At 45.3% G+C, this 72089-nt stretch overlaps 1 protein-coding gene and 1 long non-coding RNA gene across 2 annotated transcripts in view; both read right to left on the minus strand.

Annotated features, from left to right (window-relative positions):
• Window positions 1-7132, minus strand: part of LOC136836208 (uncharacterized) — a 9380-nt gene extending 2248 nt beyond the window's left edge. The window contains exon 1 of the mRNA XM_067100212.1: window positions 6649-7132. Within this exon, the coding sequence (XP_066956313.1) occupies window positions 6649-7132 (484 nt within the window). The remainder of the gene's footprint in view (window positions 1-6648) is intronic.
• A 21297-nt stretch (window positions 7133-28429) lies between these two features.
• On the minus strand, window positions 28430-48426 carry LOC136836496 (uncharacterized). Its single transcript, XR_010852410.1, has 3 exons — window positions 48259-48426; window positions 35617-35765; window positions 28430-28564 (listed from the first exon to the last, which is right to left on the minus strand). It is a non-coding gene; the product is annotated as an uncharacterized lncRNA (long non-coding RNA).
• Window positions 48427-72089: the final 23663 nt, after the last annotated feature.

The raw sequence follows: 72089 nt of genomic DNA on the forward strand, positions 1-72089 counted from the left end.
ACAAGGTGAAAGCTAGACTAGTTGAGCAAGTGAGGCGTATGAAAGCGAGTGTTAAGTATAAGAGGAAGAATGAATTTGATGAGGCAAGAATGAAAGCTGGGAAACCTTGTCACTGTATGCTTGTAGGCTGGAGACGTTGGCGAGGAAGAAGTTTGGGGATGATGGGATAGATGAATGTAAGGAATTAGTACGGAAGTTGTTAGGGACAGTGCCAGATGGAGTTAGAGAATTTGTGAACTTGAAGCGGAAGGAGAAGAAAAGATGGACGAATGAAAGGTTGACTTGGGGAGAAATTTTGGAAATTGTAGAAGATTATGAGCTTGACAGGGTTATAAAAGAGAGCAGAAGTGTAGGTGTAAGGGCTGGGGTAGATGAGACAGTACCAGAGTTTGAAAGCTTTAGGGATGCAGTGTTGAGGGGCTCAATGAGAATGGCCGATAGTGTAATAGATAGGAGTGTAAGAGCAAGTAATGTGGAGGTGCCAGTGAGGATGAATGGTGGGTTTGTAAGGGAACAACGGGTTGGACGGGTTAGGGATAGTAGTGTACAAAGGGGAAGGTCGATGAGTGGAAGTCGAGCGAAGTGTTTTAGATGTGGAAAGGAAGGACATACAAAGAATGAGTGTAGGTGGGCTTTAGGAGCGTGTTTCGGGTGTGGGCAATCGGGACATTTGGTAAGGGAGTGTACGAAAGATAGGGGGGTTAAATGCTACAGGTGCGGACAGGTGGGCCATATTGCTAATGGTTGTAGGGGTACCCGAGTGAATGTAATATGTGGCAACTGTGGTAAGAATGGGCATTATGCGAGAATGTGTTCAGAACCGAGAGCGAAGTGTGACGAATGTGGAATGGAAGGGCATGTATCAAGTGTATGTAGACGAAAGAGGGTGACTGTGACAGCGAATTCGGGAAACTGAGTGTGAAGGGGGTTCAAATGGGTGGATCCTCCAGGATGCAAGCGGTGCGTGTGATGCATGTACGTGAGGGGGGTTGTTGCATGAGGGAGGTTTTGCTGGAAAGACTGACGAGTGCATGAGTGTGCAAGTGTGTTGTAAGGGAGTAAGATTGATTGCCTTAGTAGATACCGGGTGTAGTATGAATGTCATATTTAAGAATGGATGTGAGAAATTGAGGAATACGTGTGAGATTAGGAACTGTCAGGGGAAGCAAGAGGGATTGGAAATTTAGGGGTAGCAGTGGTTGGAAGAGTGTGTGAACGGTTAGAAATTGGGGTGTAGTGGTGGATGAAAGTGATTTTTGTGTGATTGAGAGTACGAATGATAAATATGATATTTTATTGGGATGTGAGTTTTTGAAAAAATGCGGGATGGTGGTCCGTCCTAGTATGAATGTAATTGAATTACGTATGAAAGGGGATGTGCTTGGGGATTTGTATTTGGGGAAGGATGGTAGGGTTGAGCAAAAATTGTGGAAGAGAGTGCCTGTAATTTGCGACAGAGAGGGTAAAAGTGCCACATGAGATTGGAGAATTGTGAGTGTGAAAGTGGCATGGCCGGACAGCCTCGGGATAGCCAACAATGATAGGTGTGAGTATGTGGTTGAGGGAATAGACATAAATAAATTAGTCAGGGCAAATGTGTGTGTATATGATGGGGTTTTGAACATGGGAGATCCGAGGGTATATATAACGTCATTGCCGAGTGTCAGGAAGAAGCGAGTCCGAGGAATATGTGAGGGAGATTGCGTGGGAATATTACGTACGTTGGTGAATGTGGATGATGAGAGGTACGTGAAGGTACGGCAGGTGATGACAGGTGATTTGAAAGGAGCTAATGATTGGACGTATGAGAGTTGAGTTGAAAGAAAGAGTAAAGGTAGATGAAAATGTAAGTGATAACGTAAGAGAACGATTGAGGAGAATGTTGTGGGATAGGCAGGGGGCATTGAGTCGTGGTGACGAGGATTTTGGGGATCGAAGCTTCCAGAATTTAAAATAGTTCTGAAGACGACACCCCATATATCAGCGTCCCCGACATTTTTCTCCGTCTATCAATCATGAGATAGAGGAGCAGTGTGAGGAGCTTGAGAGGGTGGGAGTGATTGAAAGGAGTACGAGCGCCTGGAATAGCCCCATTGTACCGCACGTAAGCCAGATGGAAGTTTGCGAATGTGTGTGGATTATCTGAAGGTGAATGAAGTAACTGTGAAAGAGTGATTTCCGATGAATGTGGTGTCTGATTGTGTGTACAAGATGAATGGAATGAAAGTGTTTACAAAGTTAGATCTGGTAAGGGGCTATTACCAGATGCCTCTGGAGGAGGGGAGCAGGCATATTACGGCCTTTTCTAGTAGTTCCTGCCACTACCAGTTCCGGAGATTAAGTTTCGGACTGGCTAATGCACCTGCTTTCTTCCAAAGGGCAATGAATGTGGTTCTGGCTGGGTTTGATCGCAAGAAGGTAACTGTTTTTATAGATGATATTTTGATTGCGAGTGAGACTGTAGAAGAGAATATGGAACTGCTTGAATGAGTGTTAGAAAGGTTGGAAGAAGTAGGAATAAAAGTAAAACTTGGAAAGTGTGCTTGGTTGGCTGGGGAGGTGGAATTCCTAGGGCATATGGTGAGTGGAAGAAGTGTAAGGAAGAGTGATAGGTTCGTGAATAAGATAAGGGAATTTCCATGTCCCCGGACCGTGCGTGAGTTGAAAGGATTTTTGGGTTTAATTGAGTTTGGAAGGAAGTTTATAAAAGATTGTTCAGGGATCGGGAAACCACTTACTGAATGGACGGGGAAGAGAAATTGTGTAAGATTGAAATGGGATGAGCGAATGATCGAAGCGTTCGAGAGATTGAAAGAGGAGGCTGCAAGAGACGTGACGTTGGCTTTCCCGGACTATAGTGAGAATGCAAATAAACTAGAACTGTATACGGATGCAAGTAAATATAGTATGGGAGGATGCTTGGTACAAATGCAGAAGGCGAATGGGGGAGAACAATTGAGAGTAATTGCGTATGTGAGCAAGGCGTTTGGAAAGGCAGAGTTGAAATATTCGGTGATTGAAAAGGAATTGTCTGCAATAAGGTTTTGTGTGAAAGCGTTGGAAGTATTTTTGTATGGGGTAGATTTTGTGATACGGACGGACCATCGACCGCTAGTATATATGGTTAAAAAGGAGAGTGTGAATGCTAGAATTGCGAGAACGATAGAGGATTTGAATGAGTTTAGTTTTAAGGTAGAGTATGTACAAGGTAGACAGAATATTGTTGCAGATGCTATGTCGCGTGTGTGGACTGAACGAGATGATAGGGTTAGGAGCGACTGGGACCCGGACCAAGTACCTGTAGGATTTGTGGTAAAGCAACAGTATGTAGGGGAGAATCGAGTGTGGGAATGTCTGTTTGGGGGGTTGAGTAATTTGGAAACAAATGGGTTGATTGACGGAGTACCTGCAAGCATGAACGAGTTACGTGAAAAGGTGATGAATGAGATGCCGGAAGGAGGAGTGCGCGAGGAAGGAAGGGAATTAGATGAGGAGGAAAAGTTAGTGAAAGTGTTGTTGGTAGTGGCTGAAATGTTTAAAATTACAGTACGATTGTTCTTTAGATGGAATAGGCCGGTGGAGTATAAAGGAAGGGTGAATGAAAATGGTACGAATGTGATTTTAAATGTTCACTGTGGAAAGGATACTTGTAGCTGGCTGGTTAAGAAAGGTGATTGTGGGGAAAATGAGGGAATAAGGGGTAGGGTTGAGGATATCGTTGAAGATGAATGCGATGAGGATGGTTGTGAGGAAGCTAAGCAGGTGAATGTAGCCGTGAGAGTGTGTATGCATGAAGCGAAAGGTAAATTAGTAACGAATGTAATGGTGGATCAGAATAAATATTGTAGTTTGGTAGACACGGGAGCACAAGTGTCGTTGTGAGTAGTACAGTAGTTAGTGAATTGGAAAGGTGCGATTGGGATATAAAAAGAAAATCAACGAGTGTAAGGATACATGGTTTGGGACAAGGGAGTGTGTTAGTATGGGAGGAGGTACAATTAAAAATTCAGTTAGGGGATTTGAAATAATACATAATTTTGTAGTAATGGATGAGAATGATATGCCAACATGTTTTTTATGAGGAATTGATTTTATGAGAATGCATGATATAAGTGTGGATGTCGGGAGGGGAATTTTAGGAAAGGGCGGCAGGGAAATAGCGAAGGTTAAAGGAGGGGATGTGTCTAAAACTAGTTTTGTAGGTATGGTAGATATTGCAAGGAGTGAAAATGATTTGTTGAGTGAAGAGGAAATTAAGCAGATGCAAAATCATTGCATGAAAATAAATATGTTAAGAGAGTGTGTGTTAGGGGGTGTAAGAGTAGGAAGTTGGCCGTCTGAGTTAGAAGTGTATAAGGGAAGTGCTAAGAGATTTGTTGTATGTAAAGGTATAGTTTATTTTTTGCATCAGGAAGGAATATGGGATGGGGAAGTGTATGTGCCAGTATTTTCGGAAGACGCAGCCGTGGGTATGTGTTTATTGGTGCATAATAGGTTTGGGCATCTGGGGAAAAATAAATTATGGGAATGTATGAGAGAGAGATTGTATGTGCCTGGATTGAGTAAAATTTGTGCGGATGTAGCGATTACGTGTGCGGACTGTCAGAAGGGTAAGTATCAAAGTGTGCATGCGAATCCACCTGTGGTGCGATTGCAGATGAAAGAGTTATTTGAGATGGTTGTGACTGATTGTGTGTCGTTGCCTGTGACTGCTAGAGGACATGTGGGAATGGTTGTAATGGTAGATCATTTGAGTAAGTTTGCGTATGCAGTAGCGATTCGGAACAAAAAGAGTGAGACTGTAGCGAGAATGGTGGGTCAAGTGATGTTGCCAATGTGTGTGTGCAAGCCGACGCGAATGTTGAGTGACAATGGGCCTGAATTTGTTGGATGGGAGTTTGAGCAAATGTTGCGTGATTGGGGCATAGAGCATGTGTACTCTACACGGTATATGCCCAGTGCGAATGGATTGGTGGAACGAACGGTGAGAACGTTGACGGAGATATTACGTATGATGAGTGAATGTGATAATGATTGGGATGTAAATGTTGGGCGAGCGTTGTGGGTATACAACGCCACCATGCATAAGGGTATTGGTATGTCTCCGTGTAAATATGAGTTAAATTTTGAAAAGTTAGTGAGACCGAGATTGGGTCTATCTGAGAATGATAGGGAGGTATGGAAGAAGGCGCATGAAAGGTTTGAAAGTTACAAGGTGGGCGAGAAAGTGTTGAAAAAAGTAATCGAGAAAGGGCGGTTGAATGTAAATAAAGTGCGTGAAAAATTTGAGGGTCCGCATGAAGTGTTGGAAGTTGGTCCCAGTGGGCTTAGTTATGTTGTAGGGGAAGTATGTGTAGATGGTAGTGTGAGAGAAATACGAGCGCATGACAACCAATTGCGTAGATGGAAGGATGTACCGGAATATGTGAGAGAGAATGGGGTGTATAAATGGTTGAAATCGAATGTGGATGAACCAAGTATGCATGAGAGCTTATGTATGGAGGATCAGCAATTTGTTTTGATAGATTATGGTAGAAAACGTAAGAAAGGGAAGAACGTAAGTGAACGGAATGGTCGTAAGTTGTGTGATAGGGGTGTGAGTGCCAAAGTGGAAATGAGTGATAAAGCGTAATAATACGGATGAATGGGATGGTATGAATAGAACGTATAGCATATGCGGGTTTGATATAACTGAGTTGACTGAACGTGTAGGGGTTAGTGAACGGTTGGAGGTGAGCGAAAGTGTAAGAATAAGAGAGCGTAGCAGTAATATACGAGTGATTGAAAGCATGAATGAATCGTTGCAAGAATTGGAAAGGTCAATGAGCGAATGGGATGGGTTAGTTGAAGAATTGGGGGAGGTATTCGGGAACGAGTTAGAGGGTATAGATGAGATTGTGGATGAAATTGAGAGTGGGAATAGTGAAGAAGATAGCGTGAATCTGAGAGAGAATGGAGGAGATGATGTGGATTTGAATGTTGCTAGAAGAGAGAATGATTCTGAGAGAATGATTGCGTGCCCGCGAACGCAATCTAGAGGACCTCCTAGTGAGCATCCATGGGTGTTGCGTAAGGCGATTTGAATGCAGTGTGAAAGGTATTGGTTGGGAAATGCTAAAAGGGGGGAGAATTATAGAGGGATGAATAAATTTGTTTTTATTTAGCATTTCCCAACGTTTTGTGAGAGAGAGAGAGAGAGAGAGAGAGAGAGAGAGAGAGAGAGAGAGAGAGAGAGAGAGAGTGTAATTGTCGTTAGTGAGTGCTTCGGTTGTTGGAAGAGGGATGAGGTCGTTAGTTTGTTTGGCGCTGTCTGTCTGTGGAATATATGTGAGGATTTTTCGGTTTTGAGGCAGTTTTGAGTCAGAGCTACTGCCGGTCAGTCGTTTTTTTGGTCTTAAACAGTTTGTTTGTGTGCTGATTCAGAGTTGTTGTTTTACCTTGTTAGTGTGCTGTTCTTGTTGCTGTATGTTCGTGAGCCGTGTGTTTTCTGTTTTGGTTTGGTTTGTGTGGTTTGTGTGGTTTTGTGTGCTGTGTTGGTGACCGTGGACGCCTTACTCCATCTTCCAGCAACCGAGGACCAGGGTGAGTGTTGTGTACTGTTTTTTGTGGTTTAGAATTCCGCCACAATACGTTCCTTTAACATTTTACAGGCTATGGGGTAATTAGCACTAGTCTGGGATAACCCCTGTATTACTGATTTTGCCTCCCCTTCTAACAGTGACTGTAAATAACAGAATTTACTAATAATGGGGATATCAGAATCATCTACCAATGCCACAAATCTGTCCCAAAATGACTGCCATTCAGTCAAAACTCCAATAAACTTAGGTAATTCTAATTTAGGCTGTCGCACATTACATTGGGCTAAAGAATCCGCAGACCCACTCTCACTTGGTGGCTTCTCAAGTATCTCCAGGGCTAATAACCTTTGGGCAGCCTGTATTCTAGGAACCCTTACCTGACGCCGAAACTTATCAGCATACTCAATGTCTTCTTCTAAGTCCTGTGGGTCACCAATTTCTAGCTCCAGGGCGGACTGCACTTCATCCAAATGAGCTAGACGTCGATCAAAGTCATCCACAGCATCTTGCAGTTCTACCTTGCTCACTTCTCGATCGCCAAGCAAATCCATCAGTGCATTCGACGAACGGGTCATCCATCCACGGGCGGCCGGCCGGCTCTTCCTCAGCTTTCCTTCCTTCATCTTGCCTTATTTATCAGGGTTGGGATTCTGCATACAACCAAAGAAATCCCGGGTTCTGGGCACCAAAATGTACGCTCCTCTCAATGGCCACTACTTCGAGCGTCACGGAAAGATTTCGTAAAACAAGGAAGGTGTACTGAGGCTGAGGCAGGTTACTAAAAGGCGCCATTCCCGTCAACAACATTTAACTGACGTTAAGTCATACACAAATACAAACTAATCTTGGTAAATAAGTACCTCTCAATACAAACAATGTTGAACAATTTTAATACCAAATAATACTGCACAAATTACAAGTTAACATTGAATAATAAAAAATGCAGATTCAACAATTTGCTTACACATGAGCCATTGTAAATCCAGAACTCATTGCCTTTGAACCCCATTTTAACTATGAGTAATCGAGCAAATTTCTACGCATTCTAAATCTAGAGCACCAAGCTGGGAAAACTGTTCCAATAGCATTCGTCTTTTTCATAACTTTTCGCACGAGATTTTGCTCACAACGTACAGCATGTGTTTAACCCAGCTTCCCCCCGCCCCCTTCCCTCCCCTCGTCAAATACCACATGAGTGCGACCATTGTGTTAATAACTGTAACATTTAGGCACGGGACAGTCAGGCATCTTTCATAAACAGAGTAAATATATTGCAGACTTGACCTTAAGAAAAATATTCAACCCCTGCACGTTAGTTGTAAGCATTTTTGTACTCGTCATATCAGGGAGATTTATTTACTTCGCCTCGGCACTGAAATTTATAACACCGTCATATTATTTGCATTTGGTTACTTTCGTATGGTGGCAGCTCAGTTCTTTTGCCTAGTAAGGGCGTGTTACCGAAACTTGTTTCACAGCATACGCTCATCTGCTTCAACCATAGGTGTTTCTCAGCATAATAAATCCGTTCAATTACGAACCTTTACCAATTAAGAAAGAGAAGCCACGGAAGTGCGAGAAAGGGAAGAAAGAGAAGCCAAGGCAGAAAGGGAGAGGCAAGAAAGAAAAGCCAAGGAAGAAAGGGAGAGGCAAGAAAGAAAAGCCAAGGAAGAAAGGGAGAGGCAAGAAAGAGAGCAAGCCAGGCTAGACAGGTTAGCTAAGGAAGACCGAGATCGAGCCCATGAGCTCGCCATGGCTGCTCAAGGGATCCGCAGCCCTACAACCACGCATCCACTGTCCTCCATCACTGCTGCTAGCTCCATGAAGCTAAAATGGAATGACCCAGAGCCCGAGACCCGGCTCAACCAAGTGGAGGAGGTCCTCAGGATTTCAAGCCCCAGCCCGCAGAAATCTCTACACTGCTGTCAAAGCATCTGGAGGGAAAGGGTCAGACCGCATTCTGCTCCGTCCTGTTAGCAGACCGTGGAAATCTTGTGGAGGTCCGGAAGGCCATACTTAAGGCCTATGAGCTCACCCCCGAAAGATGGAGACAATGTTGTAGAGGACACCCAAAGGAGGCAGGTCAAATATGGGCCGACTGGGCATGCTATAAGTCCTGAGCGCTCAAGTGGTGGCTAGAATCCTGCAACACTACCTCTGCGGAGGAAATAATAGAAACCTTTCAGCCCGAGGACTTCCTACACTACGTCCCTCTGGCCCTCGCTACTTACCTCTGTGACAAGAACTTTCTGACGCTAGATGAGTGCTGCTGTTTGACAGACCACTGGGACACTCCCCATCCTACAGCCAGTTCCTGGGGCCGTAAGATTTGGCCCTCTTCCCCCACCTCCGGTCAGCCTCCACCCAAGAATGGGCACCCTCACAAGAAGCCCATGTGCGGCTATTGTAAAAAACCCGGGCACTCCACCGAGCAGTGCTGCTTGAAGGCTGAGAGTCAGCCAGAAACTCCCGCTAAGTCCCCCAATGAGATCATGCAAAACTGAGCCATGTCTGGCTCTGGAATGACAACAAAGGGCCTGCCCCCTCCAATGGGACAGTGCCACGCCGAGATTACAGCAAAAATTATTGCACCAGTTGCTCTATGGGCAAAGAGCCCTAATAAAACAAAACCAACCATCATTGCTTTGGCTGACAAATCCAAAAACCCTAGACCCTCCAGCTGAAGGCCCTATATCTGTGGCACCTCCCAGAGGTAGCTACCCAGCCCACCAGGTCACAGCATTCGATGACACTGACACACAAATCTCCCTCATAAGAGAAGATAAGGTCCCCTAAACTTATTACAATGGAGGATATCAATTGAATGAAGTGATTCTCCCCACCACCAAGCTAAGGGTCACAAAACCTCAAAGATAAAAAATCTGCACTCTCGCAGTAGCTACTTACCTGTAGGGTATGAACTCCTCCTGGGACAGGACTTCTGGTCCCTTTCTAAGTTACAGAAATCCAGAGGTCCTATCCCCTTCACAAATAAATAAAAACCAAGAGTCCTTAAGGGCCTGCCTTAAACCCGCTGCCAGTGCCACTTGAGTGCCCTGAGCAGTGCCAGGCTCCAACTGTCAAGCCCCTGATAAATCACATTCCAATGCCAAGGCACACCCTGAATCTTCCTCCAAGGGATCCCAGTCTGGGTTGCCTCTCCCCCTCCAGCTTGGCACCGCTACCAGGCCGGTGTGAGAGCAATCCACAATATACTTGGGTCCCCTCCGGATTCCTCTGACCACAGCGGAAGCTCACCCAAAGGTGTGGCTTCGCAACCTGTGCCTGAGCTGGTCATGACAATCTGCAAGCCCCTCATGCGCACCACGACCTCTTCTCCTCCTTCCCAGTCCTCCGCAGACAAAACCATAAGGGTTCTGCCATATCACAACTGGCCAGTGAATTCAAGGAACTGCGACGACTAATAGTGAAGCTTGTAACGAATACCCCTACTTCAGCTATCAAAGAAACCAGGACAGGTGGCACTTCTATGTCTCCCTCGGACTTGGTTCCATCGATTCCCCTACCAAGGAGGTACACCGAAGAAAGGTCGTGGGCACAAATAAATCCAGGTAGCCCAGTAAGAGCTGTTGAGCTCTCCTAGCACTAGTGCTCTCTGGCACAGTGCCTCACCTTTATCTTACAAAGAACTTTGGTACCTCTGTCCAGAGGAGAATGCTGGGTTTCTTCCCCTGTTTATTCTTCTCACAACTGTGTGACTTAATTTCTTCTTGTAATATTTCCTTCTACCACTCTAGTCATTTCTCTCTCTCTTTCCAATCTTCTAACATAATATTTTTCTGGCAATATTGCCCCTTCATGAACCCTTTGTAGAAGTCTATAAATGGCTCCTCATCTTAATTTGCTTCCCACTCTGCCAATGCAGAGTACAATCACCAGACTTTTTTTTATACCGTATGTCCTTTAACTTCCTATTTAATGCCTACGATGGCATGGTAACTTTAAATTGAATATATCAGAGCCATTCAGCCTAACCGCATGAGTGCCACTCCTGCCACAGTGCCATTACCATCGCCATTGGCGGATGCTCCTGCCAGAGGGGTCATGCCCTCTGGCTGCCCTTTTGTCGCCCTATGGGGTTAAAGAATGAACCTAGCCAGCTTCCATAGGCTAAGAAATGTAATTCTGGTATATTAATCATAACTTTTACTTACTCTTGCATCTGTCATTTATTTTACTTGTAACTCACAAAACCCATGTATGTAAAGTCACCACATCGGTGCCAGCGTAGTGTTTCGGCGGCGCCATTAATTGAGTCTCCGCTGAGCATGTTTTCTTTGGTGACTTCCCATTTTCTTCAAACTCAATTAGTCACGCCTAAAACGTGCCAGGTCATGCATTTTAACCATTTTTACTTTATGCGTATTTATACAAATGTCACACATTGTGTATCACATGTTTCTTCATTCACAGGCATCAAGACTGTATCCATATTGTAGTTCTGTATGTTTTGTATTGTAATTTGTACTCGTTCACTGCATATTATTGTTTATTGTTTCGACCTCAGGTCACAGTCAATTCCATTGTCTCTTGCGGGCCAGCATCAGTCGGCCGCTATATAAACTGCCTGGATCTGTAATAAAGTAGCAGTAACTTTTACCTGTTTCTTTGACACCTTACAGTGGTGACCCCCGGAGTATCCCGGAGCCATTAACGGACCGACACGGCGACCTAGTCTTGGCTCCAGGATTTCTCCAAAACGCTCTTAGCGGCCTAAACACGGTGCTGTAACCAGCGTTTGAGCGTGCTGACTCTCGTCGGCGTACCCACCAGCGTCACTAGCGGAACCACACGGCGCACGAAAGTGCGTACTGACGCGAAAGTACCCCACTCCAGTAAGGGGTCAAAGGAGCGAGCATGGACGCGGATATCCCCTCCTTCATGCAGTTAAACGCGGACCCCACGGACTCGGAGGTTTACCTACCTCCCATCACACCTGCGCCCACCCCTGCATCGAGGCCCTCCCGCAACTCCACACCAGTGCCCCGAACACAAGACGGCCGGGCAACACAATTGCGGGCCGCCCTCACTGTAAAACTGCCGCCGTTTATGCAGGGGAACCCATCGATGTGGCTGCGCAGGGTGGAGAGCCACTTCAGAATCGCGGACCTGACGGACGAAATCCTACAGGCTGACACAGTGCTCAACGCCCTTCCGGAGGACGTGTACAGAAAACTCATCTCGCGAGTACCCGAAACACACACCCTCACATACAGCACCACAAAAAGTTCCTCCTCGAAGCTTGCTCCTGCCCATCGCCGGCGGGCCGCCTGTGCTATCGACCTTGCCATAAACCCACGCCACGACCTCAATTCAAGAGACGCTTGGAGCATGGTCGTGGATCTCCTATCACTACCAGACTTGGGTGGCACAAAGAAGCGGCAGGAGATAAGCTTTCACACGGAAATCTACCTTCGCCAACTCCTCCCCGGTACGCAACCAGATCGCTCACCCCTACACCATGCCTATCGAGGACCTCATAGAGACGGCGCAACATCTCACAGACTCCGTCAAGGCTTCACAGTGGCTAAAACCGGCCACACAGCCGGTCAGCTCCATCCAGCCTGTCAATGCCATCGCCAACAGACGTCCACCGAACCACAGCAGATGGAGGTCCCCGGGCTTCTGTCGCTACCACAAGTGGTTCGGAAAGGACGCCCGAAACTGCCTGCCGCCCTGCTCGTTCGCCCGTTCAAAAAACGGGGGTGGCGGCGGCCAGCAGGACAGGCCGCCATGGCAGCCAAAGAACCCAGAGCCTCAAAAACAGTAGGTTTTTACGTCCGCGACACCGTCTCCGGCAGGATGATGCTGGTCGACGCAGGGGCCTTTAAATCGGTCTTCCCAGCATCCAGAGAGGACCGCAACCAGACACCAGACCCGGCCGCTTTCCTGACGGCCGCCAACGGAACCCCATCCTCTCCCTACGGCACCAGGCCCCTGTCGGTCTCCATCCTTGGCCAGAGTTACTCCTGGGACTTCATCGTCGCGGACGTAGGAACCCCACTCCTGGGGCCGATTTTCTGGCGCACTTCGGCCTGCTAGTCGACGTGGCGCAAGCGCCTCCTCGATACCCGACTCCTGCCGGTCTCTCCCGTTAACAGCAGGACCCAGACCCACCATCAGCGCCGTCGCCCCCACCAATATGCACACCTACTGTCGGAGTTCCCTGAGGTATTTAAGCCCAAGCCGCCAAGTCCCGGGGCCCCAGCCAAGCACAGCATATACCACCATATAATGACTAAAGGGCCCCCGACACATGTGAAGTTCCGCAGGCTTCCCCTCAGCGCCTTCAGGAGGCGAAAAAAGCATTCGTGGAGATGGAGCGGATGGGCATCTGCAGGAAAGCCTCCAGTCCATGGGCCTCCCCCTCCACATGGTGCAGAAACCGGACGGCTCCTGGAGACCCTGCGGCGACTACAGGCGGCTCAACATTGCAACAGAGCCCGACCACTACCCTCTACCCAACATGCAGGGACCTCACGGCCTCCTTTCACGGGGCCAAAATATTCACTAAAGTGGACCTTCTTAAATCTTATTTCCAGGTACCTGTTGCGCCAGAGGACATACCAAAGACAGCCATCATCACGCCCTTCAGGTCCTATGTGTTCGCCTTCTCCACCTTCGGGCTGAGGAACGGGGCCACCTTCCAGCAGCTCATGGACAGCATCCTGGGGACCTAAAGTTCTGCGTCTGCTACGTCGACGACATTCTCATATTTTCCAGGTCTCAGCGAACACCAGAGACACATCAGGGCAGTCCTCCAGCGCCTCCAAGAGAACGGCCTCATCGTCCGCTTTGACAAGTGTACCTTCGGCGTCCAGAAAGCAGAATTCCTGGGTCACGAGGTGTCTCCGACAGGCGTCCGCCCTCTTACATCGAAAGTAGCAGCCGTAGCCAGGTTCCCGACACCCACCTCCATCAAGGCCGTCCAGGAGTTCCTTGGGATGGTAAACTTCTACAGGCGGTTCATCCCTGGGATCGCGCACACCACGGCGCCCCTGACGGAAGTCCTAAAAGGCCAACTGAAGTCCCTGTCTTGGGGACCCAGCCAGCAGCAGGCCTTTTCCCTGACGAAGGCCGCCCTCGCCAAGGCAACCGCCTTGGCACACCAGGATCCCAAGGCTCCCCTCCAGCTGACGACAGACGCCAGTAACGTTGCCTGCGGTGCTGTTCTGGAGCAAATCATCAATGGCGCCCCCAGCCCATTGCCTTCTTCAGCAAGAAGTTCAATCCCGCAGAGACCGCTACAGCACCTTCGACAGGGGAACTCTGCGCGATGTACCGGCGCAGTTCGGCACTTCAAGTTCCTCCTGGAGGGGCCCTTCACAATCTCCACAGACCATCAGCCACTGGTTCACCTTCACGAAGCAGGGGGACACATGGTCTTCAGACAGCAGCGCCACCTCTCAGCCATAGCCAAATTTACCTGTTCCGTCAGGTACCTCCCCAGCAAGAAAAATCCCGTAGCAGACGCCCTCTCCAGAGTCGAGTTGAACGCAGTGCAGCTTGGTGTAGATTACCAGGACCTTGCCAGAGAACAGGCCGCTGACCCAGAAACCCCAGCATACCGCACCGCCATCACGTCCCTCAAGTGGCGGGACGTGACCCTCGCCCCCGAAGGCCCCAGCCTGCTCTGCGACATCAGCACAGGTCAGCCCCGCCCTTTGGTTCCAGCCTCACGCCGCCGCGTCAGGTATTCGACATAATTCATGGCCTTTCACACCCCTCCGGCAGGACCACGGCCAAACTGCTTTCAAAAAGTTCGTCTGGCACGGGTGCAAAAGGACGCCACGGCCTGGGCAAAACAGTGCCTGCAGTGCCAGACCAGTAAGGTGGGTCGTCACACGCAGTCGGGGGTAGGCGAGTTCCCACAGCCAGGCGCCGCCGGCCACATCCACATCGACGTCGTCGGGCCCTTCCCCATCAGGTGGATCCAGATACCTCCTGATGGTGGTAGACCGTTCGACGAGGTGGCCCGAAGCCACACCCATGCAAGAAGCCACCGCCAGCGCGTGGGCGAGGCCCTGCTCTCCAGTTGGGTTAGCAGCCGGCGTCCCAGACCACATCACAACCGACAGGGCCCCCCTTCCTCTCCGAGTTGTGGTCTGCCCTGGTTCAACTGCTAGGGGAACCACGCACCACACCACCACAGCGTACAACCCAGCGGCCAACGGCCTGGTCAAACGGTTCCACAGGTCCCTAACGTCATCCCTCATGGCCCGCTGCACCGCCGAGGACTGGAAACATCAGCTGCCGTGGGTCCTCCTCGGGTTGAGAACCGCCCCCAGAGCCGACGGCACCCCATCTGCAGCCGAACAAACCTACGGGGAATCCCTCGTGGTGCTGGGAGAGCTCGTGACGGATGAACGCCACTCCCCATCGCTGCAGAGACTCCGCGACGTGGCCGGCAAGTTCGCCCCTTGTAGGCGCTCATACATTGACAAAGCAACCACCTTCATGCCGCCACAGCTGTCATCCACCACCCACGTCTTCGTCAGAGTCGACGCCGTCCGTCCACCACTAACCAAGCCCTACAGGGAACCCTTCCACGTGCTGGAACGAAACAGCAAGGCGTTCCAGCTAGCACTCCCTGGCAAGGACGACTGGGTTTCAGTAGACCGCTTAAAGCCCGCCTTTCTGTCGGAGAGTCCCGACAGCGACGCAGCACCCTTCCGCCCAACCACACTCCAGCACGCCCTCACCCCGCCAAACGCGCCGCCCCAGGAAGGGACCGCCCAACCAGCAGCCTCACAGGCGGAGACCCCTCCGTTATCTTCAAGGAGCCACGGCACCCTTCAGCGTCCCAGCAGATACAGGGATTAGTCAGATGCGTCCCTCGTCTTGGGGGAGTATTTGTAAAGTCACCACATCAGCGCCAGTGTAGTGTTTGGTGGCGCCATTAATTAAGTCTCCGCTGAGCATGTTTTCTTTGGTGACTTCCCATTTTCTTCAAACTCAATTAGTCACGCCTAAAACGTGCCAGGTCACGCATTTTAATCATTTTTACTTTATGCGTATTTATACAAATGTCACACATTGTGTATCACATGTTTCTTCATTCACAGACATCAAGACTGTATCCATATTGTAGTTCTGTATGTTTTGTATTGTAATTTGTACTCGTTCACTGCATATTATTGTTTATTGTTTCGACCTCAGGTCACAGTCAATTCCATTGTCTCTCGCGTTCCGGCATCAGTCGGCCGCTATATAAACTGCCTGGATCTGTAATAAAGTAGCAGTAACTTTTACCTGTTCGTTTCTTTGACACCTTACATGTACTTTACATACTTCATTTTCCTTCATTGTACTTAGCTTTGTGCAGCAAGATATCCGTGTTCTTAGTTCCACATCTGGCACCGTGCCAACGCATACAAGTATCGTGGCATCACCTAACCTAAGCCCATTAATACTTCCTTGTAATGCCTCCTCAAGGCACCCTAACAGCATGACCTTGGACTGTCAAAGTAACCTTATTAATTAAGTGCATGTCTAACCTGAAGTTTTAATACCGTACTAATCCTATTATTGTTCTCCACACTGTTACCTAAATTCTTGAAATATTAATTCACAGACCTTTTTAATTTTTAATTTTCTATGCTGCTGCTTTAATGTAATACCATGAGAGATATATGAATTTAATTTGCAGTATAACATAAAACTACATAAAGTCCAATTTAAAAATCAGTGATATGTACTTTGCTTTTGATTTACTTGCAGAATCAATAATTTTTCTGAAATGTAATGTTACCACAAAAGTGAAGCAGAGAGATATCAGTTTGTTCAGTTGAGTTCACTTAGTTGTTGACATTTCCACCCAATTCAAGGTGCAATTGTCAACTTTGTGGGGGAGTTGTTAATTGGGAACCACTTCCGAAGCAAACCCAAAACTCCAAACTGCCTTGCAACCCAAAATAACGTAATTTCATACTGCTACCTAGCTGAGGAAGGCGTGTGAAACTCAGACCCTATGTTATTTTCTCTCCATGCTCCCCTTTTTGGTGCATCTGTTTATCTTTTCCAAAGACCTGGTGACTGCTTGAATTACCTCTTTTCAGATAAAAGGCAAATGGAGACAAAGCCTGCCAAAAATCCGCCAGAAAGGTTGAGTTCCCCATTAAAACTGGCGAACATGGGTTGCCAGAAGTCACCAGGATTTGGGGGAAGATCCCAACATAGAAAATGAGGTGACTGAACGGCCATCTTGTGATCCCAGTGACCTCTGGGAGGAGCAGAAACACCCTGTCAGCAGACCAACACACTACCCCTTGCATGCTCTTTATTGACCTGACCTCTCTACGCAGTCACCTTTCGACCACCCCGTCGCATTACCTGTGCATTTTCCCATTAAACTCATCCCTCCAGAACCGGTGAAATTTGACGAGGCCCCTCCATCACTCCGTTATAAGGTAACATCCTGACTAGAGTTTTTTTCAACAGTAACGTATCTTAAATCTTCCACTGCACTCTCATTTTCTTTTCTGAGGTGCGAGTTATCACAAAGACCTGACTCACTTAGCTCAGTGTCAGTTTTAACGCAAGTATATTGTACCAGAATCAAGTTATCTTGGCACCCTCTGTGCAACCCTCGATTCGCTCGAGATCATTATAATTATTCTTGTGTGACCGCTGGCATTATCAAATTGCAGATGGTACATTGGCTGTGGAAACATTGACTTGTCTTGTGCTTCTTGCAGTGAAAAGGCCACTGCAATCAATTCTTCAGTATCCCTTTCAAGAGGATTAATCATAGACTTCAATTTTTGAACAGCAATAGCATAACTAGCCACATGGCAGCCCATGTTGAATCTGCCTATCAGTCCCCAGTCTTCTGAATGATGTGTTTAATTGTAAATATATTCCATTTAAAGTAAACTTAAGTGTTTATCTGCAACAGTCCCTTGCTGAAGTGCGGCCCTCAGCCCAACTGTTTTTTCTATTAAGGTTCCTGCCTGACCTAGCAATTGCGGTCAGAATCTCAAGGTGTACTTGTAAGGGCACTGTTCACGAGCTAGACCTCGGAACAAGGAATACAGCAAGTAGGCCAGGTGAGAACTTTTATATATATATATATATATATATATATATATATATATATATATATATATATATATATATATATATATATATGTATATATATATATATATATATATATATATATATATATATATATATATATATATATATATATATATATATATATATGTATATATATATGTATATATATATATATATATATATATATATATATATATATATATATATATATATATATATATATATATATATATATATATATATATATATATATATATATATATATATATATATATATATATATATATATATATATATATATATATATATATATATATATATATATATATATATATATATATATATATATATATATATATATATATATATATATATATATATATATATATATATATATATATATATATATATATATATATATATATATATATATATATATATATATATATATATATATACATATATATATATATATATATATATACATATATATATATATATATATATATATATATATATACATATATATATATATATACATATATATATATATATATATATATATATATATATATATATACATATGCATATATTATATATATATATATATATATATATATATATATATATATATATATATATATATATATATATATATATATATATATATATATATATATATATATATAGCATATATATATATATATATATATATATATACATATATATATATATATATATATATATATATATATATATATATATACTGTATATATATATATATATATATATATATATATATATATATATATATATATATATATATATATATATATATATATATATATATATATATATATATATATATATATATATATATATATATATATATATATATATATATATATATATATATATATATATATATATATATATATATATATATACATATATATAGTCAACCCATATCATATATACATATATATGGGCCTCATTAACATATATATATATATATACATATATCGGATAAGACGGATATATATATATATATATACCAAATATATATACAGGGTCAACCCTCATTGATTTAAGACGGACACCAAAATCACTGATTTAAAATACATAATGGTCGACCACAATTTAAGATAGTTACTGTTCCTTTGCTCGTCGCGTACCATTTTCCTTTTTATTTACCAAAGGTAAATAAAAAACTTTTCATTTATATTATTATTTAAAATTTATATTGTACTGAATTGAAATGCTTTTAACTTGTAGCCAATTTAACTTGCGCATGGTACGTACCATCATTAAGAAACGCTGTTGTCTGGGTCGGTAGAAAGTATCGTAGTCAATCATTGAGCATTAATAGTTTTACCTATCTGCTGCCTGACTGGTAGCTACAGTACAATGCTTTGTGTTTTTTAGGAAAGAAAAGACATGACAAAGGTAAACTTTATGAGGACAAAAGCTGAGTTACTGAATAATACTTGTGTTTACATGGCAAATGATATGAGAGATAGAATTGCCAGTCCCTCTAATTCTGTGTTTACGTGGCAAATGACAGAGAGAGAGAGAGAGAGAGAGAGAGAGAATTGCCAGTTCCCTCTATGCAGCGTAGTTCTGCCCTCGAGAGATTAGAGAAGAATTTTCTTTTAAAGGTATGTCAATGCAGCTTTGGTAAACATCTTCTGAAGCAAAAAAATTTATATATATATTTTGTTGCTGAAGAATCGCTGAACGAGCAATTTTGCACTCAAAGTAATAAGAAGGAATTCATTCTATTCTTCATGTAACTAGTAAAATACATACACTATTAAAAGCTACGTTTTGTATTCAAAACACACGCACTTATGTCATCGTCAGCTTCTCTGAGCAAAATGTTCTTTCTCAGACAGAATAGAGCTAAAACCAGATTGGGTGGCTGGTTGCCATGGAGATCTGCTAGCCAATGACAGCCCTCTACTTCTGTTCTATTTATAGACATACGTCGTGACGGCACTAATTTTGAACGTTGCCGTGATCTGGATTATTTGACTGCTGGTGGCAAAAATTACTCAATAATTCGCTTTATATAATCACTTATTCATGAAAACAATAATTTTAACATTAATATAGTGGTATGAAAAATCCCACAACTGTCTGCTGTGGTGCTGCGTCATCACTTGCGAATCCCATTCCCGGACTGTCCTCAGATTACGACTGCAAACTGATGACGACATTGTTTGGTAACAATAAAAACAACCCTCTCCAAGATCGATATGATGAAATGTATTTTATAGTCTTACTTATCGATAAAATTCACAAGTTGAATTACAATTATTTTGATCTTGTATATTTTTGCATTTTACGGAATGTTTTTGTTGGAAGCCTTTGGAACTTCGCATGTGTCGGGGGCCCTTTAGTCGTTATATGGTGGTATATGCCGTGCTTGGCTGGGGCCCCGGGGACTTGGCGAAGCTCGGGCTTGAATACCTCAGGAAACTCCGACAGTAGGTGTGCATACTGGTGGGGGGTGACAACGCTGATGGTGGGTCTGGGTCCCGCTGTTAACGGGAGAGACCGGCAGGAGTCGGTACCGAGGAGGCGCTTGCGCCTCACGTCGACTAGCAGGCCGAAGTGCGCCAGAAAATCGGCCCCCAGGAGTGGGGTTCCACGTCGCGACGATGAAGTCCCAGGAGTAACTCTGGCCAAGGATGGAGATCGACAGGGCCTGGTGCCATGAGGGGAGAGGATGGGGTTCCGTTGGCGGGCCAGGCCTGGTGTCTGGTTGCGGTCCTCTGGATGCCGGGAAGATCGATTTAAAGGCCCTGTGTTGACCAGCATCATCCTGCCGGAGACGGTGTCGCGGACGTAAAACCTACTGTTTTTGAGCCCTGGGTTCTTCGGCTGCCATGGCGGCCTGTCCTGCTGGCCGCTGCCACCCTGTTTTTGAACGGGCGAACGAGCAGGGCGGCAGGCAGTTTCGGGCATCCTTTCCGAACCACTTGTGGTAGCGACAGAAGCCGGGACCACCATCTGCTGTGGTTCGGTGGACGTCTGTTGGCGATGGCGTTGACGGGCTGCTCTACATCCTCTTCAGGCTGGACGGAGCTGACCGGCTGCGTGGCCAGTTTTAGCCGCTGTGAAGCCTTGACGGAGTCTGTGAGATGTTGCGCCGTCTCTATGAGGTCCTCGATAGGCATGGTGTAGGGGTGAGCGATCTGGTTGTGTACCTCCGGGAGGAGTTGGCGAAGGTAGATTTCCCGTGCGGAAGCTTATCTCCTGCCGCTTCTTTGTGCCACCCAAGTCTGGTAGTGATAGGAGATCCACGACCATGCTTCCAAGCGTCTCTTGAATTGAGGTCGTCGCGTGGGTTTATGGCAAGGTCGATAGCACAGGCGGCCCGCTCGGCGATGGGCAGTGAGCAAGCTTCGAGGAGGAACTTTTTTGTGGTGCTGTATGTGAGGGTGTGTGTTTCAGGTACTCGCGAGATGAGTTTTCTGTACACGTCCTCCGGAAGGGCGTTGAGCACTGTGTCGGCCTGTAGGATTTCGTCCGTCAGGTCCGCAATTCTGAAGTGGCTCTCCACCCTGCGCAGCCACATCGATGGGTTCCCCTGCATAAACGGCAGCAGTTTTACGGTGAGGGCGGCCCGCGATTGTGTTGCCCGACCGTCGTGTGGTCGGGGTGCTGGTGTGGAGTTGCGGGAGGGCCTCGATGCGGGGATGGGCGCGGGTGTGATGGGAGGTAGGTAAACCTCCGAGTCCGCGAGGTCTGCATTTAACTGCATGAAGGAGGGGATACCCGCGTCCATGCTCGCTCCTTTGATCCCTTACTGGAGTGGGGTACTCGCATCAGTACGCACTTTCGTGCGCCGTGTGGTTCCGCTAGTGACGCTGGTGGGGTACGCCGACGAGAGTCAGCACGCTCAAACGCTGGTTACAGCGCCGTGTTTAGGCCGCTAAGAGCGTTTTGGAGAAATCCTGGAGCCAAGACTAAGTCGCTGTGTCAGTCCGTTAATGGCTCGGATACTCCGGGGTCACCACTGTAAGGTGTCAAAGAAACGAGCAGGTAAAAGTTACTGCTACTTTATTACAGATCCAGGCAGTTTATATAGCGCCAACTGGCGCCAGCCCGCGAAAAGACAATGGAATTGACTGTGACCTGAGGTCGAAACAATAAACAATAATATGCAGTGAACGAGTACAAATTACAATACAAAACATACAGAACTTCAATATGGATACAGTCTTGATGCCTGTGAATGAAGAAACATATGATACACAATGTGTGACATTTGTATAAATACATATAAAGTAAAAATGGTTAAAAATGCGTGACCTGGCACGTTTTAGGCATGACTAATTGGGTTTGAAGAAAATGGGAAGTCACCAAAGAAAACATGCTCAGCGGAGACTTAGTTAATGGCGCTGCTGAAACACTACGCTGGCGTCGATGTGGTGACTTTACAAGATGACTAAGATCATCAGTAATAAAAGAGTGGGACAAAATGTGTTAGTGAACTTATGGTCTTAATTGTCCCACTCTTTTATTACTGATGATCTTAGTCATCTCACATTTATTTAACAATATATTAATATAGATAATAATAAACTATAATGAATAAATAACTAAAATAAAAAAAAAGGAAAAAAGGAAAAAAATCTTACTCTTCATTTTGGAGACTCCATTTCATTCGAATTATCCCTTCTGAGTGAATAAGATTGAAATAATCAACACAACCACGTGTGGAACAGAAATAAATTTCTGACTCACATCAGGATCGAACTCAGGTCTCTTTTGGGTGCAGTTGCTCTCAGGTTCCAACTTCTTTTAGACTTGTGTGGCCTAGTGGATAGTGCCCTTGCCTTTCACCTGAGAGACCTGGGTCCGATCCCGACGTGAGTCAGAAATTTATTTCTGTTCCACACGTGATTGTGTGTTGATTATTTCTATCTTATTCACCAGAAGGGATAATTCGAATGAAATGCTATCAATTGGGTCATTGCTGAGTCGGAAGTTGGGGAAAACTTCGCTGGTATGCAAGCAGTTAGCTTGCCCAGGTAATTCCTTGGGTGCAGTTGCTCTCAGGTTCCAACTTCTTTTAGACTTGTGTGGCCTAGTGGATAGCACCCTTGCCTTTCACCTGAGAGACCTGGGTCCGATCCCGACGTGAGTCAGAAATTTATTTCTGTTCCACACGTGATTGTGTGTTGATTATTTCTATCTTATTCACTCAGAAGGGATAATTGAATGAAATGCTGTCAATTGGGTCATTGCTGACTCGGGAAGTTGGGGAAAACTCGCTGGTATGCAAGCAGTTAGCTTGCCCAGGAATTCCTTGGGTGCAGTTGCTCTCAGGTTCCAACTTCTTTTAGACTTTGTGGCCTAGTGGATAGCGCTCTTGCCTTTCACCTGAGAGACCTGGGTTCGATCCCGGCGTGAGTCAGAAATTTATTTCTGTTCCACACGTGATTGTGTGTTGATTATTTCTATCTTATTCACTCAGAAGGGATAATTGAATGAAATGCTGTCAATTGGGTCATTGCTGAGTCAGGAAGTTGGGAAAACTCGCTGGTATGCAAGCAGTTAGCTTGCCCAGGTAATTCCTTGGGTGCAGTTGCTCTCAGGTTCCAACTTCTTTTAGACTTGTGTGGCCAGTGGATAGCACCCTTGCCTTTCACCTGAGAGACCTGGGTTCGATATACGTGAGTCAGAAATATATATATATATATATATTTATATATATATATATATATATATATATATATATATATATATATACATATATATATAATAAATATATATTTATTTATATATATATAATATACGGTAATTTTTAGGAAGACTCAGCCAGCCGTTTTTGCATGGAAAACCAAATTTTCTGGTAGTTTTTTTTGTTGTTTAGTTGTGCTCTGATGATGATATCTCGCCAAGAAATGTATAGTTTGCCCCTTACTCTATTTGTATGCAAAAGGAATGGGTAGTCTCGAAGCCATCAGCGGCAAAACAGCAGGAGGAGCGCTTATTTGCATTTTTAAAGATTCCAGGCACGATTATATGGCAAGCTTATAACCAGCCTAATTTGCATCGCTTGCCAACAGGAGTCACAGGACATTAGCAATTAGGCATTGCATTAAAAAAATGACACTTCTAGACTAGATTTTGTTTCCTTACCTTACTACTCGGAGTCTGATGTTTCAGCAACACCACCAGGGTGAACGTAGAACACAATCCTTGCCACACTTGGGACACTTCACCTTCTTTGGAAGAACGCCGTGATCTATGAAAAATTGTACAGATTCGTCATTTTTCTTAAAAAACAAGCTAATAGCCTCATATTCAGTTACAGCACAACCGTCACAATTGGAAGCCATGGCTACACTAACTTGGTTTTCAGTCTGAACTGCTTTTTCCAACGACATCCTTGGAAACACGAAAGAAAAGTACTGTATAAAAAATATCTGAATTCTGATTGGACGATTCAAAATTCAACTGAGGGGAACGCATGCGCAAACGGGTTGTCGTCGTAAAACACACCAACTGAAGTCCAGCAAAAAGCAGGTGCCAATAGTAATGCTTTTACTACAGGTACTGTATTCTAATTGAAGAATCTTGTTTAGTGGGTGGAGTCATTGCGCATGTAGGCTAAAAATTGTCACAATGCGCATTTATCAGTAAATGAAAACAAACATAAAAACGTAACAAGAGCTACCCATCTTAATAGTGAAAGCATAAACAATGGACTTAGAAAAACTCGCAACTTATGTAAGTTTAGTATTTTTTTCTCTGTTATTAATCATTTGCGAAGATAATGCATAGAGAAGAAGTTTGTAGTTTTTATGTCTTTTATTCAAGAAAAATATAAATTTTAATGTAAAAGGTGGCTGGAGTCTAACGAAAAATAACCTAATATACATATATATACATATATTTTTTTATGAATTTCCCTGGATTTATATGATTTCTAGAGATTTTACAGGCCAGCAACGGAAACTATTTATTTGGCCTTGGAGCTCTGACTTACGTAAAGTGAAATTGTAAAAAACAAAGAAAAAGGGATGATTTTAGGAGCTGAAGGCTCTACTTCATAAGGAAATGTTACATAAACACTTGGGATAAATTAAGGAATTATATTTACAAAAAGAAAAGCAGTAGAAGGGAAAATGGGTAACTGGATTGTTAAAGGGCTTGCATGCTGGAAGATCCTCCTACTGGAGTCTTGAATAAGGGCAAGGCACAGTCCAAGATGAGTCCACTGTGAATAGGTCCCTCTGCAAGAGAGATTTACACATTACACGCCATTAAAGGAGAAATATAACACAGAATATGACTCGAGTCTGCACTGAGGGTGCCAAGGACTCGAGAAATAACTGAACACTTTACACTGGAACACGAAACACTGCAAAAGGCACTGAACAAATGACACAAGGATGAGAAAACAATACTGGCACTCGATAACACTTCAAAAGGGCAAACTGTCGTGACTGAAAAGGCCTCCACTCGTGCTTTACCTTGGAGGGGGGGGGGTTAGAGGGGCTCTGGCTTAGAATGACAATGGGCATTCACATACGTGACATCATACTCAGGTTCCTGGGTAGGTCCTTTCGAGGATGACTGTAGTACTGGATCCGCAGTTGGAGGTGGACTGATATCGGGGCCTGAGTTCGAGGAGGACTGTAGTACTGGGTTCACATCAGGAGTCTCGTGTGGATATCTGGGTGGAATGGTGAAGGGTGACCTCTCAGTGACTTGTATCACTTGCCCGCCTGTATGGCTAACTGCAAAGATGTCTCTGTCCAAGGTCCCCAGTAATGGGCCCATGCGGTAGCAGGCCAAGGATGTGTCACTCGTCCAGGTGTTCCGGCCATTTGCTTGTATTCCCCAAGGTATTCCTGCAGAAAGACAATCCAGCCAGCTCAATCTGCCTTTGGAATGGTTTTCTTAAGCAGCTTAGTTGAACTAAGCTGCTTAAGGGAGTGACCGTCAGCCTCTCATCCTCGACCTTATTGACCGTGCCTTCTGAATGACTGTCCCAGGTATAAAAAAAAAAAAAGGGGACACATCAGGATGTTGATAATTTTAATGTGTTGGTGACTAGGTCAATTGGGGTCGCCTGTGCAGCGACGAATTTACTCTCAATAGCTTAAGGCAAGTACGGGCCAACTTTCAGCAATTACTTTACTTTCACTAAATTCAAGGCTAAACTAAGGAAAGCTGAATGGCCGCTATGCTACAACTTCTTGATAACTATAATAGCTCCCCACAGAAGAAAACATACGCACATTCATTTGGGTGCGCATGTTGAAATTCAAGAAGTCGGCAACGAGCTTTACTCTACTTATCTCCCAACACGCGATGCAAAGAATATTTTACTGTTAATATTATTACGAGGTACAATTTTACTTTAATCCCAGCACATATTTCGAAACAAACTACTTTAACATGGCACATTAATCTCGATTCACTCTAACATCTTTGTTAATTTTAAGATTACGCGGTCAAGGTAATTTTGAGGTGGGTGACAGTGTAAGGTGTCAAAGAAACGAGCAGGTAAAAGTTACTGCTACTTTATTACAGATCCAGGCAGCTTATATTGCGGCCGACTGACGCCGGGCCGTGAGAGACAATGGAATTGACTGTGACCTGAGGTCGAAACAATAAACAATAATATGCAGTGAACGAGTACAAATTACAATACAAAACATACAGAGCTACAATATGGATACAGTCTTGATGCCTGTGAATGAAGAAACATGTGATACACAATGTGTGACATTCGTATAAATACCATAAAGTAAAAATGATTAAAATGCGTGACCTGGCACGTTTTAGGCGTGACTAATTGAGCTTGAAGAAAATGGGAAGTCACCAAAGAAAACAAGCTCAGCGGAGACTTAATTAATGGCGCCGCCGAAACACTATCCTGGCGCCGATGTGGTGACTTTACATACTCCCAAGACGAGGCGCGCCTGACTAATCCCCTGTATCTGCTGGGGCGCTGAAGGGTGCCGCGGCTCCTTGAAGATAACTGAGGGGCCTCCCGCCTGTGAGGCTGCTGGGCGGTTCCTTCCTGGGCGGCGCCTGGGGTGAGGGGGCGTGCTGGAGTGCGTTTGGGCGGAAGGGGTGCTGCGTCGCTGCCGGGACTCTCCGACAGGAAGGCGGGCTTTAACGGTCTGGAAACCCAGTCGTTCTTGCCTGGGAGTGCCAGCTGGAACGCCCGCTCTGTGCGGAAGGTCCCCTGTAGGGCTGTTAGTGGTGGACGGACGGCGGACTTGGAAGACGTGGGTGGCGGATGACAGCTGGCGGCATGAAGGTGGTTGCTTTGTCGATGTATGAGCGCCTGCAAGGGGGCTTAACTTGCCGCCACGTCCGCGGAGCCTCTGCAGTGATGGGGGAGGGCGTTCATCCGGAGCTCTCCGGCACCACGAGGGGTTCCCGCAGGTTTGTTCAGCTGCAGATGGGGTGCCGTCGGCTCTGGGGCGTCCTCAACCCGAGGAGGCACGGCAGCTGATGTTTCAGTCTCGCGGTGCAGCGGGCCATGAGGATGACTGGGACCTGTGGAATCGTTCAACCAGGCCGTTGGCGCTGGGTTGTACGCTGTGGTGGTGTGGTGCGTGGTTCCCAGCAGTTGAGCCAGGGCAGACCACAGCTCCGGAGGAAGCGGGGCCCTGTCGGTTGTGATGTGGTCTGGGACGCCAAAGCGCCAGCAACGCAGGGGCCTCAACGCTGGCGGTGGTCCCCTCGTATCGGTCTACCACCATCAGGAGGTATCTGGGCCTGATGGGGAAGGGGCCCGACGCGTCGATGTGGATGTAGTGGCTGTGGAACTCGGACTGCGTGTGACGACCACTTTACTGGTCTGGCACTGCAGGCACTGTTTTGCCCAGGCTGTGGCGTCCTTTGCACCCCGTGCCAGACGAACTTTTTTGAAAGCAGTTTGGCGTGATCCCTGCCGGAGGGGTGTGAGAGGCCGTGAATGATGTCGAATACCTGGCGGCGGCGTGAGGCTGGAAAGGCGGGGCTGGCCTGTGCTGATGTCACAGAGCAGGCTGGGGCCTCGGGGCGAGTGGGGTCACGTCCCGCCACTTGCTGGGGTTTCTGGGTCAGGCCTGTTCTCTGGCAAGGTCCTGGTAATCTACACAAGCTGCACTGCGCGACTCTGGAGAGGGCGTCTGCTACTGGGATTTTTCTTGCCGGGAGGACCACCGGAACAGGTAAATTCGGCTATGGCTGAGAGGTGGGCTGCTGTCTGGAAGACCATGCGTCCCCTGCTTCGTGAAGGCGTGAACCAGTGGCTGGTGGTCTGTGAAGATTGTACACTTGAAGTGCCGAACTGCGCGGTACATCGCAGAGTTCCCTGTCGAAGGTGCTGTAGCGGGTCTCGCGGACTGAACTTCTTGCTGAAGAAGGCGATGGGCTGGAGGCGCCGTTGATGATTTGCTCCAGGCAGGGACTGTTACTGGCGTCTGTCGTCAGCTGGAGGAGCCTTGGGATCCTGGTGTGCCAAAGGCGGTTGCCTGGTGTTCGGGGAAAAGGCCTGCTGCTGGCTGGGTCCCAAGACAGGGACTTCGGTTGACCTTTAGGACCCGATCCGGGGATGAACGCCTGTAGAAGTTTACCATCCCAAGGAACTCCTGGACGGCCTTGATGGAGTAAATGAATTCTGCTTTCGAAGGTACACGCTGGACGGAGGCTGTTCTCTTGAGGCGCTGGAGGACTGCTTTGATCTCTGGTGTTCGCTGTGAGACCTGGAAAATATGAGAATAGCAGACGCAGAATTTTAGGTCCCCAGGATGCTGTCCATGAGCCGCTGGAAGGTGGCCCCGGCGTTCCTCAGCCCGAAGGTGGAGAAGGCGAACACATAGGACCCGAAGGGCGTGATGATGGCTGTCTTTGGTATGTCCTCTGGCGCAACAGGTACCTGGAAATAAGATTTAAGAAGGTCCAATTTAGTGAATATTTTGGCCCCGTGAAAAAGGAGGCCGTGAGGTCTTGCATGTTGGGTAGAGGGTAGTGGTCGGGCTCTGTTGCAATGTTGAGCCGCCTGTAGTCGCCGCAGGGTCTCCAGGAGCCGTCCGGTTTCTGCACCATGTGGAGGGGGGAGGCCCATGGACTGGAGGCTTTCCTGCAGATGCCCATCTGTTCCATCTCCGCGAATGCTTTTTTCGCCTCCTGAAGGCGCTGAGGGGGAAGCCTGCGGAACTTCGCATGTGTCGGGGCCCTTTAGTCACTATATGGTGGTATATGCCGTGCTTGGCTGGGGCCCGGGGACTTGGCGGCTCGGGCTTAAATACCTCAGGGAACTCCGACACAGGTGTGCATACTGGTGGGGGCGACGGCGCTGATGGTGGGTCTGGGTCCCGCCGTTAACGGGAGAGACCGGCAGGAGTCGGTATCAAGGGAGGCGCTGCGCCCACGCCGACTAGCAGGCCGAAGTGCGCCAGAAAATCGGCCCCAGGAGTGGGGTTCCCACGTCCGCGACGATGAAGTCCCAGGAGTAACTCTGGCCAGGATGGAGATCGACAGGAGCCTGGTGCCGTAGGGAGAGGATGGGGTTCCGTTGGCGGCCGTCAGGAAAGCGGCCGGGTCTGGTGTCTGGTTGCGGTCCTCTCTGGATGCTGGGAAGACCGATTTAAAGGCTCCTGTGTCGACCAGCATCATCCTGCCGGAGACGGTGTCGCGGACGTAAAAACCTACTGTTTTTGAGGCCCTGGGTTCTTTGGTTGCCATGGCGGCCTGTCCTGCTGGCCGCCCACCCGTTTTTTTTGAATGGTTGAACGAGCAGGGCGGCAGGCAGTTTCGGGCGCCCTTTCCGAACCACTTGTGGTAGCGACAGAAGCCCGGGACCTCCATCTGCTGTGGTTCGGTGGACGTCTGTTGGTGATGGCGTTGACGGGCTGCTCTACGTCCTCTTCAGGCTGGACGGAGCTGACCGGCTGTGTGGCCGGTTTTAGCCGCTGTGAAGCCTTGACGGAGTCTGTGAGGTGTTGCGCCGTCTCTATGAGGTCCTCGACAGGCATGGTGTAGGGGTGAGCGATCTGGTTGCGTACCTCCGGGAGGAGTTGGCGAAGGTAGATTTCCCGTGTGAAGCTTATCTCCTGCCGCTTGTTTGTGCCACCCAAGTCTGGTATTGACAGGAGATCTACGACCATGCCCCAAGCGTCTCTTGAATTGAGGTCGTGGCGTGGATTTATGGCAAGGTCGATAGCACGGGCGGCCCGCTCGGCGATGGGCAGGGAGCAAGCTTCGAGGAGGAACTTTTTTGTGGTGCTGTATGTGAGGGTGTGTGTTTCGGGTACTCGCGAGATGAGTTTTCTGTACACGTCCTCCGGAAGGGCGTTGAGCACTGTGTCGGCCTGTAGGATTTCGTCCGTGAGGTCCGCGATTCTGAAGTGGCTCTCCACCCTGCGCAGCCACGTCGATGGGTTCCCCTGCGTAAACGGCGGCAGCTTTACGGTGAGGGTGGCCCGCGATTGTGTTGCCCGCCGTCGTGTGTTCGGGCGCTGGTGTGGAGTTGCGGGAGGGCCTCGATGCGGGGCGGGCGCGGCTGTGATGGGAGGTAGGTAAACCTCCGAGTCGCGGGGCCGCGTTTAACTGCATGAAGGGGGGATATCCGCGTCCATGCTCGCTCCTTTGACCCCTTACTGGAGTGGGGTACTCGCGTCAGTACGCACTTTCGTGCGCCGTGTGGTTCCGCTAGTGACGCTGGTGGGGTACGCCGACGAGTCAGCACGCTCAAACGCTGGTTACAGCGCCGTGTTTAGGCCGCTAAGAGCGTTTTGGAGAAATCCTGGAGCCAAGACTGAGTCGCCGTGTGAGTCCGCTAATGGCTCCGGGATACTCGGGGTCACCACTGTAAGGTGTCAAAGAAACGAGCAGGTAAAAGTTACTGCTACTTTATTACAGATCCAGGCAGCTTATATTGCGGCCGACTGACGCCGGGCCGTGAGAGACAATGGAATTGACTGTGACCTGAGGTCGAAACAATAAACAATAATATGCAGTGAACGAGTACAAATTACAATACAAAACATACAGAGCTACAATATGGATACAGTCTTGATGCCTGTGAATGAAGAAACATGTGATACACAATGTGTGACATTCGTATAAATACCATAAAGTAAAAATGATTAAAATGCGTGACCTGGCACGTTTTAGGCGTGACTAATTGAGCTTGAAGAAAATGGGAAGTCACCAAAGAAAACAAGCTCAGCGGAGACTTAATTAATGGCGCCGCCGAAACACTATCCTGGCGCCGATGTGGTGACTTTACAGATTCACTAGGTACTGTTAAAGATATAGTGTAGTTAAGGTCGGGTTAAGTTTTTTTGGCAAACTTTACACAAACACATATACGTATAGTCCCCCCGTCTGCAGTCACTCCCCAGTTTCTGCCAGGGACTTAAACTCTGATATATTGAAGTGTAGTTAAAGTTAAGTTTTTGGCCAAAAAACTTAACCTAGCCTTAACTACACTTCATCTTTAACAGTAGTGTACCTAGTGAATCTAGAGTAGCCTAGGCTATGCTATGAGGTTCCAGAGCATGCAAATGCATATATTTCTTTTTATGAACTGTGCACGTCTACGCAGTTTGAAATTCATATCAGCAATCTTCCTTAACACATTGAATTTAGCAACCCAATTTGCATTCCTTCAAAACTTGACCCCGTACACTTCAACTTTTAATGGAATCTCTATCTGTATATGGCAAGAGCCAGTTAAACCCGAGACTCAGTAAACAATAAAATGTGTCTGGTTACAGAACACAGTAATCATTTTCGATACCCTGTAACCTAAGTCTATTGTACCAAAATCAGTAAAGTGTGGATGCAACCACAAAATATTTTTCCCAAATGAGAAGGCAAACACCATAAGTCAGGCCCAGCTTCTCTTTGGTCATTTGTTCATTCTTAATTTCCTACTGAACTTCCACGGTCTTAGTTTATTCTAGGACTCCATTTTAGCTGTATAAGTTATGACTAACTTGCCTATCCACTTAAAACAGCAATCATTAGCTGAGCCTTCCACCTAATTTTGTAAGAAAAGTATAAAATATAAGTTAACTCCCTGAAATTTTTTTTTTTTTAGTAAACTGGCTGCATATGACTTCAGTTCCTTGTGCTAATTTTTTTGAGGAAAGGGTGAACTCCCTGAAATATAATAAACAATCTGTGAAGATTAAAGTTAGTAGTTGGCATCACACTTATCACATTGCTAATGGATGCAAACTATATACTGTATAAATAACCTGGTTTTATCACTGTCAACATTAAAATAGAAAAATTCTCCTTGTTTTTCAAAAATATTTAAGGTATAAATCTGAACAGTTGAATTAGACTCCTGTACTGATTTTGAATGTAAGATTTTCATAAAAGACAGTTATTTTTAAAAGGTCTCATTTTCACATCCAGGCCTTATTACTTGTGTTTAATTTTTTTTATAAATGCCCTTTGATATCCACTAGGCCTATATTGTATATTTTTTTTTGATATCTGGAGAGGCAAAATGGTACATGCCAAAGCCTCCTCCAACTGGGAAAGGAAGCCGGCAGAGAAAGGACAATAAGAGGTCAAGAATAATCGAGAAACTATAATACAAAGAAAAACCAATTGGAAAAATAATTACTGTACTCTAAACAATGAAATGAGATCTAAGTGGGCTTCTTAAAAAAAAAAACACACACACATTTATGCCTAGTTTGAAATTCTGAAGTCCCAACAATTGAGCTAATAATTAGGAGGACCATACCATAATCTGGGGCATAACTGGAAGCCAGGGCATGATGCCCTAGGTTACGGTAGGTTAGGTTAGGTTAAGGGAAGTTTAGGATAGGATATATTAAGTGTTTTTGGTAATTTCTGATTCAAATACATAGTTATACTGTACTCCCCTGACCTGCAGTCACTCCCAAGTTCCTGCATGTGACTTCAAACTTTGATATATTTCTCAATGAGCAAGCATGTGTTTGTATTTCTAAATGTAAGCTGTACCTATGCATGCAATTTGAAATTCAGAGCTGTAATCTTCTTAACACTAGCCCCAGCAACCCAGTTAACATTTTACCCAAACTCAATCCCTCCCACTTTCTTGGTTTTTCATTAAATCTTTATCTGTTTATGGCAAATGCCATTGAAACCCAAGACCCACTAAACACATTGAAATGTTTTTCATTACAGAACTCCAGAAACTCATTATGCTGTTTTTCGATACCCTGTAACTTAGCCTAATGCACCATAACAGTAGAGTAAAATGTAGATATTAAGAGAGCAGTGCACAAAATATATTTCTAAAATTAGGAAGGCATATATCAAAGTTAGGCCGAGCTTCTCTTTTGTCGTCTGTTAATTCTTAAAGGTTACGACTCTATTTTGCCGATTCACTTAACACGGCATTCATTAGCCGAGCCTACTAACTGATTCTGTGATAATAAAAATATTGGTCTAAGTTAGAATTTTGATTAGTGCATTGTTTGCACATAACTGTCTAGTCTCCTCATGCTTCAAGAATTCTGAGTAACAATCTTTACTAGCTGCAGTTTTTATCTCATGAATCTTACAACCTAAAAGTCTGAACATGGTTGATAATATTTCTCCAAAGAAAGTGTAATACATCACTTTCAAAGTCCTGTTTCAATCTGTGAAGACTCAAGTTAGTTTGCACCTCACATCAGGTTGCGAATGGATGCAAACTACTTTATAGTTGACCTGGCTTTATCATTGTAACATGAAAACAGAAAGGCCTTTCCTCCTTTCTAAAACGATTCAGCTGTAAATCTGATAACACACAGCTGAATTAGACTCCTGTACTGATTCTGAATATAAGATTTTCCAAAAGACTGTTCTTTATTCTGTTAAGAAGATGTGAAAGGTCTTATTTTCACACGTAGGCCTAACTGATTGTGATCAGATTTTTATAAATGTTGTCCTGCAGCACTGGCACTGCACTTTTATAGATGATTGGCCTATATTGAGTATTTTTTTATAGAATCTGGAAAGGCAAAATGCTGCAAGCCCTTTAAAGCCCCAACAGGGAAAGCAAGCCACACAGCAGATCAAGGAAAATGAGAAGCAATGAATGAAGAAGACACACAAGAGTAAGCTACACAGCAAAGGAGGGCCAATATTAAAAACCAAATAAACAATGAAATGAAACCCATGTCAGCTTCCTCAACACAACAAAAAAACCATTTGCAGCAAGTTTAAAATTCTGTAGTTCCAACGATTCAGCCGTTGTATGTAATTAGGAGGGCCATACCATGATTTGGTCATAGCTGGAACAAAACTGATAGACAACTGTGTGGTGCTGAATCTTATGGAAGAAAATACAAGGCTGTTGGAATGAACTGAATATCTACTGTTCTACTTAATGGTGCACAGTATAGTCTGGGAAATTTCAGAGGAGGAGAAAATAAACACATTATAAAACACCCAAAATGAGCTCATTAAACAACAGTGCCAAATAAATAGTTAGCTCTGTGAAAAGAGATGAAATATAGCTCCTGTTTTTCTCCACCAACTTAAGATGCAAACAGGGAAGAAATAATCGGAAAATTGAAGAAAAAACGAATTAAAGCATTTCCCTACGATAGACAAATATCTTGAAAAAACATTTTTAAGCAATCGATGAGAGACTATATTTTTCACAAAAATGCATTTCAGTCAGGAAAAACACAAATTCTACACGAGCTGCAATTCGTAAAAGCAGCAACGTTGATAAAAAGATGTGAGGTGGAGGTAGATCCAGCTGTCTAGATCTAATAATAAGCATATTTTGAGTTTTGACTGATTTTATCTAAAACTGTTGCGTGATTCAGCAGAAGAGATCTACACTCCAGAGATGGGATTGGTACAGACAGATGAGCATCATCAGTGTAAGCAACGACCTTGCCTTCAATGCTAAACCTCATATTTTGCTTATACAGCATAAATAGTACAAGCACTTGGCCACAAGCATTACTATGAGGCACACCGGTGATGACATTCAGGAACTTCAGTTCAATTGTCCAGATCTATAGTTTTGGCTTAATAAAAGTCAAGCTAAAACACTGCATCTAGATTCACACACTTCCCATTGTTTCAAAGGGCATTTATGAGTAGTAACAGTTACAGAGTGCTCAAACTTAACACTTAAAAGTAATAATAGAAAACCTTAACCAATCTTTCTAAGATTTTAGACATATATTCTACTCGTTTAGCAAAACTACCGGTCAAATATCCAGTCTTCTACCTTAATTTTAAAATGTTTTACAAGGTTCTTGAATCTCTGAACAATTTTCGTCAGTTGGCCCACCAAGTACATGAACAACATGAGATCTATGAGGGACTTTTTGAGCCAGTAATAATAAAACCTAATTTTCTTGTCTTTAGAGTAATAGAGTTATTTTAGCATTCTGAAAGTATTTTACTTGTTAAACATCTGCAGAAAGTTTAGTCAATAATACCATCCAGCTAAAAAACATGTACAAAGCTTTGAAAGATTTCAAATTAATATTACTCATTGAAATGAACTTCAAACTTGCTTATTAGTCTCAAAAATCAATTTTTTATACAAATTTACATCATATAGTTGACTTTCAGTTAATTTGGTTGATTTTTTGTGAGAAATAATAATGTGTCAGTCTAGATGCATCTTCATTCTGATTATAATAACAATAATAATAATAACAAGAATAAGAATAATAATTTACCAATGATAACATCCAGAGCATTATAGGGATATTAATTCTCCTAATATGAATACATAAGGAACTAGACTCATGTACTGTACTGCATTAGATGCCTTGCAAAAATCAGTACACTATTTCACAAAGTTTCAAGAATGCCAAAATAATCCTAATCATTTTAACTTTAATTCAGTGCTATGAAAGATCCTGATCATTTTAACCTTAATTCAGTGCTATGAAAGATCTTGAAACACTGACAAATGCTGTGTATGATGTCAGTAAACTTAATTAAACATCACATACTTACAGAATGACCTCAGGTCTTGAGGTACTCTCCCAAGACCTTCCTGACGGGATTGTTAAAGTCCTCATAGACTCTGTCAGTCGCCATCTTGAAGGACCTCAGGGGTGGCAAGTAATCCTTGGGGGCCATCTTCAACAGATTCAGTCGGCTACCTGCGGAATTATCACAATTAATACAAGTTTCTTGGGACAGTAAATAGACATCGTTAGCCATGACTGTGGAACTGAGGATATCGTGCAATTGGAACTTCTTCGTCAGAAATTCCAGGGAAGATGCAGTGCATGACTACCCCAATACAATTCACTTTGTATTTTGATATTTTACTTTTATCTTTATTTATTTCTTCATTTGTTACTTTATCTGTTTTTCTAATACTGATCTCTTCCTCTTTCTGTATTTCCCAATTTTACCTTCTGTTACTTCTTTTGAATGAACGCCTTAACAATGTTCTTTGGAAGCTCAAATTTCAAGTCAATGGCTCCTTGGTGGGCTCTTGTTCCATATGAATAGGCGTCATCTCCTGAATATAATAATAATAATAATAATAATAATAATAATAATAATAATAATAATAATAATAATAATAATAATAATAATAATAATAATAATAATAATAATAATAATAATATATGAAGGGAGTAGACCCTCTTTTAAACAGGTCTTATTAAAAAGGATGGCTGTATTATGCGAATTTATCTTATATAGTGTCTTTTCTATCCTCCTTATGATTCGCTTTTCAGGCTCAGCGATGTTAGTCAGTAACTTGCCGATGTTCATGTTGGAAAAGGATAGTGTGCGGAATGCGGGAAGTCTTTTATTAAAATATCCAATCAGAAATCGTTTGTCTGGGTTCAGGTTCTATTCTAGGTACCGTCGATATGTTTCGACCAGCTCGTTGGTCATCCTCTGGACGTGGTTGCAGAAGGTCTGAAGAAACGAGGTGCTCGGGTTGGTATTTATAGGGGGGTCTTGATTGGTGCTGAATTATGATTGGCTGCCCGGGGCATGTACCCTCGGGCAGAGCCTTCTCATCCAAATCGATGTTTGGTTTTCGTCTTGCGTGCGAGCGGCGTTGTAGTGCTGAGGATGAAGAGAAGAATTTCGATCCTCGGATGCCGAATTTTGATTTGCTCGTGCGCTATGGGGATCGCTCGGTGCATGTCTCCTGGCTGCCGTGGGGAGGAGAAAGGTTTCTTGTGTAATGTTGAGTGTTGGTTTCTCCTTCCCAATGTGCAATGCTTCCAAGAGGCGTAGGCGGCGGTGGTCGGTAGTTTGGTCAATTATTTCGATGTTCGTGATTATGTCTTTTCTTGCTGTTCTCTGGTTATGGACGGTCCTGGCATGATGAAAGATAGCCCCCTCTTGGGCGTGGCAGGAAATCCTCTTGGAGAAACGCATGGTGGTCATACTGATGTAAGAACCGAGGCATCCTCGGACGGGGCATGAGTACCGGTATACCACGTTGGTTTTCTTCAAGGGGTCCTGCTGAGGGGGGGCTGGGTTGTTGCGCATAACCAGGCTGCTCGTCTTTCTGCTCTTGTAATAAATAACCAGATGTATATTTTTGTTGGAGTCAACAGGGCTGACATTATTCTTGATGATGTTGTTGAGGGCGTTCGTCTTTATATTTATGGTGAAATTGTCCTTTGTAGAAGAGCTCTATGCGTTCAGGGCATCGGGCGAGGTTCCTGACGGTACCATCTATCGATGTTCGCCTTGATAGGTTCTTCTATATCCCAGTTTGGGTGTCCATTGTCGACGAGGGTTTGGGCTACACGTTCTATTTCTCCGTGGGTGTCGTTCCAGGAGGAGCAGTGTGAGAGGGCCCTCCTGACGTAGGCGCTGATAGTGGAGTGCTTATACCTCTCGGGGCACTCGCTCGCCCCGTTCATACACATGCCCAGGTTCGTGTGTTTCGTGTAGACCCTCGTAGAGAAAGAGGCCTCCCTCTGTTCCACAAGGACGGCAAGGAAGGGGAGGCAGCGGTTTTGGCTCTGCTTGATCGTGAAACTGAGGTAGCTATGGTTGTGGAATGCACGCCTCAGGTTTTCGATCTCCTCTTGCGAATTGGCGCTGACGAAGGTGTCGTCGATGTAGGGCACGTACATCCTTGGTTGGCGTATATCTTCGAATACCCTTTGCTCCACAGTGCCCATATAGAAATTGGCAAAGAGGACTCCGAGGGGAGAACCCATCGACACCCCGTCGATCTGGGTGTACATATGGCCACGATGGTTGGAGAAAGGGGCCTTTTTGGTGCAGATTTCCAGGAGGGCACGGAGGGCATGCTCAGGGATGTTCAGGGATGGGGTGGTGGGGTCCCTATACACACGGTCCAAGATCATTTGGATGGTCTCATCGACGGGCACGTTGGTAAAGAGGGACTCCACATCCATTGAAGCAATACAGCCTCCAGGGGGCGCCGCTCTTAAGGCTTCCAGGAACTCTGCTGACGACTTCAGACTGTGGCTGCTCGGAACATAAGGGGTAAGGATGGTATTTAGCCTCTTAGCCAACTGGTATGTCGGGGCAGGAATCTGACTGATGATGGGGCGCAGGGGGTTACCTTGCTTATGCGTCTTGACGTTCCCGTAGACATACCCCAGGTCATAGTCCCCTGTGATTGGTGGTAGGTGAAGGGCGTTGGAGGCGGCGTTGACCGTCTCTACGATCCTGTTCGCCTCCCGCCTGATCTCGTCGACGGGGTTCTTAGTAATTCTTTGGAATTTGGTATTATCCGCCAGGATATCGTCCAACTTCCGATGGTAGTCCTCAGAAAGACGAGCAGCCTGGTTATGCGCAACAACCCAGCCCCACCTCAGCAGGACCCATTGAAGAAAAACCAACGTGGTATACCGGTACTCATGCCCCGTCCGAGGATGCCTCGCTTCTTACATCGGTATGACCACCATGCGTTTCTCCAAGAGGATTTCCTGCCACGCCCAAGAGGGGGCTATCTTTCATCATGCCAGGACCGTCCATAACCAGAGAATAGCAAGAAAAGACATAATCACGAACATCGAAATAATTGACCAAACTACCAACCACCGCCGCCTACGCCTCTTGGAAGCATTGCACATTGGGAAGGAAAAACCAACACTCAACATTACACAAGAAACCTTTCTCCTCCCCACGGCAGCCAGGAGACATGCACTGAGCGATCCCCATAGCGCACGAGCAAATCAAAATTCGGCATCCAAGGATCGAAATTCTTCTCTTCATTCTCAGCACTACAACGCCGCTCGCACGCAAGACGAAAACCAAACATTGATTTGGATGAGAAGGCTCCGCCCGAGGGTACATGCCCCGGGCAGCCAATCATAATTCAGCACCGATCAAGACCTCCTCCCTATAAATACCAACCCGAGCACCTCGTTTCTTCAGACCTTCTGCAACCACGTCCAGAGGATGACCAACGAGCTGGTCGAAACATGTCGACGGTACCTAGAATAGAACCTGAACCCAGACGAACGATTTCTGATTGGATATTTTAATAAAAGACTTCCCATATTCCGCACACTGTCCTTTTCCAACATGAATATTGGCCAGTTACTGACTAACATCGCTGAGCCTGAAAAGCGAATCATAAGGAGGATAGAAAAGACACTATATAAGATAAATTCCCATAATACAGCCATCCTTTTTAATAATAATAATAATAATAATAATAATAATAATCAGAACTGGATCTGTTTACACAGCGTTTATGAACAACTATGACTCCACACTCACACTCTTGGAATAACTATGCACCTACTTACACAAACGACTCTAGATACTCACTCGTCTGCATCTAGATTGACTGATCTAAATTGACACGTCATCTAAATACACACAATTGTGAAGCTGTTTGCATCTAAATACATGAATTGTGAAGCTGATCTTTTTGCACAAGGAGAATACTGTACAACATCAGTTATATGAAAATAATTTCCTAAAAATAATTTAACTTAGACTATATTTATGTTTTTTTTTTTTACAAAATAAGGCAGTAGACTCAGCTAATGATTGCCATATTAAGAGCACAGGCAAATCAGTCCTAATAGAATGTAGCTAAGATAGAGTCCTAGCCTCAACCCAAACACAGTTTAAATTCATTAGGCAGAGAAGAATTAACGAATGACAAAAGAGAATCTAGGCCTAACTTTGATGTTTTCCTTCCTAACTTTGGGAAAACATTTTGGGCACCGCCCTTCAACATCCACATTTTACGATTTTCGGTGATCAAGGCTAAGTTACAGGGTACTGAAAACAACATGTGGGTTTTTGGAGTTCTGTAACAGCAAAGAATTTATGGTTATTTGCTCCATTTCGAGGAATGACTCCAAACTTGTTCAGAGTTTTCTGCAGACTGGGATTATCTCAGAATTGACCAAAAATATTGAAAATCTTTATTAATTAAACAGGGGAGGGGAAAATCCCACACCTTCCAAGTCGGGGCAGATACCCTACACTAAGTTAGGTTAGGGTCTCGACTAACTAAGATGGTCTAGGCTCTGAAACCTCAGAGTATAGTCTAGGATACTCTAGATTTGTAAGGTGTCAAAGAAACGAGCAGGTAAAAGTTACTGCTACTTTATTACAGATCCAGGCAGCTTATATTGCGGCCGACTGACGCCGGGCCGCGAGAGACAATGGAATTGACTGTGACCTGAGGTCGAAAAACAATAAACAATAATATGCAGTGAACGAGTACAAATTACAATACAAAACATACAGAGCTACAATATGGATACAGTCTTGATGCCTGTGAATGAAGAAACATGTGATACACAATGTGTGACATTCGTATAAATACCATAAAGTAAAAATGATTAAAATGCGTGACCTGGCACGTTTTAGGCGTGACTAATTGAGCTTGAAGAAAATGGGAAGTCACCAAAGAAAACAAGCTCAGCGGAGACTTAATTAATGGCGCCACAAACACTATCCTGGCGCCCGATGTGGTGACTTTACAAATACTCCCCCCCCAAGACGAGGGACGCGTCTGACTAATCCCTGTATCTGCTGGGACGCTGAAGGGTGCCGCGGCTCCTTGAAGATAACGGAGGGGCCTCCCGCCTGTGAGGCTGCTGGTTGGGCGGTCCCTTCCTGGGGCGGCCGCGCCTGCGGGGGTGAGGGCGTGCTGGAGTGCGGTTGGGCGGAAGGGATGCTGCGTCGCTGCCGGGACTCTCCGACAGGAAGGCGGGCTTTAGCCGGTCTATGGAAACCCAGTCGTTCTTGCCTGGGAGTGCCAGCTGGAACGCCTTGCTGTTCCGCTCCAGCACGCGGAAGGGTCCCCTGTAGGGCTTAGTTAGTGGTGGACGGACGGCGTCGACTCTGACGAAGACGTGGGTGGCGGATGACAGCTGTGGCGGCATGAAGGTGGTTGCTTTGTCGATGTAAGAGGGCGGACGCCTGTCGGAGACACCTCGTGACCCAGGAATTCTGCTTTCTGGACGCCGAAGGTACACTTGTCGAAACGGACGACGAGGCCGTTCTCTTGGAGGCGCTGGAGGACTGCTTTGATGTGTCTCTGGTGTTCGCTGTGAGACCTGGAAAATATGAGAATGTCGTCGACGTACCAGACGCAGAATTTTAGGTCCCCCAGGATGCTGTCCATGAGCCGCTGGAAGGTGGCCCCGGCGTTCCTCAGCCCGAAGGTGGAGAAGGCGAACACATAGGACCCGAAGGGCGTGATGATGGCTGTCTTTGGTATGTCCTCTGGCGCAACAGGTACCTGGAAATAAGATTTAAGAAGGTCCAATTTAGTGAATATTTTGGCCCCGTGAAAGGAGGCCGTGAGGTCTTGCATGTTGGGTAGAGGGTAGTGGTCGGGCTCTGTTGCAATGTTGAGCCGCCTGTAGTCGCCGCAGGGTCTCCAGGAGCCGTCCGGTTTCTGCACCATGTGGAGGGGGGAGGCCCATGGACTGGAGGCTTTCCTGCAGATGCCCATCTGTTCCATCTCCGCGAATGCTTTTTTCGCCTCCTGAAGGCGCTGAGGGGGAAGCCTGCGGAACTTCGCATGTGTCGGGGCCCTTTAGTCACTATATGGTGGTATATGCCGTGCTTGGCTGGGGCCCCGGGACTTGGCGGCTCGGGCTTAAATACCTCAGGGAACTCCGACAGTAGGTGTGCATACTGGTGGGGGCGACGGCGCTGATGGTGGGTCTGGGTCCCGCCGTTAACGGAGAGACCGGCAGGAGTCGGTATCAGGAGGCGCTTGCGCCCCACGCCGACTAGCAGGCGAAGTGCGCCAGAAAATCGGCCCCCAGGAGTGGGGTTCCTACGTCCGCGACGATGAAGTCCCAGGAGTAACTCTGGCCAAGGATGGAGATCGACAGGAGCCTGGTGCCGTGGGAGAGGATGGGGTTCCGTTGGCGGCCCGTCAGGAAAGCGGCCGGGTCTGGTGTCTGGTTGCGGTCCTCTCTGGATGCTGGGAAGACCGATTTAAAGGCTCCTGTGTCGACCAGCATCATCCTGCCGGAGACGGTGTCGCGGACGTAAAAACCTACTGTTTTTGAGGCCCTGGGTTCTTTGGTTGCCATGGCGGCCTGTCCTGCTGGCCGCCGCCACCCCCGTTTTTTGAATGGTTGAACGAGCAGGGCGGCAGGCAGTTTCGGGCGTCCTTTCCGAACCACTTGTGGTAGCGACAGAAGCCCGGGGACCTCCATCTGCTGTGGTTCGGTGGACGTCTGTTGGTGATGGCGTTGACGGGCTGCTCTACGTCCTCTTCAGGCTGGACGGAGCTGACCGGCTGTGTGGCCGGTTTTAGCCGCTGTGAAGCCTTGACGGAGTCTGTGAGGTGTTGCGCCGTCTCTATGAGGTCCTCGACAGGCATGGTGTAGGGGTGAGCGATCTGGTTGCGTACCTCCGGGAGGAGTTGGCGAAGGTAGATTTCCCGTGTGAAGCTTATCTCCTGCCGCTTGTTTGTGCCACCCAAGTCTGGTATTGACAGGAGATCTACGACCATGCCCCAAGCGTCTCTTGAATTGAGGTCGGGCGTGGATTTATGGCAAGGTCGATAGCACAGGCGGCCCGCTCGGCGATGGGCAGGAGCAAGCTTCGAGGAGGAACTTTTTGTGGTGCTGTATGTGAGGGTGTGTGTTTGGTACTCGCGAGATGAGTTTTCTGTACACGTCCTCCGGAAGGGCGTTGAGCACTGTGTCGGCCTGTAGGATTTCGTCCGTGAGGTCCGCGATTCTGAAGTGGCTCTCCACCCTGCGCAGCCACATCGATGGGTTCCCCTGCGTAAACGGCGGCAGCTTTACGGTGAGGGTGGCCCGCGATTGTGTTGCCCGCCGCCGTCGTGTGTTCGGGCGCTGGTGTGGAGTTGCGGGAGGGCCTCGATGCGGGGCGGGCGCGGCTGTGATGGGAGGTAGGTAAACCTCCGAGTCGCTGGGGCCGCGTTTAACTGCATGAAGGAGGGGATATCCGCGTCCATGCTCGCTCCTTTGACCCCTTACTGGAGTGGGGTACTTTCGCGTCAGTACGCACTTTCGTGCGCCGTGTGGTTCCGCTAGTGACGCTGGTGGGGTACGCCGACGAGTCAGCACGCTCAAACGCTGGTTACAGCGCCGTGTTTAGGCCGCTAAGAGCGTTTTGGAGAAATCCTGGAGCCAAGACTGAGTCGCCGTGTGAGTCCGCTAATGGCTCCGGGATACTCGGGGTCACCACTGTAAGGTGTCAAAGAAACGAGCAGGTAAAAGTTACTGCTACTTTATTACAGATCCAGGCAGCTTATATTGCGGCCGACTGACGCCGGAACGCGAGAGACAATGGAATTGACTGTGACCTGAGGTCGAAACAATAAACAATAATATGCAGTGAACGAGTACAAATTACAATACAAAACATACAGAGCTACAATATGGATACAGTCTTGATGCCTGTGAATGAAGAAACATGTGATACACAATGTGTGACATTCGTATAAATACCATAAAGTAAAAATGATTAAAATGCGTGACCTGGCACGTTTTAGGCGTGACTAATTGAGCTTGAAGAAAATGGGAAGTCACCAAAGAAAACAAGCTCAGCGGAGACTTAATTAATGGCGCCGCCGAAACACTATCCTGGCGCCGATGTGGTGACTTTACAGATTCACTAGGTACTGTTAAAGATATAGTGTAGTTAAGGTTGGGTTAAGTTTTTTGGCAAACTTTACACAAACACATATACGTATAGTCCCCCCGTCTGCAGTCACTCCCCAGTTTCTGCCAGGGACTTAAACTCTGATATATTGAAGTGTAGTTAAAGTTAAGTTTTTGGCCAAAAAACTTAACCTAGCCTTAACTACACTTCATCTTTAACAGTAGTGTACCTAGTGAATCTAGAGTAGCCTAGGCTATGCTATGAGGTTCCAGAGCATGCAAATGCATATATTTCTTTTTATGAACTGTGCACGTCTACGCAGTTTGAAATTCATATCAGCAATCTTCCTTAACACATTGAATTTAGCAACTCAATTTGCATTCCTTCAAAACTTGACCCCGTACACTTCAACTTTTAATGGAATCTCTATCTGTATATGGCAAGAGCCAGTTAAACCCGAGACTCAGTAAACAAGAAAATGTGTTTGGTTACAGAACACAGTAATCCCAAGAGGTGGTTTTCAATACCCTGTAACTTAAGTCTACTGTACCAAAATCAGTAAAGTGTGGATGTTGAAGGGCAACCACAAAATCATTTTCCCAAATGAGAAGGCAAACACCATAAGTCAGGCCCAGCTTCTCTTTGGTCATTTGTTCATTCTTAATTTCCTACTGAACTTCCACGGTCTTAGTTTATTCTAGGACTCCATTTTAGCTGTATAAGTTATGACTAACTTGCCTATCCACTTAAAACAGCAATCATTAGCTGAGCCTTCCACCTAATTTTGTAAGAAAAGTATAAAATATAAGTTAATTTTTTTTTTTTTAGTAAACTGGCTGCATATGACTTCAGTTCCTTGTGCTAATTTTTTTTGACCCGTGAACTCCCTGAAATATAATAAACAATCTGTGAAGATTAAAGTTAGTAGTTGGCATCACACTTATCACATTGCTAATGGATGCAAACTATATACTGTATAAATAACCTGGTTTTATCACTGTCAACATTAAAATAGAAAAATTCTCCTTGTTTTTCAAAAATATTTAAGGTATAAATCTGAACAGTTGAATTAGACTCCTGTACTGATTTTGAACGTAAGATTTTCATAAAAGACAGTTATTTTTAAAAGGTCTCATTTTCACATCCAGGCCTTATTACTTGTGTTCTAATTTTTTTTATAAATGCCCTTTGATATCCACTAGGCCTATATTGTATATTTTTTTTGGATATCTGGAGAGGCAAAATGCTACATGCCAAAGCCTCCTCCAACTGGGAAATTATAATACAAAGAAAAACCAATTGGAAAAATAATTACTGTACTCTAAACAATGAAATGAGATCTAAGTGGGCTTCTTAAAAAAAACACACACACATTTATGCCTAGTTTGAAATTCTGAAGTCCCAACAATTGAGCTAATAATTAGGAGGACCATACCATAATCTGGGGCATAACTGGAAGCCAGGGCATGATGCCCTAGGTTAGGTTAGGTTAAGGGAAGTTTAGGATAGGATATATTAAGTGTTTTTGGTAATTTTTTATTCAAATACATAGTCATACTGTACTCCCCTGACCTGCAGTCACTCCCAAGTTCCTGCATGTGACTTCAAACTTTGATATATTTCTCAATGAGCAAGCATGTGTTTGTATTTCTAAATGTAAGCTGTACCTATGCATGCAATTTGAAATTCAGAGCTGTAATCTTCTTAACACTAGCCCCAGCAACCCAGTTAACATTTTACCCAAACTCAATCCCTCCCACTTTCTTGGTTTTTCATTAAATCTTTATCTGTTTATGGCAAATGCCATTGAAACCCAAGACCCACTAAACACATTGAAATGTTTTTCATTACAGAACTCCAGAAACTCATTATGCTGTTTTTCGATACCCTGTAACTTAGCCTAATGCACCATAACAGTAGAGTAAAATGTAGATATTAAGAGAGCAGTGCACAAAATATATTTCTAAAATTAGGAAGGCATATATCAAAGTTAGGCCGAGCTTCTCTTTTTTGTCGTCTGTTAATTCTTAAAGGTTACGACTCTATTTTGCCGATTCACTTAACACGGCATTCATTAGCCGAGCCTACTAACTGATTCTGTGATAATAAAAATATTGGTCTAAGTTAGAATTTTGATTAGTGCATTGTTTGCACATAACTGTCTAGTCTCCTCATGCTTCAAGAATTCTGAGTAACAATCTTTACTAGCTGCAGTTTTTATCTCATGAATCTTACAACCTAAAAGTCTGAACATGGTTGATAATATTTCTCCAAAGAAAGTGTAATACATCACTTTCAAAGTCCTGTTTCAATCTGTGAAGACTCAAGTTAGTTTGCACCTCACATCAGGTTGCGAATGGATGCAAACTACTTTATAGTTGACCTGGCTTTATCATTGTAACATGAAAACAGAAAGGCCTTTCCTCCTTTCTAAAACGATTCAGCTGTAAATCTGATAACACACAGCTGAATTAGACTCCTGTACTGATTCTGAATATAAGATTTTCCAAAAGACTGTTCTTTATTCTGTTAAGAAGATGTGAAAGGTCTTATTTTCACACGTAGGCCTAACTGATTGTGATCAGATTTTTATAAATGTTGTCCTGCAGCACTGGCACTGCACTTTTATAGATGATTGGCCTATATTGAGTATTTTTTTATAGAATCTGGAAAGGCAAAATGCTGCAAGCCCTTTAAAGCCCCAACAGGGAAAGCAAGCCACACAGCAGATCAAGGAAAATGAGAAGCAATGAATGAAGAAGACACACAAGAGTAAGCTACACAGCAAAGGAGGGCCAATATTAAAAACCAAATAAACAATGAAATGAAACCCATGTCAGCTTCCTCAACACAACAAAAACCATTTGCAGCAAGTTTAAAATTCTGTAGTTCCAACGATTCAGCCGTTGTATGTAATTAGGAGGGCCATACCATGATTTGGTCATAGCTGGAACAAAACTGATAGACAACTGTGTGGTGCTGAATCTTATGGAAGAAAATACAAGGCTGTTGGAATGAACTGAATATCTACTGTTCTACTTAATGGTGCACAGTATAGTCTGGGAAATTTCAGAGGAGGAGAAAATAAACACATTATAAAACACCCAAAATGAGCTCATTAAACAACAGTGCCAAATAAATAGTTAGCTCTGTGAAAAGAGATGAAATATAGCTCCTGTTTTTCTCCACCAACTTAAGATGCAAACAGGGAAGAAATAATCGGAAAATTGAAGAATAAACGAATTAAAGCATTTCCCTACGATAGACAAATATCTTGAAAAAACATTTTTAAGCAATCGATGAGAGACTATATTTTTCACAAAAATGCATTTCAGTCAGGAAAAACACAAATTCTACACGAGCTGCAATTCGTAAAAGCAGCAACGTTGATAAAAAGATGTGAGGTGGAGGTAGATCCAGCTGTCTAGATCTAATAATAAGCATATTTTGAGTTTTGACTGATTTTATCTAAAACTGTTGCGTGATTCAGCAGAAGAGATCTACACTCCAGAGATGGGATTGGTACAGACAGATGAGCATCATCAGTGTAAGCAACGACCTTGCCTTCAATGCTAAACCTCATATTTTGCTTATACAGCATAAATAGTACAAGCACTTGGCCACAAGCATTACTATGAGGCACACCGGTGATGACATTCAGGAACTTCAGTTCAATTGTCCAGATCTATAGTTTTGGCTTAATAAAAGTCAAGCTAAAACACTGCATCTAGATTCACACACTTCCCATTGTTTCAAAGGGCATTTATGAGTAGTAACAGTTACAGAGTGCTCAAACTTAACACTTAAAAGTAATAATAGAAAACCTTAACCAATCTTTCTAAGATTTTAGACATATATTCTACTCGTTTAGCAAAACTACCGGTCAAATATCCAGTCTTCTACCTTAATTTTAAAATGTTTTACAAGGTTCTTGAATCTCTGAACAATTTTCGTCAGTTGGCCCACCAAGTACATGAACAACATGAGATCTATGAGGGACTTTTTGAGCCAGTAATAATAAAACCTAATTTTCTTGTCTTTAGAGTAATAGAGTTATTTTAGCATTCTGAAAGTATTTTACTTGTTAAACATCTGCAGAAAGTTTAGTCAATACCATCCCGCTAAAACACATGTATTACTATTACTCATTGAAATGAACTTCAAATTTGCTTATTAGTCTCAAAAATAAATTTTTTACACAAATTTACATCAGATAGGTGATTTTCAGCTAATTTGGTTGATTTTCAGTGAGAAATAATAATGTGTCAGTCTAGATGCCTCTTCATTCTGATTATAATAGTAAAATAACAATAATAATTTACCAATGATAACATCCAGAGCATTATAGGGATATTAGCCTAAGTCTCCTAATATGAATACATAAGGAACTAGACTCATGTACTGTACTGCATTAGATGCCTTGCAAAAATCAGTACACTATTTCACAAAGTTTCAAGAATGCCAAAATAATCCTGATCATTTTAACCTTAATTCAGTGCTATGAAAGATCTTGAAACTCTGACAAATGCTGTGTATGATGTCAGTAAACTTAATTAAACATCACATACTTACAGAATGACCTCAGGTCTTGAGGTACTCTCCCAAGACCTTCCTGACGGGATTGTTAAAGTCCTCATAGACTCTGTCAGTCGCCATCTTGAAGGACCTCAGGGGTGGCAAGTAATCCTTGGGGGCCATCTTCAACAGATTCAGTCGGCTACCCAAGTGGAATTATCACAATTAATACAAGTTTCTTGGGACAGTAAATAGACATCGTTAGCCATGACTGTGGAACTGAGGATATCGTGCAATTGGAACTTCTTCGTCAGAAATTCCAGGGAAGATGCAGTGCATGACTACCCCAATACAATTCACTTTGTATTTTGATATTTTACTTTTATCTTTATTTATTTCTTCATTTGTTACTTTATCTGTTTTTCTAATACTGATCTCTTCCTCTTTCTGTATTTCCCAATTTTACCTTCTGTTACTTCTTTTGAATGAACGCCTTAACAATGTTCTTTGAAGCTCAAATTTCAAGTCAATGGCTCTTGTTTGGTGGGCTCTTGTTCCATATGAATAATAATCATCTCCTGAAATAATAATAATAATAATAATAATAATAATAATAATAATAATAATAATAATAATAATAATAATAATAATAATAATAATAATAATAATATGAAGGGAGTAGACCCTCTTTTAAACAGGTCTTATTAAAAAGGATGGCTGTATTATGCGAATTTATCTTATATAGTGTCTTTTCTATCCTCCTTATGATTCGCTTTTCAGGCTCAGCGATGTTAGTCAGTAACTGGCCGATATTCATGTTGGAAAAGGATAGTGTGCGGAATGCGGGAAGTCTTTTATTAAAATATCCAATCAGAAATCGTTCGTCTGGGTTCAGGTTCTATTCTAGGTACCGTCGACATGTTTCGACCAGCTCGTTGGTCATCCTCTGGACGTGGTTGCAGAAGGTCTGAAGAAACGAGGTGCTCGGGTTGGTATTTATAGGGGGGTCTTGATTGGTGCTGAATTATGATTGGCTGCCGGGGCATGTACCGGCAGAGCCTTCTCATCCAAATCAATGTTTGGTTTTCGTCTTGCGTGCGAGCGGCGTTGTAGTGCTGAGGATGAAGAGAAGAATTTCGATCCTCGGATGCCGAATTTTGATTTGCTCGTGCGCTATGGGGATCGCTCGGTGCATGTCTCCTGGCTGCCGTGGGGAGGAGAAAGGTTTCTTGTGTAATGTTGAGTGTTGGTTTCTCCTTCCCAATGTGCAATGCTTCCAAGAGGCGTAGGCGGCGGTGGTCGGTAGTTTGGTCAATTATTTCGATGTTCGTGATTATGTCTTTTCTTGCTGTTCTCTGGTTATGGACGGTCCTGGCATGATGAAAGATAGCCCCCTCTTGGGCGTGGCAGGAAATCCTCTTGGAGAAACGCATGGTGGTCATACTGATGTAAGAACCGAGGCATCCTCGGACGGGGCATGAGTACCGGTATACCACGTTGGTTTTCTTCAAGGGGTCCTGCTGAGGGGGGGCTGGGTTGTTGCGCATAACCAGGCTGCTCGTCTTTCTGCTCTTGTAATAAATAACCAGATGTATATTTTTGTTGGAGTCAACAGGGCTGACATTATTCTTGATGATGTTGTTGAGGGCGCGTTCGTCTTTATATTTATGGTGAAATTGTCCTTTGTAGAAGAGCTCTATGCGTTCAGGGGCATCGGGGCGAGGTTCCTGACGGTACCATCTATCGATGTTCGCCTTGATAGGTTCTTCTATATCCCAGTTTGGGTGTCCATTGTCGACGAGGGTTTGGGCTACACGTTCTATTTCTCCGTGGGTGTCGTTCCAGGAGGAGCAGTGTGAGAGGGCCCTCCTGACGTAGGCGCTGATAGTGGAGTGCTTATACCTCTCGGGGCACTCGCTCGCCCCGTTCATACACATGCCCAGGTTCGTGTGTTTCGTGTAGACCCTCGTAGAGAAAGAGGCCTCCCTCTGTTCCACAAGGACGGCAAGGAAGGGGAGGCAGCGGTTTTGGCTCTGCTTGATCGTGAAACTGAGGTAGCTATGGTTGTGGAATGCACGCCTCAGGTTTTCGATCTCCTCTTGCGAATTGGCGCTGACGAAGGTGTCGTCGATGTAGGGCACGTACATCCTTGGTTGGCGTATATCTTCGAATACCCTTTGCTCCACAGTGCCCATATAGAAATTGGCAAAGAGGACTCCGAGGGGAGAACCCATCGACACCCCGTCGATCTGGGTGTACATATGGCCACGATGGTTGGAGAAAGGGGCCTTTTTGGTGCAGATTTCCAGGAGGGCACGGAGGGCATGCTCAGGGATGTTCAGGGATGGGGTGGTGGGGTCCCTATACACACGGTCCAAGATCATTTGGATGGTCTCATCGACGGGCACGTTGGTAAAGAGGGACTCCACATCCATTGAAGCAATACAGCCTCCAGGGGGCGCCGCTCTTAAGGCTTCCAGGAACTCTGCTGACGACTTCAGACTGTGGCTGCTCGGAACATAAGGGGTAAGGATGGTATTTAGCCTCTTAGCCAACTGGTATGTCGGGGCAGGAATCTGACTGATGATGGGGCGCAGGGGGTTACCTTGCTTATGCGTCTTGACGTTCCCGTAGACATACCCCAGGTCATAGTCCCCCGTGATTGGTGGTAGGTGAAGGGCGTTGGAGGCGGCGTTGACCGTCTCTACGATCCTGTTCGCCTCCCGCCTGATCTCGTCGACGGGGTTCTTAGTAATTCTTTGGAATTTGGTATTATCCGCCAGGATATCGTCCAACTTCCGATGGTAGTCCTCAGAAAGACGAGCAGCCTGGTTATGCGCAACAACCCAGCCCCCCCTCAGCAGGACCCATTGAAGAAAAACCAACGTGGTATACCGGTACTCATGCCCCGTCCGAGGATGCCTCGCTTCTTACATCGGTATGACCACCATGCGTTTCTCCAAGAGGATTTCCTGCCACGCCCAAGAGGGGGCTATCTTTCATCATGCCAGGACCGTCCATAACCAGAGAATAGCAAGAAAAGACATAATCACGAACATCGAAATAATTGACCAAACTACCGACCACCGCCGCCTACGCCTCTTGGAAGCATTGCACATTGGGAAGGAACAACCAACACTCAACATTACACAAGAAACCTTTCTCCTCCCCACGGCAGCCAGGAGACATGCACTGAGCGATCCCCATAGCGCACGAGCAAATCAAAATTCGGCATCCAAGGATCGAAATTCTTCTCTTCATTCTCAGCACTACAACGCCGCCGACGCAAGACTAAAAACCAAACATTGATTTGATGAGAAGGCTCCGCCCGAGGTACATGCCCGGGCAGCCAATCATAATTCAGCACCGATCAAGACCTCCTCCCTATAAATACCAACCCGAGCACCTCGTTTCTTCAGACCTTCTGCAACCACGCCCAGAGGATGACCAACGAGCTGGTCGAAACATGTCGACGGTACCTAGAATAGAACCTGAACCCAGACGAACGATTTCTGATTGGATATTTTAATAAAAGACTTCCCATATTCCGCACACTGTCCTTTTCCAACATGAATATTGGCCAGTTACTGACTAACATCGCTGAGCCTGAAAAGCGAATCATAAGGAGGATAGAAAAGACACTATATAAGATAAATTCCCATAATACAGCCATCCTTTTTAATAATAATAATAATAATAATAATAATAATAATAATAATAATAATAATCAGAACTGGATCTGTTTACACAGCGTTTATGAACAACTATGACTCCACACTCACACTCTTGGAATAACTATGCACCTACTTACACAAACGACTCTAGATACACACTCGTCTGCATCTAGATTGACTGATCTAAATTGAAATACACACAATTGTGAAGCTGTTTGCATCTAAATACATGAATTGTGAAGCTGATCTTTTTGCACAAGGAGAATACTGTACAACATCAGTTATATGAAAATAATTTCCAAAAAATAATTTAACTTAGACTATATTTATGTTTTTTTTTTTTACAAAATAAGGCAGTAGACTCAGCTAATGATTGCCGTATTAAGAGCACAGGCAAATCAGTCCTAATAGAATGTAGCTAAGATAGAGTCCTAGCCTCAACCCAAACACAGTTTAAATTCATTAGGCAGAGAAGAATTAACGAATGACAAAAGAGAATCTAGGCCTAACTTTGATGTTTTCCTTCCTAACTTTGGGAAAACATTTTGGGCACCGCCCTTCAACATCCACATTTTACGATTTTCGGTGATCAAGGCTAAGTTACAGGGTACTGAAAACAACATGTGGGTTTTGGAGTTCTGTAACAGCAAAGAATTTATGGTTATTTGCTCCATTTCGAGGAATGACTCCAAACTTGTTCAGAGTTTTCTGCAGACTGGGATTATCTCAGAATTGACCAAAAATATTGAAAATCTTTATTAATTAAACAGGGGAGGGGAAAATCCCACACCTTCCAAGTCGGGGCAGATACCCTACACTAAGTTAGGTTAGGGTCTCGACTAACTAAGATGGTCTAGGCTCTGAAACCTCAGAGTATAGTCTAGGATACTCTAGATTTGTAAGGTGTCAAAGAAACGAGCAGGTAAAAGTTACTGCTACTTTATTACAGATCCAGGCAGCTTATATTGCGGCCGACTGACGCCGGGCCGCGAGAGACAATGGAATTGACTGTGACCTGAGGTCGAAACAATAAACAATAATATGCAGTGAACGAGTACAAATTACAATACAAAACATACAGAGCTACAATATGGATACAGTCTTGATGCCTGTGAATGAAGAAACATGTGATACACAATGTGTGACATTCGTATAAATACCATAAAGTAAAAATGATTAAAATGCGTGACCTGGCACGTTTTAGGCGTGACTAATTGAGCTTGAAGAAAATGGGAAGTCACCAAAGAAAACAAGCTCAGCGGAGACTTAATTAATGGCGCGCGAGAAACACTATCCTGGCGCCGATGTGGTGACTTTACAAATACTCCCCAAGACGAGGGACGCGCCTGACTAATCCCTGTATCTGCTGGGACGCTGAAGGGGTGCCGCGGCTCCCTTGAAGATAACGGAGGGGCCTCCCGCCTGTGAGGCTGCTGGTTGGGCGGTCCCTTCCTGGCAGCGCCGCGGGGTGAGGGCGTGCTGGAGTGCGGTTGGGCGGAAGGGATGCTGCGTCGCTGCCGGGACTCTCCGACAGGAAGGCGGGCTTTAGCCGGTCTATGGAAACCCAGTCGTTCTTGCCTGGGAGTGCCAGCTGAACGCTTGCTGTTCCGCTCCAGCACGCGGAAGGGTCCCCTGTAGGGCTTAGTTAGTGGTGGACGGACGGCGTCGACTCTGACGAAGACGTGGGTGGCGGATGACAGCTGTGGCGGCATGAAGGTGGTTGCTTTGTCGATGTAAGAGGGCGGACGCCTGTCGGAGACACCTCGTGACCCAGGAATTCTGCTTTCTGGACGCCGAAGGTACACTTGTCAAAACGGACGACGAGGCCGTTCTCTTGGAGGCGCTGGAGGACTGCTTTGATGTGTCTCTGGTGTTCGCCAGAGACCTGGAAAATATGAGAATGTCGCCGACGTACCAGACGCAGAATTTTAGGTCCCCAGGATGCTGTCCATGAGCCGCTGGAAGGTGGCCCGGCGTTCCTCAGCCCGAAGGTGGAGAAGGCGAACACATAGGACCCGAAGGGCGTGATGATGGCTGTCTTTGGTATGTCCTCTGGCGCAACAGGTACCTGGAAATAAGATTTAAGAAGGTCCAATTTAGTGAATATTTTGGCCCCGTGAAAGGAGGCCGTGAGGTCTTGCATGTTGGGTAGAGGGTAGTGGTCGGGCTCTGTTGCAATGTTGAGCCGCCTGTAGTCGCCGCAGGGTCTCCAGGAGCCGTCCGGTTTCTGCACCATGTGGAGGGGGGAGGCCCATGGACTGGAGGCTTTCCTGCAGATGCCCATCTGTTCCATCTCCGCGAATGCTTTTTTCGCCTCCTGAAGGCGCTGAGGGGGAAGCCTGCGGAACTTCGCATGTGTCGGGGGCCCTTTAGTCACTATATGGTGGTATATGCCGTGCTTGGCTGGGGCCCCGGGGACTTGGCGAAGCTCGGGCTTAAATACCTCAGGGAACTCCGACAGTAGGTGTGCATACTGGTGGGGGGCGACGGCGCTGATGGTGGGTCTGGGTCCCGCCGTTAACGGGAGAGACCGGCAGGAGTCGGTATCAAGGAGGCGCTTGCGCCCACGCCGACTAGCAGGCCGAAGTGCGCCAGAAAATCGGCCCCCAGGAGTGGGGTTCCCACGTCCGCGACGATGAAGTCCCAGGAGTAACTCTGGCCAAGGATGGAGATCGACAGGAGCCTGGTGCCGTAGGAGAGATGGGGGTTCCGTTGGCGGCCGTCAGGAAAGCGGCCGGTCTGGTGTCTGGTTGCGGTCCTCTCTGGATGCTGGGAAGTTTTAAAGGCCCTGTGTCGACCAGCATCATCCTTGTCGTTGACGTAAAAACCTACTGTTTTTGAGGCCCTGGGTTCTTTGCTGCCATGGCCTGTCCTGCTGGCCGCCGCCCCCGCGTTTTTGAATGGTTGAACGAGCAGGGCGGCAGGCAGTTTCGGGCGTCCTTTCCGAACCACTTGTGGTAGCGACAGAAGCCCGGGACCTCCATCTGCTGTGGTTCGGTGGACGTCTGTTGGTGATGGCGTTGACGGGCTGCTCCACGCCCTCTTCAGGCTGGACGGAGCTGACCGGCTGTGTGGCCGGTTTTAGCCGCTGTGAAGCCTTGACGGAGTCTGTGAGGTGTTGCGCCGTCTCTATGAGGTCCTCGACAGGCATGGTGTAGGGGTGAGCGATCTGGTTGCGTACCTCGGGAGGAGTTGGCGAAGGTAGATTTCCGCGTGTGAAGCTTATCTCCTGCCGCTTGTTTGTGCCACCCAAGTCTGGTATTGACAGGAGATCTACGACCATGCCCAAGCGTCTCTTGAATTGAGGTCGTGGCGTGGATTTATGGCAAGGTCGATAGCACGGGCGGCCCGCTCGGCGATGGGCAGGAGCAAGCTTCGAGGAGGAACTTTTGTGGTGCTGTATGTGAGGGGTGTGTTTCGGTACTCGCGAGATGAGTTTTCTGTACACGTCCTCCGGAAGGGCGTTGAGCACTGTGTCGGCCTGTAGGATTTCGTCCGTGAGGTCCGCGATTCTGAAGTGGCTCTCCACCCTGCGCAGCCACATCGATGGGTTCCCCTGCGTAAACGGGCGGCAGCTTTACGGTGAGGGTGGCCCGCGATTGTGTTGCCCGGCCGTCGTGTGTTCGGGGCGCTGGTGTGGAGTTGCGGGAGGGCCTCGGCGCGGGGCGGGCGCGGCTGTGATGGGAGGTAGGTAAACCTCCGAGTCCGCGGGGTCCGCGTTTAACTGCATGAAGGAGGGGATATCCGCGTCCATGCTCGCTCCTTTGACCCCTTACTGGAGTGGGGTACTCGCGTCAGTACGCACTTTCGTGCGCCGTGTGGTTCCGCTAGTGACGCTGGTGGGGTACGCCGACGAGAGTCAGCACGCTCAAACGCTGGTTACAGCGCCGTGTTTAGGCCGCTAAGAGCGTTTTGGAGAAATCCTGGAGCCAAGACTGAGTCGCCGTGTGAGTCCGCTAATGGCTCCGGGATACTCCGGGGGTCACCACTGTAAGGTGTCAAAGAAACGAGCAGGTAAAAGTTACTGCTACTTTATTACAGATCCAGGCAGCTTATATTGCGGCCGACTGACGCCGGGCCGTGAGAGACAATGGAATTGACTGTGACCTGAGGTCGAAACAATAAACAATAATATGCAGTGAACGAGTACAAATTACAATACAAAACATACAGAGCTACAATATGGATACAGTCTTGATGAATGGAAACATGTGATACACAATGTGTGACATTCGTATAAATACCATAAAGTAAAAATGATTAAAATGCGTGACCTGGCACGTTTTAGGCGTGACTAATTGAGCTTGAAGAAAACGGGAAGTCACCAAAGAAAACAAGCTCAGCGGAGACTTAATTAATGGCGCCGCGAAACACTATCCTGGCGCCGAATTGGTGACTTTACATGTCAGTTTTTCTGCTGATGCGTTTTTGTTTTTGTCAATGTATTGTGGGTAAAATGCCTAATCGTCTTTTGTTTTTCGTTATGAATTATAAGTATGGTACAAATGCTGAAACCTGATTGGTTGCTTTTTTCAAGAATATCCAATTAACTGCGATTTTGGAATAATCGGTTTTCTACAAAGTGCTTTTCAGTTGACTGCCATGGATTGTATCGCAACGCCTGCAGTGGGTGTTCTCTGTCTTACTTTGAGGCTATTGGTCGTTTCCATGGACATTACAATGGAACTCCACAGGTTGTGAATACCATTTCTTCGTGAACATTTAGTACTACCATCTATTTAAGGTAAGTGAAGTGGTTAACGAAAAAGGGTAACATTGCAGTTTCACCCTGAATTTCACCGAAACTGTAACTAGACGTTAGGGGTAAAATTTCGTTCCCTGTAACCCCTTAAAACTTTGAAAATTGCGTGCTTTCAATATTACCGCTGCCAGAACATACGAGCTTGCAACAATCATTTAAAATGTGCATAAATAAAGACGTTTGCAAAAACCAAACTGATTTGTACCCATGGCGGCCATGTATCTCTAAATCTAATCATTTTGCGGTAGAAATAAAGGTCAGATTCGTTGAAAGTACACTATTTAAGCTAGGGATAATGTAATTTTATATCGGAAATGTGAATTTGACCGAAACTGTAAATTTACCGAAAAATGTTTTGCTAGTGTCGATTGGAACTGATGATTTTTAGTGTACTGGGTAATTTGTGTGCTCTGATTTACCCCATACAAAGACTTATGATGACCTTTAGCTGTATTGAAATCACATTACATTGTGAAACCTTCTTATCATCGTAGCCTAATAGCTTTTCAACAAAGAAAAAAAAGGAGGAGGATGAGACAGTGAATAGTTTTGTATGCTGACCTCAAGGCTTTAGCAAAAGATTGCAATTTTGGTAATCATTTCGATTCAAGAGTCAGAGATCAGTTGTTTATGGCAGTGGACAATGAAGTATATTTTCCCAATTTAGTTGCTTTGAATATTGATCTCAAGCTATGACCTCTAGTGCAGTTTTAGAAAGAATTTTGAACATGGAAAAAGCTTTTGTGGGTGAGAGGAACGAATCACAGCCACAGGTTAGTTCAGTGAGAAAAGAAAAGCCATCTTGTAAGCATTGTGGTTTTTCTCATGAGAGTATAGACTGTTGGTTTAAAGATCTGACTTGTAACATTTGTAAAAGGAAAGGTCATCTAAAAGGGTGTGTAGAGAGGCAAACAAAGATTTGTCTCTTCATAGGCCCAGTAGTGTTAAACCTAGGTATAAGGCTTCCAATAGTAGGGCTGAAGGTAAGAAGGCTGTAAAAACTATTGATGATTATGAAGACAACAGTGATGATAGATTGTTAATGGTTAAAGGAAAGATTTTTGCTCTTAATTCTGATGAATTTTATTTCAGTATTAATCAGAATTTAGTTCCATTTGAGATTGACAGTGGCGCTGCTGTGTCTACTATAACCAAAGAGTGGGTACATAGGTTAAAACTAAATATGGAACAATGCAATAAAAAGCTAAGAGGTTATGATAATATGAAAATTGATGTCTTGGGCAAAGTGTTAGCTCCTGTACTTTATAATAGCACAAAAGGTTTCTCAGGTATTTTATGTTGTTGATTCTTGTAATAGAAATTTGTGTGATAAAGATTTAATGCAGCAAGTAGGTATTTATCTGGCTGGAATAGATGAAGGTACTAGAGTAATAAAGGTTGCTAATGTGAGTGCAGAAAAGCTGCTAGATAATTACTTGGTAGATTCAAAGTAAACCTATTGCTGGTGTTTTGGCTAAGATTCATTTAAAGGTAATGCTACCCCAAAGTTTATGAAAGCACGCACAGTTCCTTTTTATTACAAGAAAATGATTGAAGATGCCTTAGATAAGCTAGTAGCGGATGAAATGATGGAACCCATATCACACAGTGAATGGGCAGTTCCTATTGTGCTTGTATTGAAAGAAAATAAGGTTGAAATGAGGATTTGTGGAGATTTTAAAATTTTGAATAAACAAATTCATTGTGACAGGTACCCGTTACCAAAGATAGAAGAATTGTTATCTGTTGTTGGTAAGGAAAGTTTTTTTTTCCAAAATTGATTTAAAGAATGCTATCTTCAAATACCTGTTGATGAGAAAAGTCAAAGTACTTAGTAATTAATACTCATAAAGGATTGTTTAAATATAAGCATTTACCTTTTGGCTTGTCCTCATCTCCTGGTATTTTCCAAAGGTTTATTTCTCAACTGTTGGCAAATGTGGAGGGTGTAGCTGCTTATTTAGATGATATTATTGTAAGTGGTGCTGCAAAAAGGAGCATGATCACCGATTAAGAAAGGTTTTGGAACTTTTTGCAAGCACATAATGTACAAATAAATAAGACTAAGACTGTTTTGAAGGCTGAATCTATTGAATATTTAGGATACCACATCTCAGGTGGAGGAGTCAAGCCATCTTCAAAGGGACTGAAAGCTATTTTAGATTGCCCATGTCCTACTTCTGTTGAAGAAGTTCAATCTTTTTTAGGTATGATTACTTACTATTGCAAGGTTGTAAAGAATTTTTCTTCTAAGCTAGCTCCCTTGTATGATTTGTTGAAGAAAAATGTAAAATTTAGATGGACTTCAGTACAGCAGAAGGCGTTTGAAGGCATTAAAAGAGATTCTTCCGAGTCCAAAGTGCTGACTAGTTTTGATGGGGATAGTCCTTTAATCATTGAAATGAATGCGTCTCCTGTAGGCGTGGGGTGTGTTTTGTTACAAAAGGTTGGTGACCATGAAAAAAAAATTTATTTTGCAAGTAAAAAACTATCTAAAGCAGAAAGGAACTACTCTCAGTTAGATAAAGAAGGATTAGCTCTTAATTTTGCTGTGAAACGTTTTAGATATTTTTTGCTTTGCAGGAATTTTGTTGCTAGAACTGATCATAAACCATTACTGGGACTTTTTGGAAGAGGGAAACAGATTCCATGTAATGCTAATTCTAGAATACAAAGATGGGCTTTGTTGTTATCTCAGTATGATTATGAATTAGTTCACAAACCTGGGAAGGAAAATGTAATTGCTGATGCCTTAAGCAGATTGCCACTTGATGATTTTCATTCTGGTACACCAGCTGAGTATGTTAAATTGGTTTAATTACTTGATTTTGATGACATCTCTTTTCAGGCAGTTAAACATTTCACCAATAAGGATTGCTGTATTGTCTCAGTTGAAAAATTGTTTGAAGCTGGGATGGTCAAAGGAACATAATATGTCACTTCTGGAATATGCCTCTATAAAAGATTATTTATCTCTCCATAATGATGTAATATTGTATAGAAATAGGGTTTTGATTCCTGTTGAGTTAAGATGTAAGGTTTTGAACCATTTGCATTGTGGGCATAATGGTATAAATGCTATGAAAGCTGAGGCAAGGAATTGGGTGTGGTGGCCAAAGATAGACCAGGACATAGGAGAAGTCACAAAGAATTGTAGCATTTGTTTTAAGAATTTTACAAATCCTCGAGCTCCTACACTGTCTTGGCCTATTGTTGGTAAATCATGGTCTCGACTGCACATAGATTATGCAGGACCGATGGATAGTAAATATTTTTTGATAATTGTAGATTCTCATAGTAAATTTTTGGATATTCATTTTTCTAGTTCCACCACGTCAGCTGTTATAATTGGTCATTTGAGGAAGACATTCTGTAATTTTGGTATACCTGATATCATTGTATCAGATAATGCTCCAAATTTTGTTTCTCACGAGATGGAGGAGTTCTTGTGTAAAAATAGTATTAAGCATGTAACACCAGCTCCTTATCATCCATCCTCCAATGGTCTGGCTGAAAGGGCGGTGAGAACATTCAAGGAGGGCCTGGGAAAATTTAAGAAGGGAGATATTCAGACCAGAATTTGTAGATTTTTGTATAACTATAGGACTGTGAATTCTTCCACGGGTAAGGCCCCAGCAGAATAATGTTCGGTAGGAATTTCAAAGGTACTGTTGAATCAGTTAAACTGAAAGACAAATCTTTAAGGAAAATGAGGGATGAAATTTTCCAGGAGGAAGGTAAATTGTATAAAGTCAATGATGCTGTGTTTGTTCGTAATTTTGGGAAAGGTTCACCATGGGTGGAAGGAGAGATTGTGGAAGTACTTGGGTTGAGAAATTTTAAGGTGGAAGTACAGAGTTTTTGGTAATATTATTTGGACAAGACATGCAGATCAGATTATGCACAGATATATGGGTGACTTTAACCAATCCAATAAAGAAGTGTTATCCAATAATTCTAAGTCATCTGTAAATTTGAGTGATTCTAGTGCTTTCATTTCAGACACTAATGTACCATGATATAATAGTGGGGCTGAAGAACCCATAGAAGTAACTGTAAATAATGATAGTGAATGTTCAGTACAACCGCCAATGTTAAGGCGATCCAGTCGAATAAGTAAACCTCCAGATCAACTTGATTTATAAATATATACAAATATGCTGTATTTATCATGTTTTTTTTTCATATTTGTAACATATTTTGGAAGAAGTATTGATTTATTTAATTGTCTGATGTTTTAAGTTGGAATATTATTGCTTTTCTTGGGATAAGGGATGTAGAGTTTTAGATAAAAAAAAAAGGTAATCCTTTGTTAATTCTGATTCTATTCCCTGCTGTGAACGTCTTTTGTTTGAGTTCTCGGTTCGGGGTTTTTGTCAGTTCTCGGTGTGCTGGTCCTTGGCGGAAGGTTGTAACGGGATTCACAATAAACCTTGTATCCGGCCCTGTATTTAATTATGCTGGTCCTAACAATTGGCGAACAAAATTTATGCCCCTGGCCGCCGACCCCATGAAACACATGTTGGTGGAAGACGGCCTTACTGCAAGGCTATCAAAAATGTGGGTTTGTATATTAAATGGTACTTCTAAGCCGGCTGTCCGCGGTGAGCAAGACTCTGGCTATTGACGTTTTCCCGTGTTATTTTACTTGCTTTACAAGAATTTAAAGTAATATTTTGTCGGCCGGCTGTAACTAAACTGTAATGACCTTTGAAGACTACACGGCTTGTATTACCTAACACCGGGTAGGTCTAAGCCAGCACTCCACGGCAAGCCTCCCCCCCCTCCATAGCTAATACGGCAAAATTGTAACCAGTAAACACCCCAAAAAATACCAACCTAACGTACCCTAGAGGTGTTTACTGGTTACAATTTTGCCGCATTAGCTATGGAGTGGGGGGGGGGAGCTTGCCGCGGAATGCCAGCTTAGACCTACCCCGCGTTAGGTAATTCAAGTCCTGTAGTCTTCAAAGGCCAATTAGTTTAGTTACAGCCGGCCGACAAAATACTACTTTAAATTCTTGTAAAGCAAGTTAAATAACATAGAAAAACGCCAATTGCCACAGTCTAGCTCACCGCGGACAGCAGGCTTAGAATTACCTATTAAATAATAACAAAGCAATATATACACAAAAACAATACAAAAGATCCCACCGGGAAAGAAGAGCTTAACGACGATCAGGCAGCGAGCTCCGAAAACACGTTTGCACAGCATGATGGCCGAAAGCAAACTGGAATGTTTACATCACGGCAGGCAGGACTCCTGCCTACCAGTCGGTAGCTACTGCCTAACCACCTTGTTCAAGAGTTTTAACGGCCGTTTCCAGCTTTGCCGGAAGTAATTCCTAATGTAAAGAACTGACGGTTTGTATATCGTGTAGGAACAAATCTGAAATTCCTATGCTCAGAATTCAGAGATACTTCACACAATGCAAATGTATGCATGTGAACCTCTTGGAAAATGAGGCATAAAGCTAGACTATATTATGCAACCCTTTGTGGATGAAAAGAGGTTTTAGAGCTGTAAACATTTGTTTTGAAGTACATGTACATGCAACAGTTTAAAATGGGCATACTAAAAATCAGAATGATTTCTAGCAATACATAAGGGTATAATTAGAACTAAAACTATTTACTATGCATTTTTGGGTACATGTATTTGTTTGTGATTGCTGTGTTTAATCTGATAATAAAAGGTACACAGTGATCTGTCAACAACCTCTAAGTTACACTATATACAAAGACATTATTGTAATGAATCAATTTTGAGATTAGTGAACTGACTTTATAATGCAGTATCTCAAAACAGCTTCAAATAGTACCAAAAACTGCCCATTTGTGCATCTATTGACAAAGCCTTTAGTTTCTCTCTCTCTCTCTCTCTCTCTCTCTCTCTCTCTCTCTCTCTCTCTCTCTCTCTCTCAAAAATTTTTCTATTACAAGTTCTGTTCAACAACATGATACAAGTTAAGAAATACAACGTTAAAATTGTATAACAAATATTATTAAAATTTTGATATAAGATTGTGTGCGTGTAAGTGCAACAGTAACATTATGTTTCTGTGCGATAAGTTGTGGGTACTACAGTACCTCATAAATGTCTAGAAAAAATATTACTGCATTTGACGCCAATTGACAAGGCAAAATACAGTTTGCCTACTTGTCAGGGGCACTGAGCCTGCCTATGACCTCCATCCCCACAGGTCCAACAAGCATGATCAGGCCCCCACACACGATTACCCCTCCTTCCCTAACTGTCCACTTTGTCTTCCAGCTGATTGGGCTATCATAGTTGGGCTTGCACATTGCCCAAGCTAGTTTTATTTTATTTTTAGCACAACTCTGATCAACCAGCTGCTGCATATATATGATTAAATCCTCAAGGGACAGTCTTCCATCTAAAAGGTACCTGCATAAATTGGGGAGAAAGGAGACTGAACATTGGACTGGCAGACCGCCATCTTCTTTGCCTTGAGAAGCCTTCCCTTCTTTCCCGGAGAGAAGCTATCAACTTCCAGGGATATCTGACGTGTGAACTCTCCTAAGGTTTCTCTGGCTTCTTTATCGGCTTACAGTATATCTTTTGCATAGGTCAGCCTTCTACTCAACACTTAAGTGTAACTTCAACCCAATTTTTCTGAATTCTTTCCATGTATGGAAACTATCAGACTTAATGTTTGATGGCACTGAAAATGACACTTTTTTTTATGTGACAATAAATATGTAGTTGATCTGACCAATCTGGTGTTGCTTCCTCCACTTCCCAGAGGAAGAACTCTACCGAGACAATCTCGGTTTTGAGTACTTGTCTGCAAATTCTCGAAACTGGCCCAAATGACAAGGGAGATTGATTACTGGGTGAGGGGCTGGTGATGGGCAAACATCCAAATCCTCATCTAACTGGTGCCAGGGCATCAACTACACTGTCTATCTACGAAGTCAAACTACTTTTTCCTCCGGTAGGCAAATACTTGCCTCCTGAATGATTATGTTTTATCCCTGAACATAACCCCATATTCACCTTCCACTCTATGGTACATTCGTTGTTCTGGTCCTCCACCCTTTTCAATATTGATTTGATCACTGCACTTCACTTGGGCACATCTTGACCCCACACTCTTGACATCACTTGACTAATTCCCAGGTTAGTAAATGAGATCTGAGGGTGTCACTTTACCAATTTTATTATAGAAAAAGCTTTGACGTATTTAAAATGGGGTGCATGCCACCAATGCTCAAGTTCTCTGCATAGGTAAGGGAGGCTGTGACTGCCTCAAGACAGGAGGAGGCCAGCGTCACTAAAATGCTGACCTTTCACATAGGTAAACCATCTCTCGCCAATCAACCCCACACACCAGGATGATATGACAGAATGTACAAATCCAACAGAATAATAAGGATAAACACTGAATACATAATCTTTTAAAATATCATAAGCAAAAGCCCAAAGAAACTAATTATCAAAAGAACACTCATATGGGTGGGCTCAAGTCATTCACATACAGTATTTAATCTTTTGTAGTGACACTGTGTTGCAGTAATATTTTTTATACAGACACTAGATACTTAGAGTAATCTTCTATTCTTTTTGTGGGCATGTGTATGCAAAAACAACAATGTAATTGTGAGAGAGGTGCGAAATAATGAACAGGAAGACAAGTACTGCTGGTTTATTGATGAAGCAACCCGCTTATAAAGTGGCATGCAGACGTCTGTGTATAACACAGAGACCGCAGGTACAAAGATTTACAGGTGACCTAAGGTCAAACTATTTCTCTACAAAAAACAGGACAGGTACATACAGAAAACATAATGATTAACAATGTCTGGTTTGATATAAAAATAACAATTTTTAAAGTAAATTGTATTTTTCCTAACTATACAAACCCGAGGTCCTTTACATTAGGAATTACTTTCAGGCGTAGGCTGGAAAGGGCCGTTAAACTCTTGAGCAAGGTGGTTAGGCAGTAACTACCTCCAGGTAGGCGGGGATACCCGCCTGCCCGGATGTAAACATTCCAGTTTGCCTTTCGGTCCAGGTTCAGACTGAGGGGTAGCATGAGGTGGGCATAAAGTGTAAAGGACCTCGGGTTTGTATAGTTAGGAAAAATACAATTTACTTTAAAAATTGTTATTTGTTCCGACACAATATACAAACCCTCGGTCCTTTACATAAGGAAGACTCACTGGTTGGAGGGAGGAATCTGAGTGAGTCTCCTGAATTGACTGGAGTTCTGCACACCAGGGTTACTCCTCCTAGTCGAAAGAGCGAGGAGGAGTACCGTGCCTCTGACATATTGATCGGAGTGTAGGAACTGCAAGATCAAATGTCAGATACTGGACCTTTTCGCATGAGTGAGGAAACGTAACTCCTACAAAATAGGCTGGAAGGATCCAGAGTTGGAGGCAGTAAGGAAAAGCTGAGATAGGGTTCCCTTATTGCCAGTCTCTCCTTCCTCCCCTTGCTAGAGGAAGGAGCGGAATTGCTTCTATGATTCTATAAGAAAAATAGAACGGGTGCTCGATGTGTAGTCTTACCGCATCAGAGCCAGTTCCAGCAGCTATTGGTTCGAGTCCTATTCTCATCCCTAAGGAGGAGAAGTTGGAGGACGGGGAAGGAGGAGGAAGAGAGGCCAGTCGCTCTCAGAATCCTTCTCACTTCCAGAACCAACACCTTAGGCGAGATGCAACTCATCCTCTTGAAGGAGCCGGGTAAGACAACACAACTTGTTGAGCAGCCACCACAGAGCCAAGAAAAAAGGGTTCCAAGGGCCTGTGGGCAAGACCGAAGGAAGAAGACAAGAGTGTGGCCTAAGAGACCACGTCTTGTTTCCAGACCGACAGAAACTTTCAGAATGCGAGGGATGGACCAAGCCATCGACTTCGTGAGCTCTCGGGTGAAAGGTCGTCAGCTGCCAAGTACCTCTTTTGATCGCTTCACGAAGTCAGGAAGAAGATGTGTCCTTAGACACTTCTTCCTTGGGAGAGACAGTACTAGCGAAAATGTTGACGACACCCAGGTTAGGAATGTCGAGCCTTTCAGAAAGTACCACAGTTCCCTAATAGGACAAAGTAACGAATGATCTAGATCATCGACACAAAGTTCAAGGAGGAGGGGAACAAGAAGGACTCGAACCCGACAGTAGATGCCAATGGATTCGGAGTCCACCTACGACATCCGAGAAAGAGTCGAGGTATGATCCCCATCCCTGTTCTTCCATCTTCTACACCAAGGCCAGGGTAAGATGAGAGATGGTCCTAAGAGGGCATATCTCTATCCGATGACTCTCGTAAGGCGCATGCAGAGCACGGACAGGAACCCTAAACGAAAGTCATATGCCACCCAGGAAACAGTTCCCTGGGAGAGCACGACTGAAGAAGCTTCTCGTCCGTAGCTAACTCTCGACTGAGGAGACGAAGGCTACTTCAGATAGAAGACTAGGTCGCAAGGGCCTACATTCTTCACAAATGAAAGGGAGAGAAGCAACCCTCAGCGGAGAAGACGAGGAAGTCCAGACTTGATGAGCGACTCTGACCCGAGAAGAAGTTCCGACAACGACACCACCAGTGAAGACGGATCCAGTCCCTGGGACAGTGTTGCAGAGGACTTCAAGGGATATCCAGCTATATCTGTTGCCACTCGGTGAGAAAGCCTGTGCTTGCAAGGAAAGCTGGAAAGTCTCCCAGTCCTGAACACACGGGGATGTACTGGTTCAAGAACCGCTTCTTGTGTAGCTCTACAGGAGGTTGGGTCAAGCGGAATTCTTCTCGATGCCTCGGCAATCAGGTTGGATGAAGGCGAAGTCTTCAAGTATTTGTCTGTAACTCAGGGTGAGCAATGTTTGTGAACTCCTAGCGAAATGGACAAATATGGAGGTAAAAAACGTCGATATCGAGTTTTCACCAAAAAGACAGCATGCCTCAATGGAGCAGCCCCTGGTCTGATATGAAGGAGCGAGAAAAAAACTACCAACTTGTGTGCAGGGAGGCAACAGAAGGACGTTAGGGATTTCTCAGTCGAGCAGTCTCTGCATGAATCTTCGTGAAGAAAGAGTGAGCAGCATGTTCCGTCCCAATCACTCAAACCCGAGGCCAGGCTTGCCTACCAATACATCCCCACCAGGGATGCATCTGGTTAATTGAGCTGTCAAGTGTGCAATAGAACAACACTCGGGTACCTGCAAATGTCGAGGTGAAACAGGACGAAAAAATGATTGCCTCTTGTTTGTCGACAAATGCCACTACTGTGGTTTTGTTGTTCAACGAAACCAGTGAGTGCCGCAAAACCCATCCTGAATTCTCGGACGGCCAAAAGGCTGCCCTGAGCCCAGGACGGTGATGAGAAGGTACTAATCGTCTTGGTCACACAACTTCAAGACAAGGTCTTACCAGTGTGCGCCTATCCCTCAATCTGTGAATCCGTAAGTAGACAAGATGTGAGGGGAATATGCAAGCATATTCGAAGGTTCCTTCAATCAAGCATTAGCCTAACTCTTTCCTCATACATCGAAGAGGAAAGAACGGAGGAAAGGAAGCAGACTTCCATTCTCCACCATGGGGAAGCTTCTGCAAGATGACAGGGTACCGAGGCAATTAGCTCTAGCCAGGCTGGCATTTTCTGAATCAGGAGCACGGGAGAGGAGGTGGGATGGAAGTTCGATGGAAAGAATTGCCGAGACCTAAGGGAAATAGATACTTCTCCTGAAGGAATCCATTCCCAGGTCTCGGCAATGTTGCTGCCAGTTCTAGAGACTCGATAAGTATCATTTCGTCCAGGCATCAGCAGTTGCAATCTTCTTCTGAAGCCTAGGACTTCTTAGCTAAGGAGTTGAGGGGGGCTGGCTTGAACTCAATGTCGAGTTGAGATGACTAAGACCCAAAGTTCTTGGCCATTGTTCAAAGGACAAGGCAGTGCCCTGGTGTGAACCTTGATTACCGGGGTATCTGGCAAATCTCTGAAAGAGGAAGGCAGAACCAAGTAAAGGTTCGTTCCTAAGGGTCGAGCCAACTCGGGACTTACGAAACCGGAGATCCGAATTGGGACAAAGTCCTTCTTCTTAGCACCAGAATTGCCCAAAAAACTGCAGTCGGCAAGACCCTCCGAGGCAAGAAGAATTTATATTCTGTCGAGGCAGGGGTGGAAGCTTGGTGTCTCAACCTGAATTAACTCCTTCGAAGAAAAGAATTCATCAGGTCGAGAATGCTCTCGGAAGCCAGGACCGCTGCAGTCCCTGACACTCTCGGCCCCTCAGGAACTGCAAGGGTTGCGAGTGATGAAGGTTATTCATTGGGGGAGCTGCGGTCCTGTCCCGGGGATCCTAGCGCCGATTCGTCGGCGCGAAGTTCTCCGAAAACACGGGGGCGATCGCAACTTGAAGAGGAAGACCCTCACTGTTTCCGATGCGTGAAACTCCTGTACCTCTCCCCTTGGAGGGAGACCTTGACAGATCCCATGAAACCCTCCTCGGCTACCTGGTTATACTATGAGAGAATTGGGGACCGACACCCAAAGCACACCAGGCAGCTGAACTCCGAAGAAAATTTCCGTCTCGTGCCTCTCAGAACAACCGAGAGAAGAGAACAGGTGAGGAGAAAGAGTATCCCTACCTGTCTGCCAGTAAGATAAGCAGGAGAGGTGGACCGTGAGCGATAATCAACCGAAGGAGATTACTGCCACATGGGGGAAGAAGAGCACTTGTGCCGAAGCAAAGCGCTTTCCTGGGAAGAGCAAAAAATAAGTTCACTCGAACATAGCCGAGAGCCCGACTCGAAAAAAAACCGAGTTGGGCCGAGCCGAACCGATCACGCGAACGCAATCCAGCTGGTTGGTATGCGGCAGACTGGGAGGCAGGCGGGGCGAGCCGAGGCGAGCCGAGCCAGTCTGGCAAGCCGAGTCGAGCCGAGCCAGTCTCGTAAGCGTGACCGGGGGCCGAGCCGAGCCGATCGCGCGAACACAATCTTAACTGGGCAGGCCGGACTCGTCTGCTGTGAACAATTGCTAGTTTCCCGAACTCTAAACTCCTTCGAGGCCCCCCAAGAAGAAGGTTCAAAGGGGAATTCTGTGTCTGATATCTTGCATGCTCGAACCCTAAAGTTCGAGACACAAGAATGAAGCCTGGCCGAGCAACTGAAGCAGCTGGTGGGCAGTATCGAGACACCTGGCGTCCCGGCACCCAGACATCCGGGCATCTCGGCACCCAGACACCTGGGTGTCTCAGCACTTTCTCTCGTCCTGTGCCTCTCGTAAGGAGAGCACTCGTGATTCATAGAATTCGAGCTACCCACGAGACTTCCAAAATTCGGGAGCGGCTGCTTTGTTTCCTAATAGATCGAAAGAGCCAAGCACAGAACCAGTCTTAGACACAGACTTCCAAGACTGGCAACGAGGGCGTGGCCTCGAGAGGCCGCGTTCTCGCAGCCCCCGAAATGCAAGATCTCACAGGAGAATGCGAATCAGTTCTCGCCCGAGGGCGAGAAGAGCCAACGAGAGAAACTTGTCTCCCGGAAGAGAGTCAGTCCCTTAGAAGTCCCGCAGGACTCCCGAAGGGAATCTCTTCCCTGCTTCTTCTTATGTTCGAACCGACAGGATGGAGACACCAGGCTGGGAACCCGACCGAGCACTGGCAAACACTCGGGGAGCGCTTGCAGTGCTGGCAGGAAGAGGAGCCAAGACACCTGGGTGCCTCGGCCCTTTCTCTCACACTGCTCCCGAACTGGGACGAGAAAAATCTCTCCAGACCAGATCGGGACACTTGATATTCCATAGAATCTCAAGCACTCGGAGCGGCTCGCGAACGAGCGCCCGAAGCAGCCCCCGTCCTAGAGGCAGAACCTCTAGGACTCGGGAACGGGATCGCAAACTGAGGTCTGCGCGCCCACGGCTTCCAAAACACAAAACCCAGGGCTACGCAAATCGGTTTCCTAACCCGAAGGTCGGGAAGAGCCAAAGAGAGACCCACTGCCTCCTCGGAAGGAGGCAGTCCCTAGACGTCCAAGGGCATCAAGGGGAAGAAGCAGCCTTCCTCTCCTTCGGCCGACGGAGGTCTGTCTGATTCTCGGGACCCCCTTGGACCTCGGGAGAGAAAGGGAAGATGCAGCAGAAGAAGAAATCGAAGATAAGATGAAGAAGATGGCGGCTATTTCCACAGGGCGGCTTCCTTCACCTCCACTCCGACATCTTCTACAGGATGGTGGACACGAAACATCGTAAGCTCCAGGGCAGTCCAGCAGGAACACAACGGACGCAGCCCAGGACACCACCACCAGGAGAAGCAGCAGGCATGATCAGGACAGCCGATGTAGGAGCTACAGCAGCGATTCGGAAGGCAGGAGCTACTGCAATGGCCAGGAACATCACCTCAACAGGGCGACTTCCTTCATCTTCACGCCGACATCTTCTACAGGATGGCGGACATTGTAACCCCTGGGGCAGCTGGCAGCAACACAACGGAAGCAGCCCCGGGCATGACCGCCAGGAGGACAGCGGATGCAAGAACTACGGCACAGGTTCGGAGGGCAGGAGCTATGCAGCGGCTCGAAATGTCACTTCCACAAGGCGACTTCCTTCCCCTTCACGCCAACATCTTCTACAGGATGGCGGACATTGTAACCTCCAGGGCAGCTGGCAGGAACACAACGGAAGCGGCCCCAGGCACGATCAGGACACCCGATGCAGGAGCTACGTTAGCAGTTCGGAAGGCAGGAGCTACTGCAACGGACAGAAATGTCACTTGAAAGTCACCAGCAGCGACAGGAACGATCAGGGTGGCTGCGGCAGGAGACCAGGAAGAGCAGCCCACAGTCTGTCGTCAAGTTGACAAGAGCATGACACATGGAACAGCAGGAGCAGATGGACCACAGATACGCCGGCGGCATTGCAACAGCATACATGAAGACCAGCAATGACAGCGATTGATCCACATCGGCGGGAACAGAGTCAGAACGATCCCGACGTGGAAATATGTCATCTAACCAGGTATTGGGGTCGATCCCGAAGCAACACTGAATGAATGTCGGGACTGCTTCATGCGAGATATCCTTTGATATATCCAGCCAACTACTGCTGTGTCTGCGATGCTCACTGTCACTGAAAGAACAGCAAAGATGATTAGTAAAGGAAGGCTCCTCTCGCTACAAGGGGAACTACCCTACGCAGTGGGAGGAGGTACTCTAGACGAGGTCGCCTGATCGCTCTCCACCCCTGGTCTTCGCCCGACGGGCGAGCGAAGAGGGCGAAGGAGAGAGATCTACTAAAGGAAGAACCTACGGGAAGAGAAAAAAGGATGGAGGGGAGGCCACCACGGGCGCCATGGAAGTGGAACTTATTGACGACGCCCGCAACCTCCCACCAGGCCCGTAGTTCTCCAAGCGCAGGCGGCAAGCAACACTCGGCATAAGAAGGAAGGAATTAGTGATGCCCCTTATACATGGAGGGCAGAAGCCCAAGAAGGGAACGAACTTTTACATCCCGATCAATGTAGGGGAGTGAAGATATTACGTCCCAAACTATATCTCCGAATGTACAGGGACGCCTTCAGTATACGTAAAGGGCTGCTGGAAGAGAAGCATTACCACTCGGTTACGCTACTCCAATTATGCCCTTGGCCGTCAAACCCAAGGCACAGGCAGGGAACAATGGCTTATGCAAGATTATAACAAATCATGGGTTTGTTTTAATAAATATCAAACAGACATATGTATAAACAAAAATACAGAAAGATCCCACCGGGATAATAAGAGCTTAACGACAGTCAGACGGAGAGAAGAAAACACGTCAGCAACACATGACGGCCGAAAGCAAACTGGAATGTTTACATCCGGGCAGGCGGGTATCCAGGCAGGCGGGTATCCCCACCTACCGGGCGGTAGTTACTGCCTAACCACCTTGCTCAAGAGTTTAACGGCCGTTTCCAGCCTACGCCTGAAAGTAATTCCTAATGTAAAGGACCGAGGGTTTGTATATTGTGTCAGAACAAATACTCTGTTACATATACATAATGCATGGTCAACTGAACAGACAATAAAATACTGTATATAATTCATAATAATGATAATAATATTGTGTTCGTCCGACCCTAGGTCGAATGTGAAGGCACCAGAGAATGCGTTGAGCGGGGACTTTACAATACTCCCTCCCCAAGACGTAGGTAACGTCTGATCAAAGCAGGTATCTGCTGGGGTGGCGGAGGGGACCCCGCTTTCTCGATATCAACTGGAGGGGGTGGTCGCCTTCTTCAGCGTCCTCCGGAGTGGTGTGTTGGGGTGCCCTCCTGTCTGGTTTTGGGGTTTTCCCGGGACGCCCATAACATTTTCCTGCACATGGGGCAGGCCGGGGGGTTGCTATCTCCTGCAGGGGCCTTTGGGAACCACCCCCGACATCCTCCTCCAGGAATGTGGGCTTGAGGCAGTCTATCGATACCCAGTCTTTCCTTCTGTGGACAGCTACCCGGAAT

This window comes from Macrobrachium rosenbergii, chromosome 56 (genome assembly GCF_040412425.1).
Source record: "Macrobrachium rosenbergii isolate ZJJX-2024 chromosome 56, ASM4041242v1, whole genome shotgun sequence".
In the NCBI taxonomy this organism is placed as follows: domain Eukaryota; kingdom Metazoa; phylum Arthropoda; class Malacostraca; order Decapoda; family Palaemonidae; genus Macrobrachium; species Macrobrachium rosenbergii.